Here is a 60,948-nt window from a genome sequence, read left to right on the forward strand (position 1 = left end):
AGGCAAATTATCCAATACCACCAAATCCAAATTCTCTTGATGAATACCATTAATAGTGAGGGGAAACTCACAGACCTTGTGAGTAACACTCTTCAAGGGAGAGCCATCAACAAAAACCACAGCAATAGGGGATGACAAAGTTTTAGGTTCTAATCTAAGTTTTTCCAAGAATCCCCCATCAATCACATTCAGAGTAGAACCACAATCCACAAATACCCGAAATTCAATTAATTCATCCTGAGCAGCAGTAGTGGCAGATAGGAATACTCCCTTAGAATTTAAACAGGCAATACGAGCATGACTGACCATTTTTTTTTCTTTCTTCTTACGAAGCACACAGCTCTTAATAAAATGACCAGAATTTCCGCAATAGAAGCACAAGCCTTCAGAAAGCCTGCGGTCTTTTTCCTGAGAGCGGTGTGCCATCGCCCCAATTTCCATCGGCTCACCATTGTCAGCACTGAACCTCTCAGGACTCGAAGCTGACATAGCAGAGGATTTGCTCTCATTAACCCTTGCACGCAGTCTCCTGTCCACCCGTATAGCTAATTGCATTGCCTCCTGCAAGTTTCCAGGTGTGGGATAAGCAATCAGTAAATCCTTTACCCTTTCACATAGCCCTGCAAGAAACAAGCTTTTCAAAGCTGAATCGTTCCACCCCACCTGGGCAGACCACCGACGGAAGTGAGAACAATATTTTTCCACATTACCTGATCCCTGCCTCAAACGTCTCAATTCAGACTCAGCAGATGAGACACGATCAGGATCATCGTACAACAAACCCAAAGCAGAAAAAAAACTATCCACTGATCTAAAGCATGGATCACTAGGTTGGAGAGAGAAGGCCCATCCCTGAGGATCTTTGCGCAAAAGTGACATTATGATCCCTATGCGCTGTGATTCATCACCAGAGGATCCGGGTCTCAAACGAAAATATAATAGACAAGCATTTTTAAAAGAAAAAAAATCTTGTTGTTCACCAAAAAATAGATCAGGCAGACGTACCTTAGGTTCCACAAAATGCGCTCCAGAACAGCTACTCACGTGTTGTTGGAGCTTGGCCACCTCCAGAGAGAGTCCCTGCAAGCGTTGAGCCAAATCTTGCACCGAGACCATGATGGAAAACTGGAGGTCTTTCCTTAGAGAAATTTTTTATTTTTTATTTTTTTTATGGCTGGACTTACTGTTATGATCTGCTACAGGGACTAAGGAAAGACAGGAGATCTGTCCCTACAATAGAACTAAACTAGATCCCTACAATGTAACGGGGAACCTGATCCTGCGATCAGACCCGCTAAAGTCCTCGGCTAGTCTGAACGCAGACCTATAGATGTGAGGGAGGGATCCCTACAAGAACTAGGGACTGGGAAAAGTTGGACACCTCCTAGCAGAAATAGCAGCAGTCAAAGACAAACACACAACAAAAAGGCATAGGGGTCAGAAGACCTAGCAAAACTAACAGAGAACGGCAACAGAGCAACAAGCTAGCTCAACAGTAGTAAATACAAATGAAGTCCAGCAAAGCCAGGAGGGCGGAGCCGGATTAAATAGGCAAAATGATCATGTGACCAGCAAACTAAAAAAAAACTAACAGGAGAGTTGTAACAATAATAGTGTCCTCCCCTGTATATAAAAATAGTGCTCTCCCATGTATATAATAATAGTGTCCTCCCTGTATATAATAATAATGTCCTCCCCTGTGTATAATAATAGTGTCTTCCCCTGTGTATAATAATAGTGTCCTCCACTGTATATAATAATAATGTCCTCCCCTGTATATAATAATAGTGTCCTCCCCTGTGTATAATAATAGTGTCCTCCCCAGTGTATAATAAGTGTCCTCCCCTGTATATAATAACAGTGCCCTCCCCTGTGTATAATAATAGTGTCCTCCCCTGTGTATAATAATAGTGTCCTCCCCTGTGTATAATAATAGTGTCCTCCCCTGTATATAATAATAGTGTCATCCCCTGTATATAATAATAGTGTCCTCCCCTGTGTATAATATTAGTGTCCTCCCCTGTGTATAATATTAGTGTCCTCCCCTGTGTATAATAATAGTGTCCTCCCCTGTGTATAATAATAGTGTCCTCCACTGTATATAATAATAGTGTCCTCCCCTGTATATAATAATAGTGTCCTCCCCTGTGTATAATAATAGTGTCCTCACCTGTGTATAATAAAAGTGTCCACCCCTCTGTATAATAATAGTATCCTCCCCTGTGTATAATAATACTGTCCTCCCCTGTATATAATAATAGTGTCCTCCCCTGTATGTAATAATAGTGTCCTCCCCTGTGTATAATAATAGTGTCCTCCCCTGTATATAATAATAGTGTCCTCCCTGTATATAATAATAATGCCCTCCCCTGTGTATAATAATAGTGTCTTCCCCTGTATATAATAATAGTGTCCTCACCTGTATATAATAATAGTGTACTCCCCTGTGTATAATAATACTGTCCTCCCCTGTATATAATAATAATGTCCTCCCCTGTGTATAATAATAGTGTCTTCCCCTGTATATAATGTAACATACCTGGCGGCGTCCTTGCATAGTGGTCCATCTTCCACTGTGCAAGAGCGCGCACTTGATCTCCAGTCCAGGGTGTCTCTCTGGCTTCCCTCCATGCTGTCTGTTTGTCTCTGTGTCTGCGGCTTAAGGGTGGCGCCCGATCACTTCCTGCTTTTTGTACCTGCTGCAGGCACACCCCTTGTGCGTCCTCAGCCTATTGCCTCTCTGGGGGCCGTATTCCCAGACCCGCTCCTGTATCCCGCTGTAGTGTCGGTCTCCTCCGTACACTCAGTTCCAGTCTGAACTCTCTCCTATCTTTTACCTGTTTTTTCTCTATGTCCGTTCCTTTCCTTTTTCTGCAGAGTCTGTACTCGTACCTAACTCCTGCTCGTTGTCACTGTACTTCCGTTTGTGAGTTTGTGGTCCACTCGCTACTTCTCTGCAAGTACCCTGTGGGTATCTGGTTCTGCCTTTCCCCTCTAGTCTGTTCTGTGTGAACAAAGCCTTGTCCACCGCGTCTGCGGTTTTCGCTTTGCTCAGCTCTGTCCACCGCGTCTGCGGTTTTCGCTTTGCTCAGCTCTGTCCACCGCGTCTGCGGTTTTCGCTTTGCTCAGCTCTGTCCGCCGCGTCTGCGGTTTTCGCTTTGCTCAGCTCTGTCCGCCGCGTCTGCGGTTTTCGCTTTGCTCAGCTCTGTCCGCCGCGTCTGCGGTTTTCGCTTTGCTCAGCTCTGTCCGCCGCGTCTGCGGTTTTCGCTTTGCTCAGCTCTGTCCGCCGCATCTGCGGTTTTCGCTTTGCTCAGCTCTGTCCGCCGCGTCTGCGGTTTTCGCTTTGCTCAGCTCTGTCCGCCGCGTCTGCGGTTTTCGCTTTGCTCAGCTCTGTCCACCGCGTCTGCGGTTTTCGCTTTGCTCAGCTGTGTCCACCGCGTCTGCGGTTTTCGCTTTGCTCAGCTCTGTCCGCCGAGTCTGCGGTTTTCGCTTTGCTCAACTCTGTCCACCGCGTCTGCGGTTTTCGCTTTTGTCTCCCAGTCTGTACTGGACCGTACCCAGCCTGTGCTCTAGTCTGCCTGTTCCTGTATTCCCCGGTGTGGGTCAACAGCCGTGTCCGGAGTCTGACCTGGAGTAGACCCTGGTTCCTCTGCTCGGTTCCTCCCTGGTGCACTGGCGTCGTATGCCGTCGTGCGACCTTGGTCGGATCGGGCAGATACTTAGTTACGCCCCTTCAGGCACTCTCCGGTTCATGGCACAGTGGAATCACTACATAAACACGCACAGGCCAGTCAGTCCGGGCGTGTGCATTACATATAATAATAGTGTCCTCCCTGTATATAATAATAGTTTCCTCCCCTGTATATAATAATAGTTTCCTCCCCTGTGTATAATAATAGTGTCCTCCCCTGTATGTAATAATAGAGTCCTCCCTGTGTATAATAATAGTGTCATCCCCAGTGTATAATAAGTGTCCTCCCCTGTGTATAATAATAGTGCCCTCCCCTGTGTATAATTATAGTGTCCTCCCCTGTATATAATTATAGTGTCCTCCCCTGTGTATAATAATAGTGTCCTCCCCTGTGTATAATAATAGTGTCCTCCCCTGTGTATAATAATAGTGTCCTCCTCTGTGTATAATAATAGTGTCCTCCCCTGTGTATAATAAGTGTCCTCCCCTGTGTATAATAAGTGTCCTTCCCTGTTTATAATAATAGCGTCCTCCCCTGTGTATAATAATGTCCTCCCATATATATAATAGTGTCCTCCCCTGTGTATAATAATAGTGTCCTCCTCTGTGTATAATAATAGTGTCCTCCCCTGTGTATAATAAGTGTCCTCCCCTGTGTATAATAAGTGTCCTCCCCTGTGTATAATAAGTGTCCTTCCCTGTTTATAATAAGTGTCCTCCCCTGTGTATAATAATAGTGTCCTCCCCTGTGTATAATAATAGTGTCTTCCCCTGTATATAATGTAACATACCTGGCGGCGTCCTTGCATAGTGGTCCATCTCCCACTGTGCAAGAGCGCGCACTTGATCTCCAGTCTAGGGTGTCTCTCTGGCTTCCCTCCATGCTGTCTGTTTGTCTCTGTGTCTGCGGCTTAAGGGTGGCGCCCGATCACTTCCTGCTTTTTGTACCTGCTGCAGGCACACCCCTTGTGCGTCCTCAGCCTATTGCTGTCTATCACCTGGTTTTTAAACCAGCTGCCCCAATTAACTGATGCCTGAGCATTTTGCCCTGTCAGTTGGCTTTTGTCTCTGACATGCCAGGTCCTGTCTATGTTACCTGTCTTGCAGTATCTGTTTCCATGTCTGTACTGTGTCCTATCTGTGTACCTTAACCTGCAGTCTGTACTCGTTCCTTGCCTGTTCGTTCCGCCTTCCTGGAGGCTGTATTTCCAGGCCAGTCTGAACACGCTCCTTGCCTGTTCGTCCTGCCTCTCTGGGGGCCGTATTCCCAGACCCGCTCCTGTATCCCGCTGTAGTGTCGGTCTCCTCCGTACACTCAGTTCCAGTCTGAACTCTCTCCTATCTTTTACCTGTTTTTTCTCTATGTCCGTTCCTTTCCTTTTTCTGCAGAGTCTGTACTCGTACCTAACTCCTGCTCGTTGTCACTGTACTTCCGTTTGTGAGTTTGTGGTCCACTCGCTACTTCTCTGCAAGTACCCTGTGGGTATCTGGTTCTGCCTTTCCCCTCTAGTCTGTTCTGTGTGAACAAAGCCTTGTCCACCGCGTTGGCGGTTTTCGCTTTGCTCAGCTCTGTCCACCGCGTTTGCGGATTTCGCTTTGCTCAGCTCTGTCCACCGCGTTTGCGGTTTTCGCTTTGCTCAGCTCTGTCCACCGCGTCTGCGGTTTTCGCTTTGCTCAGCTCTGTCCACCGCGTCTGCGGTTTTCGCTTTGCTCAGCTCTGTCCACCGCGTCTGCGGTTTTCGCTTTGCTCAGCTCTGTCCACCGCGTCTGCGGTTTTCGCTTTGCTCAGCTCTGTCCACCGCGTCTGCGGTTTTCGCTTTGCTCAGCTCTGTCCACCGCGTCTGCGGTTTTCGCTTTGCTCAGCTCTGTCCACCGCGTCTGCGGTTTTCGCTTTGCTCAGCTCTGTCCACCGCGTCTGCGGTTTTCGCTTTGCTCAGCTCTGTCCACCGCGTCTGCGGTTTTCGCTTTTGTCTCCCAGTCTGTACTGGACCGTACCCAGCCTGTGCTCTAGTCTGCCTGTTCCTGTATTCCCCGGTGTGGGTCAACAGCCGTGTCCGGAGTCTGACCTGGAGTAGACCCTGGTTCCTCTGCTCGGTTCCTCCCTGGTGCACTGGCGTCGTATGACGTCGTGCGACCTTGGTCGGATCGGGCAGATACTTAGTTACGCCCCTTCAGGCACTCTCCGGTTCATGGCACAGTGGAATAACTACATAAACACGCACAAGCCAGTCAGTCCGGGCGTGTGCATTACATATAATAATAGTGTCCTCCCTGTATATAATAATAGTTTCCTCCCCTGTGTATAATAATAGTGTCCTCCCCTGTATGTAATAATAGAGTCCTCCCTGTGTATAATAATAGTGTCATCCCCAGTGTATAATAATAGTGTCATCCCCAGTGTATAATAATAGTGTCCTCCCCTGTGTATAATAATAGTGTCCTCCCCTGTGTATAATAATAGTGTCCTCCCCTGTGTGTAATAATAGTGTCATCCCCAGTGTATAATAAGTGTCCTCCCCTGTGTATAATAATAGTGTCCTCCCCTGCTGTGTATAATAGTGTCCTCCCCTGTGTATAATAATAGTGTCCTCCACTGTATATAATAATAGTGTCCTCCCCTGTATGTAATAATAGAGTCCTCCCTGTGTATAATAATAGTGTCATCCCCAGTGTATAATAATAGTGCCCTCCCCTGTGTATAATTATAGTGTCCTCCCCTGTGTATAATAATAGTGTCCTCCCCTGTGTATAATAATAGTGTCCTCCCCTGTGTATAATAATAGTGTCCTCCACTGTATATAATAATAGTGTCCTCCCCTGTATGTAATAATGGAGTCCTCCCTGTGTATAATAATAGTGTCATCCCCAGTGTATAATAATAGTGCCCTCCCCTGTGTATAATTATAGTGTCCTCCCCTGTGTATAATAATAGTGTCCTCCCCTGTGTATAATAATAGTGTCCTCCCCTGTGTATAATAATAGTGTCCTCCCCTGTGTATAATAAGTGTCCTTCCCTGTTTATAATAATAGCGTCCTCCCCTGTGTATAATAATGTCCTCCCCTGTGTATAAAAATAGTGTCCTCCCCTGTGTATATTAGTGTCCTCCCCTGTGTATATTAGTGTCCTCCCCTGTGTATATTAGTGTCCTCCCCTGTGTATAATATTAGTGTCCTCCCCTGTGTATAATAATAGTGTCCTCCTCTGTGTATAATAAGTGTCCTCCTCTGTGTATAATAATAGTGTCCTCCCCTGTGTTTAATAATAGTGTCCTCCCCTGTGTATAATAATAGTGTCTTCCCCTGTATATAATAATAGTGTCCTCCCTGTATATAATAATAGTGTCCTCCCCTGTGTATAATAATAGTGTCCTCCCATGTATACAATAATAGTGTCCTCCCATGTATATAATAATAGTGTCCTCCCCTGTGTATAATAATAGTGTCCTCCCCTGTGTATAATAATAGTGTCCTCCCCTGTGTATAATAATAGTGTCCTCCCGTGTATATAATAATAGTGTGCTCCCCTGTTTATAATAACAGTGTCCTCCCTGTGTATAATAAGTGTCCTCCCCTGTGTATAATTATAGCGTCCTCCCCTGTGTATAATAATAGCGTCCTCCCCTGTGTATAATAATAGCGTCCTCCCCTGTATATAATTATAGCGTCCTTCCCTGTATATAATAATAGTATCCTCCCCTGTGTATAATAATAGTGTCCTCCCCTGTGTATAATAATAGTTTCCTCCCCTGTGCATAATAGTGTCCTCCCATGTACATAATAATAGTGTCCTCCCCTGTATATAATAATAGTGTCCTCCCACGTATATAATAATAGTGTCCCCCTCTGTATATAATAGTGTCCCCCTCTGTATATAATAGTGTCCTCCCCTGTATATAATAAGTCCTCCCCTGTATAAAATAAGTGTCCTCCCATGTATATAATAATAGTGTTCTCCCCCGTATATAATAATAGTCTCCCCCTCTGTATATAATAATAGTGTCCTCCCCTGTGTATAATAATAGTGTCCTCCCCTGTACATAATAATAGCGTTCTCCCCTGTGTATAATAATAGCGTCCTCCCCTGTATATAATAATAGTGTCCTCCCCTGTATATAATAATAGTATCCTCCCCTGTATATAATAATAGTGTTCTCCCCCGTATATAATAATAGTGTCCACCCTGTATATAATAATAGTGTCCTCCCCCGTATATAATAATAGTGTCCCCCTCTGTATATAATAATAGTGTCCTCCCCTGTGTATAATAATAGTGTCCTCCCCTGTACATAATAATAGTGTTCTCCCCTGTGTATAATAATAGTATCCTCCCCTGTATATAATAATAGTGTCCTCCCCTGTATATAAAAATAGTTTTCTCCCCTGTATATAATAATAGTGTCCTCCCCTGTATAAAATAGTAGTGTTCTCCCCTGTATATAATAATAGTGTCCTCCCCGTATAATAAGTGTCCTCCCCTGTATATAATAATAGTATCCTCCCCTGTGTAGAATAATAGTGTCCTCCCTTGTGTAGAATAATACTGTCCTCCCATGTGTATAATAATAGTGTCCTCCCCTGTATATAATAATAGTGTTCTCCCCGTATATAAAAATAGTGTCCCCCTCTGTATATAATAATAGTGTCCTCCCCTGTGTATAATAATAGTGTCCTCCCCTGTGTATAATAATAGTGTCCTCCCCTGTATATAATAATAGTGTCCTCCCCTGTATATAATAATAGTATCCTCCCCTGTATATAATAATAGTGTTCTCCCCTGTATATAATAATAGTGTCCACCCTGTATATAATAATAGTGTCCTCCCCTGTATATAATAAGTGTCTTCCCCTGTATATAATAATAGTGTCCTCCCTTGTATATAAAAATAATGTTCTCCCCCGTATATAATAAGTGTCCCCCTCTGTATATAATAATAGTGTCCTCCCCTGTGTATAATAATAGTGTCCTCCCCTGTACATAATAATAGTGTTCTCCCCTGTGTATAATAATAGTATCCTCCCCTGTATATAATAATAGTGTCCTCCCCTGTATATAAAAATAGTGTCCTCCCATGTATAAAATAGTAGTGTTCTCCCCTGTATATAATAATAGTGTCCTCCCCGTATAATAATAGTGTCCTCCCCTGTATATAATAATAGTATCCTCCCCTGTGTATAATAAGTGTCCTCCCCTGTATAATAGCGTCCTCCCCTGTGTATAATAATAGCGTCCTCCCCTGTGTATAATAATAGCGTCCTCCCCTGTATATAATTATAGCGTCCTTCCCTGTATATAATAATAGTATCCTCCCCTGTGTATAATAATAGTGTCCTCCCCTGTGTATAATAAGTGTCCTCCCCTGTGTATAATAATAGTGTCCTCCCATGTACCTAATAATAGTGTCCTCCCCTGTATATAATAATAGTGTCCTCCCACGTATATAATAATAGTGTCCCCCTCTGTATATAATAGTGTCCTCCCCTGTATATAAGTCCTCCCCTGTATAAAATAATAGTGTCCTCCCCTGTGTATAATAATAGTGTCCTCAACTGTATATAATAATAGTATCCTCCCCTGTATATAATAATAGTGTTCTCCCCCGTATATAATAATAGTGTCCACCCTGTATATAATAATAGTGTCCTCCCCTGTATATAATAAGTGTCCTCCCCTGTATATAATAAGTGTCCTCCCCCGTATATAATAATAGTGTCCCCCTCTGTATATAATAATAGTGTCCTCCCCTGTGTATAATAATAGTGTCCTCCCCTGTGCATAATAATAGTGTTCTCCCCTGTGTATAATAATAGTATCCTCCCCTGTGTATAATAATAGTATCCTCCCCTGTATATAATAATAGTGTCCTCCCCTGTATATAATAATAGTGTCCTCCCCTGTATAAAATAGTAGTGTTCTCCCCTGTATATAATAATAGTGTCCTCCCCGTATAATAATAGTGTCCTCCCCTGTATATAATAATAGTATCCTCCCCTGTGTATAATAATAGTGTCCTCCCTTGTGTAGAATAATAGTGTCCTCCCATGTGTATAATAATAGTGTCCTCCCCTGTATATAATAATAGTGTTCTCCCCCGTATATAAAAATAGTGTCCCCCTCTGTATATAATAATAGTGTCCCCCTCTGTATATAATAATAGTGTCCTCCCCTGTGTATAATAATAGTGTCCTCCCCTGTGTATAATAATAGTGTTCTCCCCTGTGTATAATAATAGTGTCCTCCCCTGTATATAATAATAGTGTCCTCCCCTGTATATAATAATAGTATCCTCCCCTGTATATAATAGTGTTCTCCCCCGTATATAATAATAGTGTCCACCCTGTATATAATAATAGTGTCCTCCCCTGTATATAATAAGTGTCCTCCCCTGTCTATAAAAATAGTGTTCTCCCCCGTATATAATAATAGTGTCCCCCTCTGTATATAATAATAGTGTCCTCCCCTGTACATAATAATAGTGTTCTCCCCTGTGTATAATAATAGTGTCCTCCCCTGTATATAAAAATAGTGTCCTCCTCTGTATAAAATAGTAGTGTTCTCCCCTGTATATAATAAGTGTCCTCCCCGTATAATAATAGTGTCCTCCCTGTATAATAATAGTGTCCTCCCCTGTATATAATAATAGTGTCCTCCCCTGTGTATAATAATAGTGTCCTCCCCTGTACATAATAATAGTGTTCTCCCCTGTGTATAATAATAGTGTCCTCCCATGTACATAATAATAGTGTCCTCCCCTGTATATAATAATAGTGTCCTCCCCTGTATATAATAATAGTGTTCTCCCCGTATATAAAAATAGTGTCCCCCTCTGTATATAATAATAGTGTCCTCCCCGGTGTATAATAATAGTGTCCTCCCCTGTGTATAATAATAGTGTTCTCCCCTGTGTATAATAATAGTGTCCTCCCCTGTATATAATAATAGTGTCCTCCCCTGTATATAATAATAGTATCCTCCCCTGTATATAATAGTGTTCTCCCCCGTATATAATAATAGTGTCCACCCTGTATATAATAATAGTGTCCTCCCCTGTATATAATAAGTGTCCTCCCCTGTCTATAAAAATAGTGTTCTCCCCCGTATATAATAATAGTGTCCCCCTCTGTATATAATAATAGTGTCCTCCCCTGTACATAATAATAGTGTTCTCCCCTGTGTATAATAATAGTGTCCTCCCCTGTATATAAAAATAGTGTCCTCCTCTGTATAAAATAGTAGTGTTCTCCCCTGTTTATAATAAGTGTCCTCCCCGTATAATAATAGTGTCCTCCCTGTATAATAATAGTGTCCTCCCCTGTATATAATAATAGTGTCCTCCCCTGTGTATAATAATAGTGTCCTCCCCTGTACATAATAATAGTGTTCTCCCCTGTGTATAATAATAGTGTCCTCCCATGTACATAATAATAGTGTCTTCCCCTGTATATAATAATAGTGTCCTCCCACGTATATAATAATAGTGTTGACCTCTGTATACAATAGTGTCCTCCCCTGTATATAAGTCCTCCCCTGTATAAAATAATAGTGTCCTCCCATGTATATAATAATAGTGTCCTCCCCTGTATATAATAATAGTATCCTCCCCTGTATATAATAATAGTGTTCTCCCCCGTATATAATAATAGTGTCCCCCTCTGTATATAATAATAGTCTCCTCCCCTGTGTATAATAATAGTCTCCTCCCCTGTGTATAATAATAGTGTCCTCTCCTGTACATAATAATAGTGTTCTCCCCTGTGTATAATAATAGCGTCCTCCCCTGTATATAATAATAGTGTCCTCCCCTGTATATAATAATAGTATCCTCCCCTGTATATAATAATAGTGTTCTCCCCCGTATATAATAATAGTGTCCACCCTGTATATAATAAGTGTCCTCCCCCGTATATAATAATAGTGTCCCCCTCTGTGTATAATAATAGTGTCCTCCCCTGTGTATAATAATAGTGTCCTCCCCTGTACATAATAATAGTGTTCTCCCCTGTGTATAATAATAGTATCCTCCCCTGTATATAATAATAGTGTCTTCCCCTGTATATAAAAATAGTTTTCTCCCCTGTATATAATAATAGTGTCCTCCCCTGTGTATAATAATAGTGTCCTCCCCTGTGTATAATAATAGTATCCTCCCTTGTGTAGAATAATAGTGTCCTCCCCTGTATATAATAATAGTGTTCTCCCTTGTGTAGAATAGTGTCTTCCCCTGTATATAAAAATAGTTTTCTCCCCTGTATAAAATAGTAGTGTTCTCCCCTGTATATAATAATAGTGTCCTCCCCGTATAATAATAGTGTCCTCCCCCGTATATAATAATAGTGTCCCCCTCTGTGTATAATAATAGTGTCCTCCCCTGTGTATAATAATAGTGTCCTCCCCTGTACATAATAATAGTGTTCTCCCCTGTGTATAATAATAGTATCCTCCCCTGTATATAATAATAGTGTCTTCCCCTGTATATAAAAATAGTTTTCTCCCCTGTATATAATAATAGTGTCCTCCCCTGTGTATAATAATAGTGTCCTCCCCTGTGTATAATAATAGTATCCTCCCTTGTGTAGAATAATAGTGTCCTCCCCTGTATATAATAATAGTGTTCTCCCTTGTGTAGAATAGTGTCTTCCCCTGTATATAAAAATAGTTTTCTCCCCTGTATAAAATAGTAGTGTTCTCCCCTGTATATAATAATAGTGTCCTCCCCGTATAATAATAGTGTCCTCCCCTGTATATAATAATAGTATCCTCCCCCGTATATAAAAATAGTGTCCCCCTCTGTATATAATAATATTGTCCTCCCCTGTACATAATAATAGTGTTCTCCCCTGTGTATAATAATAGTGTCCTCCCCTGTATATAATAATAGTGTCCTCCCCTGTATATAATAATAGTATCCTCCCCTGTATATAATAGTGTTTTCCCCCGTATATAATAATAGTGTCCACCCTGTATATAATAATAGTGTTCTCCCCTGTATATAATAAGTGTCCTCCCCTGTGTATAATAGTATCCTCCCCTGTATATAATAATAGTGTCCTCCCCTGTATATAAAAATAGTGTCCTCCCCTGTATAAAATAGTAGTGTACTCCCCTGTATATAATAATAGTGTCCTCCCCGTATAATAATAGTGTCCTCCCCTGTATATAATAATAGTGTCCTCCCCTGTGTATAATAATAGTGTCCTACCCTATATATAATAATAGTGTCCTCCCCTGTATATAATAATAGTGTCCTCCCCTGTGTATGATAATAGTGTCCTCCCCTATATATAATAATAGTGTCCTCCCCTGTATATAATAATAGTGTCCTCCCCTGTATATAATAATAGTGTCCTCCCCTGTTTAATAATAGTGTCCTGCGCTGTATATAATAATAGTGTCCTCCCCTGTGTAGAATAATAGTGTCCTCCCCTGTATAGAATAATAGTGTCCTCCCCTGTGTAGAATAATAGTGTCCTCCCCTGTATATAATAATAGTGTCCTCCCCTGTATATAATAATAGTGTCCTCCCCTGTGTATAATAATAGTGTCCTCCCCTGTATATAATAATAGTGTCCTCCCCTGTATATAAAAATAACGTCCTCCCTATATATAATAATAGTGTCCTCCCCTGTGTATAATAATAGTGTCCTCCCCTGTATAATAAGTGTCCTTTCCTGTATATAATAGCATCCTGCCCTGTATATAATAATAGTGTCCTCCCCTGTATATAAAAATAACGTCCTCCCCTGTATATAATAATAGTGTCCTCCCTGTATATAATAATAGTTTCATCCTTTGTGTAGAATAATAGTGTCCTCCCCTGTACATAAAAATAACGTCTTACCCTGCATATAATAATAATGTCCTCGCTGTGTATAATAATAGTGTCCTCCCCTGTATATAAAAATAACGTCCTACCCTGCATATAATAATAGTGTCCTCCCTGTATATAATAATATTGTCCTCCCCTGTATATCATAATAGTGTCCTCCCCTGTATATCATAATAGTGTCCTCCCCTGTATATAATAATAGTGTCCTCCCCTGTATAATAATAGTGTCCTCCCTTTATATAATAATAGTGTCCTCCCCTGTATATAATAATAGTGTCCTCCCCTGTGTATAATAATAGTGTCCAACCCTATGTATAATAATAGTGTCCACCCCAGTATATAATAATAGTGTCCTCCCTGTATATAATAATACTGTCCTCCCCTGTATATAATAATAGTGTCCTGCCCTGTATATAATAATAGTGTCCAACCCTGTGTATAATAATAGTGTCCTGCTCTGTATATTATAATAGTGTCCCTCCCTGTATATAATAATAGTGTCCTCCCCTGTATATAATAATAGTGTCCTGCCCTGTATATAATAATAGTGTCCTCCCTTGTATATAATAATAGTGTCCTCCCCGTATATAAGTGTCCTCCCCTGTATATAGTAATATTGTCTTCCCCTGTATAATAAGTGTCCTCCCCTGTATTTAATAGTGTCCTCCCTTGTATATAATAATTGTGTCCTCCCATGTATAATAAGTGTCCTCCCCTGCATATAATAATACTGTCCTCCCCCTGTATATAATAATAGTGTCCTCCCAATATATAATAATAGCATCCTCCCCCATGTATAAAATATTGTCCCCCCGTGTATAATAGTGTCCTCCCCTGTGTATAATAATAGCTTCCCTTATATAATAATAAAGTCATCCCTCATGTATAATAATAGTGTCCTCCACTGTATAATAATAATGTCCCCCTCTGTATATAATAATAGTGTCCTCCCCTGTATATAAAAATAACGTCCTCCCCGTGTATAATAATAGTGTCCTCCCCTATATGTAATAATAGTATCCTCCCCTGTGTATAATAATAGTGTCCTCCCCTGTATATAAAAATAACGTCCTCCCCTGTATATAATAATAGTGTCCTCCCCTGTATATAATAATAGTGTCCTCCCCTGTATACAAAAATAGTGTCCTCCCCTGTATATCATAATAGTGTCCTCCCCTGTGTATAATAATAGTGTCCTCCCTGTATATAATAGTATCCTGCCCTGTATATAATAATAGTGTCCTACCCTGTGTAGAATAGTGTCCTCCCCTGTATATAATAATAGTGTTCTCCCCTGTATATAGTAAGTGTTCTCCCCTGTATATAATAATAGTGTCCTCCCTGTATATAATAATAGTTTTCTCCTTTGTGTACAATAATAGTGTCCTCCCCTGTATATAAAAATAACGTCCTACCCTGTATATAAAAATAACGTCCTACCCTGCATATAATAATAGTGTCCTCCCTGTATATAATAATAGTGTCCTCCCCTGTGTATAATAGTGTCCTCCCCTTTATATAATAGTGTCCTCCCCTGTATATCATAATAGTGTCCTCCCCGTATATACTAATAGTGTCCTCCCCTGTGTATAATAATAGTGTCCTCCCCTGTGTATAATAATAGTGTCCTCCCCTGTATAATAATAGTGTCCTGCCCTGTATATAATAGTGTCCTGCCCTGTATATAATAATAGTGTCCTCCCCTGTATAATAATAGTGTCCAACCCTGTGTATAATAATAGTGTCCTCCCCTGTATATTATAATAGTGTCCCTCCCCGTATATAATAGTGTCCTCCCCTGTATATAATAATAGTGTCCTCCCTTGTATATAATAATAGTATCCTCCCCCGTATATAAGTGTCCTCCCCTGTATAATAATAGTGTCCTCTCCATGTATAATAATAGTGTCCTCCCCTGTATATAGTAATATTGTCTTCCCCTGTATAATAATAGTGTCCTCCCCCGTATTTAATATTGTCCTCCCTTGTATATAATAGTGTCCTCCCCTGTATATAATAATTGTGTCCTCCCATGTATAATAATAGTGTCCTCCCCTGCATATAATAATACTGTCCTCCCCCTGTGTATAATAATAGTATCCTCCCCATATATAATAATAGCGTCCTCCCCCATGTATAATAATATTGTCCCCCCCGTGTATAATAATAATGTCTTCCCCTGTGTATAATAATAGCTTCCTCCCCTTATATAATAATAGTGTCATCCCTCGTGTATAATAATAGTGTCCTCCATTGTATAATAATAATGTCCCCCTCTGTATATAATAATAGTGTCCTCCCCTGTATATAAAAATAACATCTTCCTCGTGTATAATAATAGTGTCCTCCCCTGTATGTAATAATAGTATCCTCCCCTGTGTATAATAATAGTGTCCTCCCCTGTATATAAAAATAACATCCTCCCCATGTATAATAATAGTGTCCTCCCCTGTATATAATAATAGTGTCCTCCCCTGTATATAATAATAGTGTCCTCTCCTGTATATAATAGTGACCTCCCCTGTATATAATAATAGTGTCCTCCCTGTATATAATAATAGTGTCCTCCCCTGTATATAATAATAGTGTCCTCACTGTATATAACAATAGTGACCTCCCCTGTATATAATAATAGTGACCTCCCCTGTATATAATAATAGTGTCCTCCCCTGTATATAATAATAGTGTCCTCCACTGTATATAATAATAGTGTCCTCCCCTGTATATAATAATAGTGTCCTCCCCTGTATATAATAATAGTGTCCTCCCCGTATATAATAATAGTGTCCTCCCCTGTGTATAATAATAGTGTCCTCCCCTGAATATAATAGTAGTGTCCTCCACTGTATATAATAATAGTGTCCTCCACTGTATATAATAATAGTGTCCTCCCCTGTATATAATAATAGTGTCCTCCCCTGTATATAATAATAGTGTCCTCCCTGTATATAATAATAGTGTCCTCCTGTCACGCCAGATGTGAGTGCAACACAAAGGGTAAAGGGAAAGGGAGCCCAGACACTAGGGAAAGGAGGAAGAGGTGACCTCCTAATCTGGACTAGCGTCACCCTGTCTCCCCCTAACGTCCCTATGCAGCCTCTGTAGCTGTCGCCGATCACGTGCCTCGCCCTACTATCCCTGGCGTAAGGCTAAAGCTGGGGTTGGAAGGAGATGAGCACTAGTCAACCTCCACTAGCACTCTAAAGACAAAAGGGGAAGACAACACAGGGGATCAACAACTCAGCTTTAGAAGAACTCCAACAGGGCGCACGGCCTCAAGACTGCAGAGAGGACGTGATGCTGCTGCAGCCACGTTCCAAGTAGAAATGAGTATAACCGGCGACGCCCACCTAGACAAACCAGGTATACAGTACAGACCAAAAGTTTGGACACACCTTCTCATTTAAAGATTTTTCTGTATTTTCTTGACTATGAAAATTGTACATTCACACTGAAGGCATCAAAACTATGAATTTTATTCTAGGTTCTTCAAAGTAGCCCCCTTTTGCTTTGATGACTATTTTGCACACTCTCGGCATTCTCTTGATGAGCTTCAAGAGGTAGTCACCGGAAATGGTCTTCCAACAATCTTGAAGGAGTTCCCAGAGATGCTTAGCTCTTGTTGGCCCTTTTGCCTTCACTCTGTGGTCCAGCTCACCCCAAACCATCTCGATTGGGTTCAGGTCTGGTGACTGTGGAGGCCAGGTCATCTGTCGTAGCCCCCCATCACTCTCCTTCTTGGTCAAATAGCCCTTACACAGCCTGGAGGTGTGTTTGGGGTTATTGTCCTGTTGAAAAATAAATGATGGTCCAACTAAACGCAAACCGGATGGAATAGCATGCCGCTGCAAGATGCTGTGGTAGCCATGCTGGTTCAATATGCCTTCAATTTTGAATAAATCCCCAACAGTGTCACCAGCAAAGCCCGCCACACCATCACATCTCCTCCTCCATGCTTCACGGTGGGAACCAGGCATGTAGAGTCCATCCGTTCACCTTTTCTGCGTCGCACAAAGACACGGTGGTTGGGACCAAAGATCTCAAATTTGGACTCATCAGATCAAAGCACAGATTTCCACTGGTCTAATGTCCATTCCTTGTGTTCTTTAGCCCAAACAAGTCTCTTCTGCTTGTTGCCTGTCCTTAGCAGTGGTTTCCTAGCAGCTATTTTACCATGAAGGCCTGCTGCACAAAGTCTCCTCTTAACAGTTGTTGAAGAGATGTGTCTGCTGCCAGAACTCTGTGTGGCATTGACCTGGTCTCTAGTCTGAGCTGCTGGTAACCTGCGATTTCTGAGGCTGGTGACTCAGATAAACTTATCCTCAGAAGCAGGGGTGACTCTTGGTCTTCCTTTTCTGGGACGGTCCTCATGTGAGCCAGTTTCTTTGTAGCGCTTGATGTTTTTTGCAACTGCACTTGGGGACACTTTCAAAATTTTCCCAATTTTTCGGACTGACTGACCTTCATTTCTTAAAGTAATAATGGCCACTCGTTTTTCTTTACTTAGCTGCTTTTTTTCTTGCCATAATACAAATTCTAACAGTCTATTCAGTAGGACTATCAGCTGTGTATCCACCTGACTTCTGCACAACACAACTGATGGTCCCAACCCCATTTATAAGGCAAGAAATCCCACTTTTTAACCTTCGTCCGGCTGAGTAGGTACAATTGTAACTATTCCGTTTTAAAATTGCAATAACTTTTTTTCGAAAAGCCGTAGAGGGCTAAAATTTCGTGACATCTCTGCAGTTTTGGTCCAGAATATATTGGCCAAATTTCAATAAAATATCTCCACCCCCTTCCGAGATAAGGGGTCGAGATATTTTTGAATCCATAACAAGCTGCATAGGTACAAATGTACCCTCATATATTTTGAATGAAGATAATGCAAGGAAAAAAGAATCATATTTTTTTAATGATAATGCTATTTTATTATTATAAACAAGTATAAAAAACCTGTTCATTTACATTATAAAAGAAAATGTAAGAAACTTTTTTTATTGATTTTCTTCGCAAGTAATGCATGTTGTCTTTGCTACCGAGTGTTCATCGCTAATGGGTTTCGCACAAACCACACAAGACTTTCTAGTCTTACGTTGTTTTCGCCTCAGGTCTCGGCAGACATAGCAACTTCCTCACGACTACCATGAGGTTTTTGAGGGCCAGCTGCTGCTTGCGATGCTACCAGAATGCATCGTCCAAGCACCATTTCTACTGCACCTCGAAGAAAATGGTTTCTCATCATCATTCGGTTTGTACTACGATCTTCAAATGCAGGCATACACAGCTGATTTGCGAGATCTTTCAGGAACTTTCTTCGTTGATCCTTTGTCCTGAAGCTTGGATTGTGTTCTCTGTAGATGATGTAGGATGCTAACCCAGGCAGTGACGTCAATCATATTGTAGAAAAATGCCAGAGGCCAACGTAATGTTCGTCGTTTCACAGTGTACTCTCCCAACATTTTATCCATAACATCAACTCCGCCTTTTGTTTTGTTGTAGTATTTTATTATCTCGGGCTTGGTTGCTAGTGTCTCTTCAACTTCTCCCGTCATGTGCATAGATGATAGAAGCACGACTGATTTGTTCTTCTTTGGTACATATGAACAGACTGTTGCATCATGATTGTAGGCAAAATTTGTCGAGTTTACAGGCCTTTCTTTGGCAGGCTGCATGTTGCTAGGTAGGAACCTTTTGTTTTTTCTCACTGTACCAACTAGTGTCATGTTCCAGGAGTTCAATACCTTAGCTAGTTCCATGGTTGTAAAGAAGTTATCAGTGGTGATATTTCTTCCAGAGCCTTTATACGAGCTCACTAGGTCCAATACTGTTCGTTCACCAATGTTTACGTGTCGAGGACCATCAGTTGGTTTCCCAGTGTAGAGCTGACCTTGTAATGGGTAGGCGTTTGACGAGTCACAAGCCCAGAAAATCTTTATGCCATATTTAGCTGGTTTTGAAGGTATATACTGGGTAAATTTAGTATGGCCTCTAAATGGAAATAATTGCTCGTCGACGGTGATCCAATTATATGGCTTGTAGGCTTTCTCCAGATTTCTGTTCAGCATTGTCCTGATGTCCCTTATTGGTGCAGCTTTATCTGTTTGCACACGTTCTGCACGTGTATTTTCGTTGTCAAATCAGATAAATCTCAGTATCATCTTGAAGCGGTCAAGAGATATGGCTGCACGTATAAGAGGCAGAGCAGCAACATTCCACATTTCCTCCAGATTCTCTTTGTTGTCTCTGTGCACACCAGCAGCAATCAGTATGCCCAAAAATGCATGGAGTTCAGTTTCAGTAAATTGCTTGAATGTTTTTTTGTGGTGGCCGTTCAGAAGAATCAGGAAAACGTTGTACCAGTTCGTTGTTGTAAGCATCACAAACTCTCTAGGCCTTTCGATTCGTTTCTCGTAATATGATGTCACACATCTCGGGAGTCATGATCGACTTGAATAGCTCTTTTGCTGTATACAGGTTGCTGATTGCTGCAGGGCCACCTCTTTGTCGTAGGACATTACGAGATTTTGTTTGTGCATTTGGCAGTGGATCAATACACCATTGAGTTTTATCCTTAGCAGTCCAAATGTCGCCTGCACTTTGAGGCACAGACTCATCCTCAACACTTTCGTCTGAGTCGTATTCTTTATCCTGCTCTATGACCATTTCTTGTTCAATGTCTGAATCTTCTTCAGTAACATCCACTTGTGGTACATAGTTTTCATCATCAGATGCAACATATGGTTCTTCCTCATGCTCAGAATCAGATTCTTCTAGCATTCGTATTATTTCGTCAGACGTAAATCTGTAAATATGAAAAATTGAAAAATAAATAATTTTCCGAAATACTACACAATACTACATTATTGGCTTTTCATAAAATGATACTAACCTGCGAACACGTTTTCTTGGATTATGGCGGAAACTAGATCCAGCATCACTATCACTCATGATGACTTGGTAGATGAATTTTGGCTTCGTAATTTAGATCAGTAACACGTGGCAAGTAGAATGAAACTCTATTCTAAAGTGCAGATAAAAAAGTAAATTATTTCTAGTGATAATTATTTATAAATGTCATTTATATATTATGTAAACCGTATACGGTTTCAGAATTTTCATTCCATCTTCGACTGTTTTTTCGACCAATAGGAAAATTGTAACAGAGCCACCATCTTTATTTTGTGCTGAATATAAGTAAAACATCGTAAAACAATATGTAGATACTAATTATTATCCATTTTTCGTATAAAAATCATATCTATAGTGATAAGTTTCATACAAAATATATGTAAGCCAAGTCCAGGCTCAAAGACAATTTCTGACTGTTCTGTCCCCACATAAGGCGAATGAAGGTATAACTGGCTGTTAGATGCTGTGAGACTTTCCTACCTTCGTATTCAAGAAATTGAAGACTTCAGAAGCCTAGAACTGTGTGTGCTCACAGCAATGAGATGAACAGCAAAATGGCTACTGAGAGGAGGGAGGCAGGAAGAGAAGTAGAAGCCACTCCCAGTTTGAATCAACTTAATTAACAGCAACATAAGTGAGCAGTAACAACACTGGCCAATAGATATCAGCAGAACATTTGTAGCTGAATGAACTTTAGTTTCTGAAACCAAGTAAAGGAGAAAGTCTTCCCACAGTGGAGGTATATATGAAGGTACAATTGTACCTCTGCAGCCTGTTAACGTTGTAAAATTATGCAGCCTGTCGAAGGTTAAACTTGACAGGGCACACCTGTGAAGTGAAAACCATTTCCGGTGACTACCTCTTGAAGCTCAACAAGAGAATGCCAAGAGTGTGCAAAGCAGTCATCAAAGCAAAAGGTGGCTACTGTGAAGAACCTAGAATATAAGACATATTTTCAGTTGTTTCACACTTTTTTGTTAAGTATATAATTCCACATGTGGTAATTCATAGTTTTGATGCCTTCAGTGTGAATGTACAATTTTCATAGTCATGAAAATACAGAAAAATCTTTAAATGAGAAGGTGTGTCCAAACGTTTGGTCTGTACTGTATATACACCCAGACTAAAAGTAGGTAGCCGCTGGGTCCTAAACACAGCCTCCTATCTTGTCAGCTGTCTGCATTGCCAAACGTGGAGATCTCCTGCAAACCGCTGCAGGGTGAAGGTCTGTCACCTCTGACACACCCGTGACAGTACCCCCCCTTTATGAGTGGCCTCCGGACACTCAGGACCGGGTTTCTCAGGAAAAGAGGTGTGAAAAGAGCGAATCAATCTGGGAGCGTTCACCTCTGTTGCTGAAACCCACGTCCTCTCCTCCAGACTGTAGCCTTTCCAGTGCACCAAGTATTGCAGAGACCAACGTTGGAGACGAGAATCTACTATCCTCGAAATTCTATTTCAAACTCGGCCGGTGGTGGCAGCGAATATTAATAATTGAGCTATCGTGAAGCTGACAGTGACCGTATGGAGGGCGTTAAACATGCATTCCAGGCTTTAGAACCCAGGGGTGTTACGCCATACGCTCACTGGTCACTTGCCGATATCCACGTAGCGAGTAGTCTGGATCGTGTGCTTGCGACTCTGGACGAAATATGGACAGCTTGACGGCACGGTGAGATATTGCGTTATCTCCTCGGTGTCATCTTGCCTGTGTGTTGGAATTCCTGACAAATTGGTGGCAAGTAGTGGGATATTACAGAACATCAGTGGCTGGATTGAGCAATTATTCCTGTCACTGAAAACTTGCACGGTTCTTGCGAGAATTCTGTGCAGAGTTTTAAGAAATCTGACTCAATGTTTTAATATTTTTATATCTGGGACATTACTATACGTGAAGCAGTTGCATCCCCCCTTCTCTTGTTTTTCTGTCCTATCTTTTATTTGGCAATAATGGCTACGCGTGGCGAGCCCTGGTATCACCAGCAGGCAAAGTCCACTCTCACTGCCCTCTGTGAGCTGAGACAGATTGACCCCATGGGCGAAACCAAGGCCCAAATGATTGCTGAACTGTTGCAAGGTTCCACAGAGCCAGTCCTATAGCAGAGCCCTGATGATGGGGCGGCCAGCCAAGGCCCGGATGGCGCTGCTGCAGGGGTCCCACCTGTGATTGCCAGCCAGACCCGCAGCCAGGGTAGTGTGAACCCCCACCTGCAGATGGCCTTGGAGCAGCTCGCCGGAGACAACAGTGACGGGCGACTGCAGCTGATCCTGAAGTTCCAGGAGCGAGCAGAGCAACAGGCCAAAGCTGACCAAGAGAAGTGCAAGGCACAAGCTGACTGAGAGGCTGCTGAGCGCCAGGCCCGAGTTGACCGGGAGGAGCGCAAGGCACAAGCTGACCGACAACACCAGCTGGAGCTAGCCCGGATTCAGAAGGGTCACCCTCCACGCAGACCAGTGAGTCCAACAGTGCCAACTGCTTTAAACCCCGTCCTGAGTATTTTTCTGTCGTGGACGGGGACTTGGACACATTTCTGCAAGGCTTTGAAAAGGCCTGGAGGTGTTTGCTTCTCTCCCTCTGGAACAAGATGGAGTCTATGAGGCCGTCAAGCAGGCCCTGATAAAGTACCAGCTGACTCCGGAGGTTTACCGGAAAAAGTTCAGAGCCCTCCAACATGGACCACATGACACCTACAGTGACGTGGTAGACGGGCTCAGAACCAACTTTGAGCAGTGGATCCGAGGACTGTCAGTCACCACCTTCGAGGACCTGAAGGATCTGATGGTGAAGGACCAGTTTCTTCATATTTGTCCAGTGGAAGTGAGACAGTTTGTGCTTGACCGGGAGCCGAAGGAAGCCGCCAAAGCAGCCCAGATCGTGGATACCTATGAGGCCAACCGCACACCAGATGTGGGGAAGTCAGCCGCCGCCAGCTGGAAAGGGGGTAAGCCGACGATCACCCCCAGTGTTCCAGCCAGCCAGCCCTCAGCGGGTCCTGCCCCATCTTTCAGCACCCGGCCCGCATCTGACTCCCATAAGTGCTATACTTCTGACAAAACTGGTCACATCAGCCTTGTCTGCCCGGAGAGGCAGAAGATGGACCCCACGCCTAAGGCCCAGGGGTCTGCTGCAGCAGTTCTTTTTGTGGGTGGGGTGGTTGGGGGGGGGGGGGTCTGTGACAATTTGCAATCAGTCACTGTGGGTGATAAAGTCACTATGGGGCTCAAGGATACCGGAGTCGAACGGACCCTTATCCGCCCTGAGTTGGTGTCCCCTGAAGATCTTATCCCAGGGAAAACCCTGACTGTAACCGGGATTGGGGGTGTTCACCGCCCTTTGCCCATGGCCCGGGTTTTCCTAGACTGGGGTGCGTGGAGGGGGTTGCGGGAAGTGGGGGTGTCAGAGAACCTCCCGACCAATGTTTTATTGGGGACTGATCTGGGACGGTTGATTGCCCAATATGTTCCTGACAACCCTCCCAGATCTGATATGTCATATAATGCCTGTGATACGTCTGTAATGATAATGCCAGTGATATGAACGCTAATATGATGTATAATGATGATAGGTATTGTGGTAACGGAGTGCTCAGCCACATCGCCCGACAAGGTGATGTTGCTGAGGCCCCCAAGATGGAGCCAGCATGAGTGCTGAGGGCGATGGGCGCAGGGCCGGGAACCTTGAAGCCAGTGGTCCCGTGCCGCCGACCAGTGTCACGACGGATTGTGACTTGACCGGTAGCAACTGCCCCATGACTGGCGCGGCTCCTGAGGTATTGGGGGATAGTGGGGAGGTGACGCCTCCAGCCTGTCAGGCTGATGGTAAGGGGTTGTTGTCCTCCGGGAAGACGGCCTACATAGCCGCTGTCACCCGGAGTATGAGTACTGTAAGGCAGCGCTAGTCATCATCCTGGCGGATACTCGCTGCGCCGGGTCAATTAACGCACACCAGCCATATTTTCCGGTATTTCACCAACCAGCAGTTTATTAATCTTCATAAACTGCTGATCCCACAGTCCATCTTAGTGGCCCACCGGCATATTACACATATAATATCCAGGAGCCCTGCAACTAGCAGACAGGCCCTCTTGGCTTCAGCTACATCCCTCAACAAAGTCACTTATATCAATGTCCACATCAATGTCCATATCAAGCAGTGTTTTACCTTTGGCGGGGTTGTAGCTGCTTCAGTCCGCTTTGTTCCACCACCACTGTGGCTATAGGGCTTACCACACGTGGTCTCCAGCCCTTATCCCGTCCAAGGCCACTGGCATCTCTCAAACGCACAGATCCAGGCTCTGCCTTCCAGGACGCTTATTTTAGTAAGCCTCTGGCCCTCCAAGGCTTGTTGGCATCGCTTCCATACAAGGATCCAGGCTTCACCCTCCAGGAGTCCACCAGGCTTCTCACTCACACACGGTGTCTGCACGGGAACAGGCCTCATGCCTTTCATGCCGGAGCAGACCTCATGCCTTACACAACACACCACACCTGTCTCAAATCACCCAGGGTTTATATATCCTGTAGCACACACACACACAGACAGGACCTTGCTGATGTCACAGTCATGTGACCAGTCACCTGAGGGAAAGGTACATGTTCAGCCAAAATACACACTGGATCATTACAATAATGCCGCTGCATTACAGTACCCAGAACGCACGCGATGCACTGCCTTCTGGGCACTCATCCTTGGTGGGACAACAGAACTGGCTGTGGACCCAGAGCCGGTCCAGGACAGTTCCAGCGAGGTGGGGGCCCTAACGTCGCTTCTGGCTACGCCCAGCCAGGAGTTCCAGGCGGCTCTGCGCACAGGTGTCAGCCTAGAGTCCGGGGACCCCTTCGTCTGGTAAGAGAATCCTGGGAAGGGGAACTGAACTCACCTGAAGTGTCCGTCATAGAGTATGTCATGCGGCTCCGTGACAATACGCAGGCAAGGACACAGCTGGTGCATGAGAATATGGTGCAGGCCCAGACCAGCCAGAAGCTGTGGTACGACCGGAACGCCCGGGAGCGGGTATACGAAGTGGGTCAGAAGGTGTAGGTCTTAGTCCCCATGACCCAGAACAAGCTTCAGGAGGCCTGGGAAGGCCCATACCCCATATGCCAACACCTCAATGATGTGAACTATGTGGTCACCATTGACCATGCCTGGAAGATGCAGAAGGTCTTTCATGTCAACATGATGAAAGCTCATCATGACCGGAAGGCCTGTGCCCTTCCTGTATGTAGCGTCCCCGAAGAAGGCGAGACAGAAGTCCTGGTGGACTTACTCGCCACCGCTGCCCGGGACAGAGGGTCTATTGAGGATGCGGAATTCAACCCGCAGCTATCCACGGACCAGAAGTCCCAGCTGCGAGAGGTGTTCCGGCCTTACTTGACCCTCTTCACAGGTGTCCCCGGGAGGACGCAGCTAGCTATCCACCAGGTGGACACAGGGAGTCACCCCCCAGTTCGTCAATCTGCTTACCGTGTCTCTCTAGAAGTGCAGAAAGACATGAAGGCGGAGATAGATGAGATGTTGGACCTAGGGGTGATCCAACGGTCAAAAAGTGCGTGGGCCTCACCTGTAGTCCTGGTCCCGAAAAAGGACCGGACCACCCGGTTCTGCGTGGACTACAGGAGGCTAAATGCCATCACAGCTCCTGCTGCGCACCCGATGCCACGCATCAATGAGCTGCTGGATCGCTTAGCCGGGGCCCGGTACTTGACAATCATGCACCGGAGTCGAGGATACTGGCAGATTCCTCTGTCTCAGGACTCCCAGGAGAGGTCTGCCTTCATTACACTGTTCGGGCTGTATGAATCCCTTCGGCATGAGGAATGCACCTGCCACTTTCCAGCGATTAGTCAACCAGCTGCTCGAGGGACTGGAGTGGTTCGCGGTTGCGTTTCTGGATGACATTGCTGTCTTCAGTCCCACCTGGGAGGAACACCTGGTGCACCTGGAGCAGGTGCTCAGGCAGGTCTAGGACGCTAAGTTGACTATCAAGCCTGCAAAGTGTCAGGTAGGCATGACGGAGATGCAGTACTTCGGACACCGAGTGGGTGGCGGAACTCTGAAGCCCGAGCCCGGGAAGGTTGATGCCATCACCTCTTGGCCCTCCCCCAAAACCAAGAAGCAGGTGATGTCCTTCTTGGGTACGGCAGGGTACTATAGGAAGTTTGTTCCCAACTATAGTGCCCTTGCTAAGCCTCTGAAGGACCTCACGAAAAAGAAGCGACTGGACAGCTGACTGAGTGGTCCTTCACACGGCGCCGAAAGCTGCCCTGGCCAGTTCCCCAGTTCTGCAGGCCCCGGACTTCACCCGGCAGTTTGTAGTTCAAACGGACGCCAGTGCGTTTGGCCTGGGTGCTGTGCTCAGCCAGGTAAACAGGCAGGGGGAAGGGGATCCGGTGATGTTCCTCAGCCGCAAGCTCTTACCACGGGAAGTGTCATACGCTACTGTGGAGAAGGAGTGCCTCGCTATAGTGTCGGCCCTGCGGAAGCTGCAGCCCTATCTATAGGGGCGCAACTTCACCATAGTGACTGACTACAACCCCCTCAGCTGGCTGCACCGGGTGTCCGGTGACAATGGTATATTACTGCGGTGGAGCCTGGCTCTACAGCAGTACGATTTTACCATTCAGCACAAGAAGGCAAATGAACATGGCAATGCAGACGGGCTGTCCCGTCAAGGAGATACTGAGGAGGTGGGCTTAAGGAGCGATCTGTAAATCACCCCTTACGCCACCTCATGTATTTTAATGTCTCCTTTGTAACATCCTTGTATATATTTTTCCTAGACACTGTCTCCCTTTTGGATTAAATATAAAGTTTAATAGTTCTGTTTCTTTTGTTCTGTAATCGTTCCCTTCCCTGAAGCCATAGGCGTCCGGCCAGGCCTGTATTATATTTCAAACTCGGCCGGTGGTGGCATAGAATAATAATAATTGGGCTATCGTGAAGCTGACAGTGACCGTACGGAGGGCGTACCTTTGGAATCCCCGAGGTGTAACGCCATACGCTCACTGGTCGCTTGCCGATATCCACGTAGCGAGTAGTCTGGATTGCGTGCTCGTGACTACAGACGAAATACTGACAGCGTGACGGCAACGGCGAGATATTGCGTGATCTCCCCGGTGTCGTCTCGCCTGTGTGTTTGAATTCTTGACACCAAGCTTCAAAAAGAAATCTATAGACATTCCAACACCGATATGGAATATGGAATATTGTAAGTTCCATAACTCCGATAATAACGGGACCTATATTTTTACTGGCAGGGTCAGCCAAGGAGCAATATGCATATCTCCCTGTCACTGAAAAACCCTCCATGGAGCTGTAGGGCCAAAACACCATAATAGAAGACTGCAACTAAGTGATGTGACGTCGCCACATAATGTGAGACATTGAGACGTTGTGCTCCAAATTAAATTGTAAATTCAAATACGTGCACGGAAGAACTACGACTGATACATTTGAGCATCAGTCTAGATCTATGTTTATTACATCATTGGTCAAGGTTTATATAGGTTATTAGTATTCATACTTTAAAACAATATAATTGGCTCAGCTTATCTCTAAATATGTGCTAGCATCAGCATACATACTTCTCATTGGCTAAAGGTAACACTACTGACACCCATCTTTCTGACTTTCGTTTCTATGTTTTCTCTTAGTCTTTAGACAAAGACATTGCAAAAGAATCCTTATCTCACACACATACCAGCTCAAACTCCATCCTGGTAAGCAGAAGATGCACGTACAAAAATCAAAATGGAGTTAGGATAGATAAAGTATAACTCCTGCTCTCACAGATGTGTGGTCTCTATTTGAAGGTAAAGTCATAATAGAAATTATGGTACCACTTTTGGGCTTCTGGGATCAACGCGCGATAAGTTACATAGTAACATAGTCTTCCTTCAACCTTAAAAACTAAGTCCATCTAGTTCACCCCATAGCCTAACATGGTGATCCAGAGGAAGGGAAAAAAAAAACATGTGGCAAACACTAAGCTCCACATTGGGGAAAAAATTCCTTCCTGACTCCACATACGGCAATCAGACTAGTTCCCTGGATCAACGCCCTATCTAGGAATCTAGTATATATAACCTGTAATATTATACTTTTCAGGAAAGGCGTCCAGGCCCTTCTTAAATGTTAGTAGTGAATCCCTCATTACACATCATGCGGCAGAGAGCTCCATAGTCTCACTGCTCTTACAGTAAAGAATCCGCGTCTGTGATTATGATTAAACCTTCTTTCCTCCAGACGTAGAAGATGCCCCCTTGTCCCCGTCTCAGGCCTCAGAGTAAAAAGATCAGTAGAAAGGTCTTTTGTACTGTCCCCTCATATACTTGTACATAGTAATAAGATCACCCCTAAACTAAATAACCCCAAGTGTAATAACCTGTCTTGGTATTGCAGACCCCCCAGTCCTCTAATAACCTGTCTTGGTATTGCAGACCCCCCAGTCCTCTAATAACCTGTCTTGGTATTGCAGACCCCCCAGTCCACTAATAACCTGTCTTGGTATTGCAGACCCCCCAGTCCTCTAATAACCTGTCTTGGTATTGCAGACCCCCCAGTCCTCTAATAACCTGTCTTGGTATTGCAGACCCCCCAGTCCTCTAATAACCTGTCTTGGTATTGCAGACCCCCCAGTCCTCTAATAACCTGTCTTGGTATTGCGGACCCCCCAGTCCTCTAATAACCTGTCTTGGTATTGCGGACCCCCCAGTCCTCTAATAACCTGTCTTGGTATTGCAGACCCCCCAGTCCTCTAATAACCTGTCTTGGTATTGCAGACCCCCCAGTCCTCTAATAACCTGTCTTGGCATTGCAGACCCCCCAGTCCTCTAATAACCTGTCTTGGTATTGCAGACCCCCCAGTCCTCTAATAACCTGTCTTGGTATTGCAGACCCCCCAGTCCTCTAATAACCTGTCTTGGTATTGCGGACCCCCCAGTCCTCTAATAACCTGTCTTGGTATTGCAGACCCCCCAGTCCTCTAATAACCTGTCTTGGTATTGCAGACCCCCCAGTCCTCTAATAACCTGTCTTGGTATTGCAGACCCCCCAGTCCTCTAATAACCTGTCTTGGCATTGCAGACCCCCCAGTCCTCTAATAACCTGTCTTGGTATTGCAGACCCCCCAGTCCTCTAATAACCTGTCTTGGTATTGCGGACCCCTCAGTCCTCTAATAACCTGTCTTGGTATTGCAGACCCCCCAGTCCTCTAATAACCTGTCTTGGTATTGCAGACCCCCCAGTCCTCTAATAACCTTGGTCGTTCTTCTCTGCACCCGCTCTAGTTCAGCTATGTCTTTCTTATACACCGGAGACCAGAACTGTACACAGTATCCTAAGTGTGGTCGCATTAGTGACTTGTATAGAGGTAAATTATCTTCTCCTGATGAGCATCTATGCCTCTTTTAATGCATCCCATTATTTTATTTGCCTTTGCAGCAGCTGCCTGACACTGGCCACTAAACGTGAGCTTGTCGTCCACCAATACACCCAGGTCTTTTTCAGTGACAGTTTTGCCCAGTGTTTTACAATTAAGCATATAATTATACATTTTATTTCCTCTGCCCAAGTGCATTACCTTACATTTATCCCCATTAAAGCTCATTTGCCATTTATCAGCCCAAGCTTCTAGTTTACATAGATCCTCCTGTAATATAAAATTGTCCTCCTCTGTATTGATTACCCTGCAGAGTTTAGTGTCATCTGCAAATATTGAAATATTACTCTGTATGCCCCCTACAAGGTCATTAATAAATATGTTAAAAAGAAGTGGGCCCAATACTGACCCCTGTGGTACCCCACTGTTAACGGAGACCCAGTCTGATTGTTTTCCATTAATAACCACCCTTTGTTTCCTATCACTGAGCCAGTTCTTAACCCACATACATATATTTTCCCCTATCCCCATTGTTCTCATTTTATGTATCAACCTTTTGTGTGGAACCGTATCAAAAGCTTTTGAAAAGTCCATATACACAACATCCACTGCATTTCCTTGGTCCAGTCCGGAACTTGCCTCCTCATAAAAACTAATCAGATTAGTTTGACAGGAACGGTCCCTCGTAAACCCATGTTGATATTGGGTCATGAGGTTATTCTTCTTCAGATACTCTAGTATAGCATCTCTTAGGAAACCCTCCAGGATTTTACCCACAGTAGAGGTTACGCTTACTGGCCTATAATTTCCAAGTTCAGTTTTTGTCCCCTTTTTGAATATTGGCACCACATTTGCTATACGCCAGTCCTGTGGTACAGACCCTGTTGTTATGGAATCTTTAAAGATTAAAAACAATGGTCTATCTATGACGTTACTTAATTCCTGCAGTACTCGTGGGTGTATCCCATCCGGGCCCGGGGATTTGTCACCTTTAGTGATTTTTAGACGCCGCCGTACTTCCTGCTGGGTGAAGCAAGTGACATTTAATGGAGAATTTTTGTTATCACTAATCATGTTTTCTGTCATGCGATTTTCTTGTGTAAATACGGTTGAAAAAAAATCGTTTAGCATATTGGCTTTTTCCTCATCCACCATTTCACCCAGACTATTCTTAAGGGGGCCAACACTATCATTTTTTAGTTTTTTACTATTTATGTAGTTAAAGAATATTTTGGGGTTATTTTTACTTTCTCTGGCAATGATTCTCTCTGCCTCAATCTTTGCTGCCTTGATTTGTTTTTTACATAATTTATTTAATTTTCTATATTTATTTAATGCCTCATCACTACCTACTTGCTTTAGTTCTCTAAATGCTTTCTTTTTGTCACTTATTGCGCCCCTTACAGCTCTATTTAGCCATAGTGGTTTCCTCCTATTTCTAGCATGTTTATTCCCATAGGGTATATATTGTGCACAACTCCTATTCAGGATGTTAATAAATGTCTCCCATTTGCTTTGTGTAGCTTTATGTCTCAGGATATCGTCCCAGTTTATTGCACTAAGATCATCTCTTAACCGTTGGAAATTTGCCTTCCTGAAGTTTAGTGTCCTTGTAACCCCTCTACTACACATCTTATTAAAGGATACATGAAAACTTATTATTTTGTGATCACTATTACCCAAGTGACCCCCAACTCGTATATTTGATAAGCGGTCTGGCCTATTGGTTAATATTAGGTCTAGCAGTGCCCCCCTTCTTGTTGGGTCCTGAACCAGTTGTGAAAGGTAATTGTCTCTCATAGTTGTCAAAAACCTATTACCTTTGCTTGAACTTCAGGTTTCTGTCCCCCAGTGTATTTCAGGGTAGTTGAAGTCCCCCATAATAATGACTTCTCCTTGAGTCGCTGCTTCATCTATTTGCTTTACGAGGATATTCTCCGCTGCTTCCATTATTTTTGGTGACTTATAACAAACCCCTATCAGTAATTTATTATTTTTTCCCCCTCCCCTTATCTCCACCCACAGGGACTCTACATTTTCATTAGATTCACATATATTCTCCTGCAAGACAGGTTTTAAGGATGATTTTACATATAAACACACACACACACACCCCTCGCTTGTTTGTACGGTCATTTCTGAACAGACTATAGTCCTGTAAATTAACTGCCCGGTCATGGCTCTCGTCCAGCCACGTCTCACATATCCCTACCATGTCAGAATTATTTTCCAACAAAATTAATTCTAATTCCTCCATTTTGTTGGTGAGGCTTCTGGCATTAGTGTCCATACATTTTATGTATCTCTCTGTACCTCTATTCCTTCTTACTATATTAACTGTTCTAACCCCACCCCCAATTTCTTTATTTGTGCCCAGGTCACTATCTGCACTATCTTCCCCACCTAGAAAATGAATACCCTCCCCCCAATCCCTAGTTTAAACACTCCTGCAACCTTCTAGCCATTTTCTCCCCCAGCACAGCTGCACCCTCCCCATTGAGGTGCAGCCCGTCCCTAGCGTAGAACCTGTAGCCAACTGAGAAGTCGGCCCAGTTCTCTAGGAACCCAAACCCCTCCTTCCTACACCAATTTCTGAGCAACTTATGTATCTCCCTAATCTCCCATTGCCTCTCTGTCGTGGCACAGGCAGTATTTCAGAGAATACCACCTTGGAGGTCCTTGCTTTAAGCTTGCAGCCTAATTCCCTGAAGTCATCTTTAAGGACTTTCCACCTACCTCTAACTTTATAATTTGTGCCAATGTGCACCATGACCGCTGGGTCCTCACCAGCCCCTCCCAGTAATCTGTCAACCCGATCAGCGATGTGCCAGACTCAAGCGCCAGGTAGGCAGCACACTGTTCGACGATCCCTGTCTTTGTGACAGATTGCCCTATCTGTTCCCCTAATAATTGAGTCCTCCACTACCAGCACCTGCCTAGCCTGCCCTGCTCTCCTATTTCCCTCCTTACTGGAGCGGACACTCCTCCGGCTTTCAAAGAACATGCCTTGCTGCAGCAGTGCTACCCCTGTACTGACACCTCCCTCATCTGCAAACTTATTGGGGTGTGCCAGCTCAGGACTAGCCTCCCTGGCACTCTTCCCTCTACCCCCCCTTCTGACACCCAGCTAGCGGCCTCACTGTCCTGCAGCTCCCTACTACCACCCTCCCCTACATCTACCCCAGTGAACAGCTGCTCAGTGAGCAGCAGACTCCTTTCTATATTGTCAATGGATCTCAGTGTTGCCAGCTGCTCATTTAGATCCAGTACCTGGGCTTCCAAACGCACAACGTGCACACATCTCGCACAGCAGTATGCACCCCCGACCGGCTGTTCAAGGATTGCATACATGTGGCAAGATAAACACTGGAAAGCCTTGCCAATAATGGAGCTCATTTCCTAATGGGGACTGCACTAGCCAGAAATGTTAGGTAAAAAGAAATGTAAAGAATTAATAAAATTCAGTCCAAATTCCTCCCTTCCAAACTCCTTGAATCCAAGTCACTGAATCACAAGTCACTCACTTCCGTTCGCACTTACGCTCCGGTCACACTCAATAAGGAAGAAGATAAAGAGGTTTTTTTTTTCCCCTTTAGCAGCAATCCAACCTACAGCTCAATGCACTTCCAAAGGCTAGGCTGTCTTCTTATGTTATTGAACTTACAAAATGCTTGTCTAACATACATTCTCGAGTTTTCTAGATCCAGATTCTGTGGAAGAAAGCCACCCCCTGCAGCTCCAAGACTGGGTGGTAGGCAAAAGACACGTCAGGAGAGCCCTTAAGCCTCAATTTGATGAACCCTTCCAAGTCCTGATGACAACTGAGACGACTGTAAAGCTTGAGAGAAAGCCCAACTGGATCCACGTCTTACACTGCAGGAGGACAGCTGAGCCCAAGAAAGCCACCGAGTGATGTGGACATACACTCTGTGTCTTATCCTCGATTAATGGGGGCTCATCGAGGACTATGTCCCAAGAGAGAGAATGGGGAGCTAGTTACCACTTTCTGACTTGATACCTCAGACCCTGTAGTCCATTATAAATTTGACTTGTGAAACATGGTCTCCTGCCTTAGGGAGGAGTGGCAGCGTGGGCACACCTATAGACTCACCCAAAAGTATGTATGTGTCACCACCGCCAATACTGGCTATGGGTCTGATTGTAAGTCCTGGAGTATGGTGGGGTGGAACACTGAGGAAGACTGGGCCTACAACCATTCCGTAGCCTGAGAAAAGACGGACAACACGGGTAGAAGCCTCCGTACTAGAATGACTCTGCTACAACCAGAATACGTGTCCAAATGTGGTACAGTAGGGTCTTGTCTTACTTAGATGTCTGACAACTGTCTTCCCCTATACTTGACGATAGAGAACCCCTCTGTTACGAACGCAGGATTATATATGTGATGGGCATAAATATCCTGGGGAGGGAGGGCACTGACTGATTAGGACACTTTTACCTTAAAGATATCAGGGACCGACCTATTCTAAATAAGACTGAAACTCTGCAACTTAAGACTTCCAAGGACTTTTCCCTGGTGCCCTTCCCTATAAGCGACTAGACAAACCTCATTTTCTTCTTCCTAATTCAGCTATTTTCTACTACAGAAGGAGAAAATACTTCAGCGCATAATCTGCTCCAGCAGTTGTACCTAGTGATGAGCGAGCACTAAAATACTCGGGTGCTCGATGCTCGGGTCGAGCACATTGGAATACTCGGGTGCTCGACCCGAGCAACGAGCCCAATGTAAGTCTATGGGAAACTCCAGCATTTTTCAGGCAGCTCCCCCCGGCAGTCTGCAGAGGGCCTAAAAATTGCCAAAATCGATGGGAACAGTGCTCAAATGACATGGGAACAGCATGGGGAAGACCCCTGGAAACATCTCTGACCCCCAGGTCACTGCTGTCAACAACGTGGTCAGAGTATTATGCCACTTTTACTGACTCACAATAAAACATACAAAAACGAATCCAAAATGGATTTTCCTGGGAAATATGTTAAGGAACATCCTTTCCAGGGTAATGACTTGTGTATAAGGTAAAATAAATAACCAAAAACAAAAATACTCCTCCACACCTTGGGCTATGTTCACATGTAGCGTTTTTGATGCATTTTTGCACTTTTGCATTGCTTTCAACCAAGACAAATGCATTCACCGGGAAATGTAATTTTAACATTTTACAACCTTATCTGGCCATGTGGTGTGTGACACATCATCAGACACATGCAAACAGTTCTCAAAAGACATGGGAACAGCATGGGGAAGACCCCTGGAAGCATCTCTGACTCCCAGGTCACTGCCTAAAAGTGTGCCCATCATAAGTGATCCTTGGCGCATGCGTAGATGCCTCCCGCCAGGCACCTGTCATTGCAGAATTGCAACAATCACCGTCCACGTCCTTGTCCCAGTGCAGCGTTCAGTTGTCCCTACCCCATTCCTTGGAATGCAAGCGCAAGTATGCAGCCAGCCACCCACCCACCCACAGTCTGCAATACTATACTGCCAAATTTTTGACAGCTGCTTGCACTTGAAATGTGGCCTTTTAGGCTCGTGGAGGCGGAAGCTTTTCATAACCTCATGCCGGCGGCGGCCGGGTGTCTATACTCGGTCCCCTGCCGCCACTATATTTCCCGGTATCGCCTCCGCCTTCCACAATCACCAGTCCCACAACATTGCCCGTGCCCTCCCCAGTGCACTTACTGGGAAGGACCGCCTAACCACAAACACGTGGACAGGTGAATGTGGCCAGGGACGGTACGGAGCCAGTCCACAACTTTTTTTGCTGACAGTTGTATTTAGCTCGGTGAAAGGACTGGCATAGAGGGAAATCGTATCTACCCTGCGTGTCATTTCTCCCAGGAAGTCATCTAATGCAGCTTGTTGCAGAAGCAATGGCAGCCCGTCCAACATCAACTCGCACTTGTCGGTGGTGCTTTGACACACAAACATCTTTCTTTGCGCATTTAATTTCTTGAATACAGTGATGGACAATGGCCTGATCTGTAATGCGGTTTTAGAAATAACATGCATAAGCATGTCCGATCCACATTAAAAAAGCAGCTATAGAGTGTTCGGGAACCTTCCCCCACACTTTTTTTAGCCAGGGCTGCTTCTCGGCAGGGTTGGACGGGCCCACCAGAGAACCGGAGACTCCTCCGGCGGGCCCTGGCTTCTCCTTAAGGAGAGTTCATAGTGCCGAGGTGAGGCCATAATGATGATAGAGGCCACCATCTGCTTAGTTTTCTGTTACTTGGAATGCAAGTGCAAGTATGCAGCCAGCCACCGACCCACCCACAGGCCGCAACACTAAACTGCCAGATTTCTGGGCAGCTGCTTGCACTTGAAATATGGCCTTTTAAGCTCGTGGAGGCGGAAGCTTTTCACCTCATGCCGACGGCAGCTGGGTGTCCATACTCGGTCCCCAGCCACCACTATATTTCCCGGTATCGCCTCCGCCTTCCACAAGCACGGGTCCCACAACATTACCCGTGCCCTCCCCAGTGCACTTACTGGGAAGGACCGCCTAGCCACAAACACGTGGACAGGTGAATGTGGCCCGGGACAGTGCGGAGCCAGTCCACAACTTTTTTGCTGACAGTTGTACTTAGCTCGGTGAAAGGACTGGCATAGAGGGAAACCCTATCTACCCTGCATGTCATTTCTCGCAGGAAGTCCTGTAAAGCTGCTTGCACTTGAAATGTGGCCTTTTACGCTCGTGGAGGCGGAAGCTTTTCACAACCACATGCTTCATGTCCATACTCGGTCCCCAGCCGTCACTATTTCTCCCGGTGTTGTCTCCTCTTCTACAAGCGCGGGTCCCTGAACATTACTGCTGGTACTTTTCTGTGGGAATCTGCTTGCCTCCTACCAGCCTGGAATATTTCCAGCAAACTATGGTACGACACCATGGGATTAGCACTGCCCCCAGTACCAGTAGTGAAGCCATCCCCAATTTCCTTCTCAGGAATTTTATTTGGTAGACTGAGAGGCTGCCCAAATACATTAGTTTCTCACAAAGGAGCTGAAGATAGAGTGGCAGTAGGTGCAAGTTTCTCCAGCCTGTTAGATATTAGAGGGTGAACGGCAGCACATTGGATCAGTGGTTAGCACTGAAGACCTGCAGCGCTGGGATCCTGGGTTCAAATCCCAGCAAGGACAACAACTGCAAGGACTTTGTAGGTTCTCCCCGTGTTTGCGTGGGTTTCCTCCTCAGTAAAAAAGCAGCCATAGAGTGTCCGGGAACCTTCCCACACACTTTTCTTAGCCAGGACTGCTTCTCGGCAGGGTTGGACGATCCCATCAGAGAATCCTCTGGTGTGCCTTGGCTTCTACCTCAGGAGAGTTCATGATAGCGCTAAATTCGCAGCTGCTATGGGGCTCTTGAGCGGGTGAGAAAGGTTAGCCCTCAGAATCAAATCCTCTGGTGGGCACAATGTTTTTCAATCTGAAACAGCTTCTCAGTGGGAGTTGTATTTCACCACAGCCATATTCTTTAGCTCGGTGAAAGGACTGGCATAGAGGGAAACCGTATCTACCCCGGCTGTCAATTCTCCATCACCAGGTTCCGCCCATTGTCACACACGGCCATGCCTGACTGTATGCTCAGCGGTGAGAGCCACAGATCAGGCTGCTGTGTTACAGCCTTCAACAACTCTGCAGCGCTGGGCAGTTTGTCAATTAAGCATGTTGTCTTCAGCACAGCCTCTTGCCGCTTGGCCAAGGCAGTGCTGCAGTGCTGTTAGCTTGTGACTGATGTGGTCATTTTGGAGATGGAGGAGGAGGTGCAGGAGCTGAACAATATGATTACATTGTTGTTAAATTGGTGACGCTATTTTTTATACTAAAGAAAGATCCTATTGTTTTGTTTTTTTTACGTTTTTTTTTAAGGCAAATGCATTCACCGGGAAATGTCATTTTAACATTTTACAACCTTATCTGGCAATGTGGTGTGTGACACATCATCAGACACATCCTGTTTTATTTATGATGGAGGGACTCTGAAAGTCATAAAGCCTATTTTTATAGGGACATCAGACGGCCTTACTATTCTTAAAAGGCCAGCAGTCGGCCCTCGCTATTGTTAGAGAGCCATCAGCCAGCTATGCTTTGTTGTTCCTATTATTAACCAGTGGGTCTCCTATACTGTTATTGCATATCCAGTGACTGCAAGGGCTGCCAAAAATTTGGAAGCAACCCAATACCCCTTTGAAGAGACAGAGGAGGGTCTCAGTAAAAAAAAATGTTCCCATTATAAAGGAGCGGGTGTCCTATAGTGGTAATGCCCATGCTGTGACTGCAAGGGCTGCCAAAATTTGGGAAAAGCCCCATTAAGAATTTAAAGACACATAGAGCAGGGCCACAGTAACAAGGTACGACATGTTCCCATTAGAAAGGAGAGGGTCTGCTATACAGTTATAGGGTATGCAGTGAGTCCAACGGCTGACCAATTTTAGTAAAAACACCACGAAGAATTTAAAGACACATGGATCAGGGCCACAGTAACGACAAATTCCCATTAGAAAGGAGAGGGTCTGCTATACAGTTATAGGGCATGCAATGAGTCCAACGGCTGACCAATTTTAGGAAAAACCCCACTAAGAATTTAAAGACACATGGAGCCACAGTAACAAGTACGACATGTTCCCATTAGAAAGGAGAGAGTCTCCTATAGTGTTGGCCTATGCAGTGAATGCAAGGGCTGCCAAAACTTTGGAGGCACTTCAATGCCCCTTGGAAGAGACGTGGAGGAGGGCCTCATAAAAAAATGTTCCCATTAGAAAGGAGCGGGACTCCTATACTTGTAATACCCATGCACTAAGTGTATGGGCTGACAAACATTTACCCCTGGGGGGTATACATGAACATACTGTATACATTTTTTTTTTTTACGGGCATCATAAACACCCTTTAAAAAAATGGTGTTGAGAAGTCTGGCCCAATCCAGCCCTTGTTCATTTTTATAAGAGTCAGCCTGTCAGCATTTTCAGTTGACAGGCGGATGCGCTTATCAGTTATAATTCCACCAGCGGCACTAAAAACCCGCTCTGATAAAACGCTGTCGGCAGGGCAGACCAGGACCTCCAAGGCATAGAGAGCCAGTTCAGTCCATGTATCCAGCTTGGATAACCAATAATTATAAGGCACAGAGGAATCACGGGGGACGTTGGTACGGTCGGCAAGGTACTCCCTCAGCATCTTCCCAAACTTTGCACTCCTTGTGAGAGTACCCTGCACCTCAGGGCCTGTGCGATGGGAGGGTCTGGGAAAACTCTCCCAGAACTTTGACAGTGTTCCCCTGCCTCTGCTGGATTGCATTTGTGTCTCTCTCACCTGTACTCCTTGGTTGTCCAAAGAAGTGTGCCCTCTGCCGCCAGCGTTTTCAGATGGGAATTTTTTTTAATAGTTCCGCAACAAGGGCCTTCTGGTACAGCCCCATTTTTGTAGACCTGTCCGCCTCAGGAATAAGATATAAAGTTCTCCTTGTAGCGTGGGTCTAGAAGTGTCACCAACCAGTAATGACTGTCACCCAAAATTTTGAGAACGCGAGGGTCACACACAGGAAAGGCAGCGTAACATAAACTCAGCCATGCGTGCCAGACTACTAACAGGCAAGACTTCCGTGTCCTCATCAAGAGGACGACTGAACATGCTCTCCTCCTCCTCTCTGTCTATCCACACTGAACAGACGGTATGACAGCTGTGCAGGTAGTACCATCTATAGTGCATGAAACTAGCTCCTGTCCTTCCTCCTCCTCTTCCTCATTGTCACCCAATCCACGTTGTGATGAGATGAGGGTGGGCTGTGTGTAATCATGCTGTATAGTTTCTTGCTCCATCTCATCGTGTTCTGCCTGCAATGCATCCTCTTTGATTGTGAGCAGAGAGCGTTTCAGAAGACAGAGAAGCGGGATGGTGATGCTAATTATGGCGTCATCGCCGCTCACCATCTTGGTGGAGTCCGCAAAGTTTTGGAGGACGGTACATATGTACATCCATGTCCACTCCTTAGGTCTTATGTGTGGAGTCTGAACTGAATACCGACGGCCTTGTTGATGCTGGTACTCAACAACTGCCCTCTTCTGCTCACAAATCCTTCCCAACATCTGCAGTGTAGAGGTCCAACGCGTGGGGACATCACACACCAGTCTGTGAGCAGGAAGCTGCAAACGCTGCTGAAACACGGCAAGGGAGGCAGAAGCTGTAGCTGACTTTCTAAAATGGGCACACAGGCGGCGTACTTTAACAAGCTGATCCGGCAGCTCCGGGTAGGATTTGAGAAACCGCTGAACCACGAGGTTAAGCACATGGGCCAGGCATGGTACGTGTGTGAGCTCACCTTGCCTCAGAACCGCCACCAGGTTCCGGCCATTGTCACACACGACCATGCCTGGCTGTAGGTTCAGCGGTGTCAGCCACAGATCTGCCTGCTCTTTCAGAGCTGTCCACAACTCTTCAGCATTGTGCGGTTTTTCAACTTTTTCAGCGAGATGTACCGTCCCAGCCCACAAGCAATTGTCCACGTGTCCGTGGTTAGGTGGACTTTCCCGGTAACTGCGTTGTTGAGGGCAAGGCTAATGTTTTGGGACATGTGCTTGTGTAATGCGGGGATGGCACACCGCGGCGTGTGTGAGGTGAGAATGCAATGCGCTGCGTGTGTGAGGTGAGAAGACGCCGTGTGTGTGTGCGCGTGAGGCGAGAAGACGCGGCGCGCGTGAGGCGAGAAGACGCGGCGCGCGTGAGGCGAGAAGACGTGGCGCGCGTGAGGCGAGAAGACGCGGCGCGCGTGAGGCGAGAAGACGCGGCGCGCGTGAGGCGAGAAGACGCGGCCCGCGTGAGGCGAGAAGACGTGGCGCGCGTGTGGCGAGAAGACGCGGCGCGCGTGTGGCGAGAAGACGCGGCGCGCGTGTGCGTGAGGCGAGAAGACGCCGCGTGCGTGAGGAGAGAAGACGCCGCGCGCGTGTGCGTGAGGCGAGAAGACGCGGCGCGCGTTTGCGTGAGGCGAGAAGACGCCGGGCGCGTGAGGCGAGAAGACTCTTCTCGCCTCATACACACACGGCCTCTTCTCACCTCACACACACACGGCCATGTGTGTGTGTGTGTGTGTGTGAGGTGAGAAGAGGCCATGTGTGTGTGTGAGGCGAGAAGAGGCCATGTGTGTGTGTGAGGCGAGAAGAGGCCGTGTGTGTGTGTGAGGCGAGAAGAGGCCGTGTGTGTGTGTGTGTGAGGCGAGAAGAGGCCGCGTGTGTGTGTGAGGCGAGAAGACGCCGCGTGTGTGTGTGAGGCGAGAAGACGCCGCGTGTGTGTGTGTGAGGCGAGAAGACGCCGTGTGTGAGGCGAGAAGACGCCGCGTGTGTGAGGCGAAAAGACGCCGCGTGTGTGTATGAGGCGAGAAGACGCCGCGTGTGTGTGTGTGAGGCGAAAAGACGCCGCGTGTGTGTATGAGGCGAGAAGACGCCGCGTGTGTGAGGCGAAAAGACGCCGCGTGTGTGAGGCGAAAAGACGCCGCGTGTGTGTGTGAGGCGAAAAGACGCCGCGTGTGTGAGGCGAAAAGACGCCGCGTGTGTGAGGCGAAAAGACGCCGTGTGTGTGAGGCGAAAAGACGCCGCGTGTGTGAGGCGAAAAGAGGACATGTGTGTGGTGAGAAGACTCCGTGAGTGTGTGTGTGTGTGTGTGGCGAGAAGACGCCGTGTGTGTGTGTGGCGAGAAGACGCCGTGAGTGTGTGTGTGTGTGGCGAGAAGACGCCGTGTGTGTGTGTGGCGAGAAGACGCCGTGTGTGTGTGTGGCGAGAAGACGCCGTGTGTGTGTGTGGCGAGAAGACGCCGTGTGTGTGTGTGGCGAGAAGACGCCGTGTGTGTGTGTGTGGCGAGAAGACGCCGTGTGTGTGTGTGTGTGGCGAGAAGACGCCGTGTGTGTGTGTGTGTGTGGCGAGAAGACGCCGTGTGTGTGTGTGTGTGGCGAGAAGACGCCGTGTGTGTGTGTGTGTGTGTGGCGAGAAGACGCCGTGTGTGTGTGTGTGTGTGTGTGGCGAGAAGACGCCGTGTGTGTGGCGAGAAGACGCCGTGTGTGTGTGTGTGTGTGTGTGTGTGGCGAGAAGACGCCGTGTGTGTGGCGAGAAGACGCCGTGTGTGAGGTGAGAAGACGCCGTGTATGTGTGGCGACATGGCACCGTGTATGTGTGTGTGAGGTGAGAAGAGGCCGTGTGTGTGTGAGTTGAGAAGAGGCGGTGTATGTGTTGAGCTGCGGGGGGCGCGCACCGCGGGAGGTGAGCTGCGGGGGCGCGCACCGCGGGAGGTGAGCTGCGGGGGCGCGCACCGCGGGAGGTGAGCTGCGGGGGCGCGCACCGCGGGAGGTGAGCTGCGGGGGCGCGCACCGTGGGAGGTGAGCTGCGGGGGGCGCGCACCGTGTGAGGTGAGCTGCGGGGGCGCGCACCGTGTGAGGTGAGCTGCGGGGGGCGCGCACCGTGTGAGGTGAGCTGCGGGGGCGCGCACCGTGTGAGGTGAGCTGCGGGGGGCGCGCACCGTGTGAGGTGAGCTGCGGGGGGCGCGCACCGTGTGAGGTGAGCTGCGGGGGGCGCGCACCGTGTGAGGTGAGCTGCGGGGGGCGCGCACCGTGTGAGGTGAGCTGCGGGGGCGCGCACCGTGTGAGGTGAGCTGCGGGGGCGCGCACCGTGTGAGGTGAGCTGCGGGGGCGCGCACCGTGTGAGGTGAGCTGCGGGGGCGCGCACCGCGGGAGGTGAGCTGCGGGGGCGCGCACCGCGGGAGGTGAGCTGCGGGGCCGCGCACCGCGGGAGGTGAGCTGCGGGGGGCGCGCACCGCGGGAGGTGAGCTGCCGGGGGCGCGCACCGCGGGAGGTGAGCTGCCGGGGGCGCGCCCTGTTCCCGGAGTGCCGGTGACGCTGTGAGCGGGGAGGTGACTGTTTGGCGCCCCCTCTCCCGTAGTATTCTTACAGTGTATGACGTCTAGCTCCTCCCATGTGGGCGTGTCCGCAGAGTTCCCGCCCGCGGCGCGGTGCACTGTGGGAGAGGGGGCAGTGTGTAACGTCCGGCGCCATCTTGTCTGAGCTTTGTGCTGCTCCTCTCGTCACCTCCGCGCTCTCCGGTGCTTTCCCGGTCCTTTCTTTCCTCGGTTGCCTCGATAGTCGGGATGGGACGGAAGAAGAAGAAGCAGCTGAAGCCCTGGTGCTGGTATCCTTCATCACTGCTGCGCTCGGCCGCCGCCTGTGTCCCGCCATCTCAGGCCGCGGACCTCCTCCTCACGGCCCCTCTGCCCTCTCCATTACCCCTCCCCTTCCGAGCCCCCTCTTCTCTCACCCCACCTATCCAGCTTTCCCTCACCCCCACTTCTCACCCACCTTTACATCTCGATGCCCCCCCCCTCTTACCTGTGTTGGCGGCCGCCCTGTCCTGATGCCCCCCTCTCGCCTGTGATGGGGGGCCACCCCGTCCTGATGCCCCCCCCCTCTTACCTGTGTTGGCGACCGCCCTGTCCGGATGCCCCCCCCCCTCTTACCTGTGATTGAGGTCACCCTGTGCTGATGCCCCCCTCTCGCCTGTGATGGGGGGCCACCCCTTCCTGATGCCCCCCTCTTGCCTGTGATCAGGGTTCCTTGTCCTGATGGGCCCCCCCCCCTTTACCTGTGATTGAGGTCACCCTGTCCTGATGCCCCCCTCTTGCCTGTGATGGGGGGGCCACCCTGTCCTGATGCCCCCCCTCTTGCCTGTGATGGGGGGGCCACCCCGTCCTGATGCCCCCCCTCTTGCCTGTGATGGGGGGGCCACCCCTTCCTGATGCCCCCCTCTTGCCTGTGATCAGGGTTCCTTGTCCTGATGGGCCCCCCCCCTTTACCTGTGATTTGAGGTCACCCTGTCCTGATGCCCCCCTCTCACCTGTGATGGGGGGCCACCCTGTCCTGATGCCCCCCTCTCACCTGTGATGGGGGGCCACCCCGTCCTGATGCCCCCCCCATCTTACCTGTGTTGGCGGCCGCCCTGTCCTGATGCCCCCCTCTCGCCTGTGATGGGGGGGCCACCCCGTCCTGATGCCCCCCCCTTGCCTGTGAGCAGTGTTCCTTGTCCTGATGCCCCCCCCCTTTACCTGTGATTGAGGTCACCCTGTCCTGATGCCCCCCTCTCGCCTGTGATGGGGGGGCCACCCCGTCCTGATGCCCCCCCCCCCCTCTTACCTGTGTTGGCGACCGCCCTGTCCGGATGCCCCCCCCCCTCTTACCTGTGATTGAGGTCACCCTGTCCTGATGCCCCCCTCTTGCCTGTGATGGGGGGCCACCCCTTCCTGATGCCCCCCTCTTGCCTGTGATCAGGGTTCCTTGTCCTGATGGCCCCCCCCCTTTACCTGTTATTGAGGTCTCCCTGTCCTGATGCCCCCCTCTCGCCTGTGATGGGGGGGCCACCCCGTCCTGATGCCCCCCCTCTTGCCTGTGAGCAGGGTTCCTTGTCCTGATGGCCCCCCTTCCACCTCACATCAGGGCTGTGGAGCCGGAGCCCATTTTGGTGGAGTCGGTATAAAATGGACCAGCTCCAACTCCTAAAATATATAATATATTGGGTGCAGTCATTCAATGCAGTTTGTGGGAAAGTTCTGAAATGTCCTATAAATGTCTGTCCTATTCCTGATCTCAGGGTCTGGACTTTTATCTGAGATGAATCTGTGCTACAGTAAATTCATCACTTACACATGAGCCGTGTATGAGGGAGTCGGAGGTTTGGCTTACCAAGTCCACAGCCCTGCCTCTCATACCTGTGATGGGGGTGCCCTGTCCCGATGCCCCATCTCTTACCTGTGACGGGGGAGGGCCCTGTCCCGACGCCCCATCTCTTACCTGTGACGGGGGAGGGCCCTGTCCCGACGCCCCACCTCTTACCTGTGACGGGGGAGGGCCCTGTCCCGACGCCCCACCTCTTACCTGTGACGGGGGAGGGCCCTGTCCCGACGCCCCACCTCTTACCTGTGACGGGGGAGGGCCCTGTCCCGACGCCCCATCTCTTACCTGTGACGGGGGAGGGCCCTGTCCCGACGCCCCACCTCTTACCTGTGACGGGGGAGGGCCCTGTCCCGACGCCCCACCTCTTACCTGTGACGGGGGAGGGCCCTGTCCCGACGCCCCACCTCTTACCTGTGACGGGGGAGGGCCCTGTCCCGACGCCCCACCTCTTACCTGTGACGGGGGAGGGCCCTGTCCCGACGCCCCACCTCTTACCTGTGACGGGGGAGGGCCCTGTCCCGACGCCCCACCTCTTACCTGTGACGGGGGAGGGCCCCGTCCCGACGCCCCACCTCTTACCTGTGACGGGGGAGGGCCCCGTCCCGACGCCCCCTCCCCCACTTACCTGTGACGGGGGAGGGCCCCGTCCCGACGCCCCCTCCCCCACTTACCTGTGACGGGGGAGGGCCCCGTCCCGACGCCCCCTCCCCCACTTACCTGTGACGGGGGAGGGCCCCGTCCGGAAGCCCCTTGCTGTGGTGGGAGCTTCCTCGTCCAGATGCCCCCTCATACCTGTGATGGGGGCTGCTTTGTTGCGATGCCCCCGTCCTCCTGGTGGGGCTGCCTTGTCCAGTGTCCCCTCTTATCCACTTCCATGCAGATTGTGATTAGGTCAGTAATCTAGGGTCAGATGATGACTCTACCGCTGACCCCTGCAGTGGAGTTGCAGGACTTCGTGGAGCCGTTGTTAGGTTTGTGGCTGTGTACTCTTTTGGTATTATGCTGTATTCTGGGATGAGAGAGTTAAAGGAGTTGTCCACTTTCACATTGATGCCCAATCGGTAGTATAAGGCATCAATGTATGATCAGCCGGGGTCCCACACCCGGCACCCCCGCTGATCAGCTGTTATCAGTGGCCGCTGTCGGCCGGAAGTCCTTACCTGCGGTGCTTGGCCGTCTATCTGTAGTGGCTGTAGTGGGGTGCTGCACATCCGCCTCCCATTCAATTGAATAGGAGGCGGATGTGCAGTAACAAGCGCCGGCCACTACAACTTGACGGGCAAGCACTGCAGGTAAGGGCTTCCAGCCGGTGGCCGGCATCAATAACAGCTGATCAGCGGGGGTGCCGCATGCGGGAACCCGACTGATCATACATTGATGCCCTATTCTACGGATAAGGGATCAGTGTGAAAGTAGTGGACGACTCCTTTAATCTGCACACGTATATTGGTGGATATATTGTATTTCCTGGCGCAGCGTACCCGTGATCTCCCATAGATAATACAGACTTGTTTGTTGTGAAGAGTCCTTGACTGCCTGCAGGTACTGCAACCGAGACTTCGATGATGAGAAGATCCTCATCCAGCACCAGAAGGCCAAACACTTCAAATGCCACATCTGTCACAAGAAGCTGTACACCGGGCCGGGCCTGGCCATTCACTGTATGCAGGTGAGCAGTGCCCCCCGGCAGCACTATGTGCCTGATATGGCAGCACACGGTCACCATGTGTGTGACGTGGGAGCTACAGAGGAGCCATACTCCTCTGTGGCCTGTATCCAGCCGTGTGTGGACGCTGATGTCTCTCTTTGTAGGTTCATAAGGAAACCATTGATGCTGTACCCAATGCGATCCCTGGCAGGACGGACATTGAACTGGAAATTTATGGCATGGAAGGAATCCCTGAAAAAGATATGGAGGAGAGGAGGAGAATGCTGGAGCAGAAAACACAGGGTATGTCTGGTCCGGCAGGACCGGCGGCTCTGGCCTCTTGTCTGCTCCTTCTCATCTCTTGTGCTCTGCTCTTCCAGCCGATGGACAGAAGAAGAAACAGGATGACTCTGATTACGATGATGACGATGAGTCTGGCCCCTCCAGTGCGTTCCCAACACAGATGCACCCCCACCAGGGGTATCTTCCGGGCCTACATGGATTGGCAGGTGCTCCGGGCATGCCTCCAGGTGAGCGCCTCTGTAGATGTGACCCATACCTCTCTGGTGCTGGTTTATTTCGTAGTCTCTGGACAAATGATTGCCCCTTTATCTCTGATGAGCATGCCCATCATTATGATGTTACCCGTGTATCTGTGGTGTATGATGCTCCATACGGACTTGCATCGGCTGTACTTGGCTCCAGATGTGTCCACCGTTATTTCAGGGGTGTAGCGTCTTTTTCTGATGAATATCCCCTGTTTCTTTCAGGAATCCCTCCTCTAATGCCCACTGTGCCGCCCCTGATGCCCGGGATCCCCCCGATTATGCCTGGAATGCCCCATGGGTTTGTATCTGAGGCGTTTTACTTTCGGAGCCGTTCTCTAGGTTTTGAAGCTTCTCACATTTTACTTTCTCATTAGGATGTTACCAATGGGTGGCATGATGCACCCCCATGCTCCTGGCATTCCCCACATGCTGGCTGGACTGCCTCCAGGTATGTTGTCTGACTGGTGCGAGCTGCTATTGATTCATGACTGTATCATCCCCGCTATAATATTTTTTTTCTACCTTTTTAAGGTGTGCCACCTCCAGTCGGCCCTCGTCCAGGTATCCCAGCTGTTACTCAGGCTCAGCCCATCTCCGCTCCCGGTGTTAGCAGACTTCCAGCTCCCAGCACGTCTGCCCCAGCCGTGCCCTCGGTGCCCAAGCCACTATTCCCCAGTGCTGGGCAGGTGAGGATCACTGATCAGCTGAGACCCTTTGCGTGTTGATAAAAACCTAGTTCTTGACCCAAACGCCCAGCCTTGTATTGAGGGGGTCATTGGTTGGGAGTCATTGTCCTTTATGCATTATATTCCTAGTGATGGATAAACGGCCGGAGCTATTATGCATGTAAAACTCCTGGTCGTCCTGTGACTGCTGTGGCACAGCTTTGTAAGCTCAATGCGGTCAGTGAAATGTGGCCTCTAGTGCAGCCGGCAGTGAGTGTAGTGGTTGTAATGAGGGGAATGATTACCTGTGTATGTGCAGAGACAGCAGGGCCTCTGTCCAATCTAAAATAATGGAGGGTTCAGTTTCATGTGGATAATGGGGATTGGCCACCTCTTGGCTGTGTCAGGTGGGAGAAGATCTGCCGCTACCTTTGGGCTGTACATTTTAGAGGGAGGGGCTCGGCCTCCTCTGGGCTGTTTGGTAGGTGGGGGGAGATCTGCCTCTTGGCTGTGCATTTTGGGGGGGGGGGGGCTCAGCCCACCTCTGGGCTGTGTATTGGTCGTGATGGGGAGCTCGGACACCTTGGCTGTGTATTGGTCATGACTAGTGTTGAGCGAATTTGTTTGGCATTTCAAGTTCGTGTACGGGGTTCCAGCTTGTTCGCACCAAAAAAATCGGCTCCGTCTGCAAATGTCCCTGATTTGCCACGTTATCTGCGTGGCAAATCAGTAGTGTTCGTGGGCAGAGACGATTTTTTGGCACGAACAAGCCGGTACCCCAAATACGAAATTGAAATAAAGAACAAATTCGCTCAACACTAGTCATGATGTGGAGCTCGGACACTTCTAAAGTGTGTAGGGGGGGGGGACTCTGCCACTTCTGGGCTGTGTATTGGTGGGGGGGGAGGGACTTTGCCACTTCTGGGCTGTGTATTGGTGGGGGGGGAGGGACTTTGCCACTTCTGGGCTGTGTATTGGGGGGGGGGGGGGGACTTTGCCACTTCTGGGCTGTGTATTGGTGGGGGGGGACTTTGCCACTTCTGGGCTGTGTATTGTGGTGGGGGGAGCTCGGACACTTCTGGGCTGTGTATTGGGGGGGGGACGGGGGGACTCGGCCACTTCTGGGCTGTGTATTGGTTGGGGGGGGGCTTTGCCACTTCTGGGCTGTGTATTGGTTGGGGGGGGGCTTTGCCACTTCTGGGCTGTGTATTGGTGGGGGGGGACTTTGCCACTTCTGGGCTGTGTATTGTGGTGGGGGGAGCTCGGACACTTCTGGGCTGTGTATTGGTGGGGGGGGGACTCGGCCACTTCTGGGCTGTGTATTGGTGGGGGGGGGACTCGGCCACTTCTGGGCTGTGTATTGGTGGGGGGGGGACTCGGCCACTTCTGGGCTGTGTATTGGTTGGGGGGGGCTCGGCCACTTCTGGGCTGTGTATTGGTGGGGGGGGGGGCTCGGCCACTTCTGGGCTGTGTATTGGTGGGGGGGGGGGGCTCGGCCACTTCTGGGCTGTGTATTGGTGGGGGGGGGGGCTCGGCCACTTCTGGGCTGTGTATTGGTGGGGGGGGAGGCTCGGCCACTTCTGGGCTGTGTATTGGTGGGGGGGGGGCTCGGCCACTTCTGGGCTGTGTATTGGTGGGGGGGGGCTCGGCCACTTCTGGGCTGTGTATTGGTGGGGGGGGGGACTCGGCCACTTCTGGGCTGTGTATTGGTGGGGGGACTCGGCCACTTCTGGGCTGTGTATTGGTGGGGGGACTCGGCCACTTCTGGGCTGTGTATTGGTGGGGGGACTCGGCCACTTCTGGGCTGTGTATTGGGGGGGGGACTCGGCCACTTCTGGGCTGTGTATTGGTGGGGGGACTCGGCCACTTCTGGGCTGTGTATTGGGGGGGGGACTCGGCCACTTCTGGGCTGTGTATTGGTGGTGGGGGGAGCTGGGACTCTTCTGGGCTGTGTATTGGTGGTGGGGGGAGCTCGGACACTTCTGGGCTGTGTATTGGTGGTGGGGGGAGCTCGGACACTTCTGGGCTGTGTATTGGTGGTGGGGGGAGCTCGGACACTTCTGGGCTGTGTATTGGTGGTGGGGGGAGCTCGGACACTTCTGGGCTGTGTATTGGTGGTGGGGGGAGCTCGGACACTTCTGGGCTGTGTATTGGTGGTGGGGGGAGCTGGGACTCTTCTGGGCTGTGTAGTGGTGGGGGGGAGCTCGGACACTTCTGGGTTGTGTGTGGATGTTGGGATAATGGGGCTGTGACGTCTGAACTTTTTATTGGAGGCTCTGTCACCTCTGGGCTGTATGTTGGGACAGTGGGGGGTGGTCACTTGTCTGTGTATTGGGGGCTCGCTCACCTCTGGGCTGTATGTTGGGACAGTGGGGGGTGGTCACTTGTCTGTGTATTGGGGGCTCGCTCACCTCTGGGCTGTATGTTGGGACAGTGGCGGGTGATCACTTGTCTGTGTATTGGGGGCTCGCTCACCTCTGGGCTGTATGTTGGGACAGTGGGGGGTGGTCACTTGTCTGTGTATTGGGGGCTCGCTCACCTCTGGGCTGTATGTTGGGACAGTGGGGGGTGGTCACTTGTCTGTGTATTGGGGGCTCGCTCACCTCTGGGCTGTATGTTGGGACAGTGGGGGGTGGTCACTTGTCTGTGTATTGGGGGCTCGCTCACCTCTGGGCTGTATGTTGGGACAGTGGGGGGTGGTCACTTGTCTGTGTATTGGGGGCTCGTTCACCTCTGGGCTGTATGTTGGGACAGTGGGGGGTGGTCACTTGTCTGTGTATTGGGGGCTCGCTCACCTCTGGGCTGTATGTTGGGACAGTGGGGGGTGGTCACTTGTCTGTGTATTGGGGGCTCGCTCACCTCTGGGCTGTATGTTGGGACAGTGGGGGGTGGTCACTTGTCTGTGTATTGGGGGCTCGCTCACCTCTGGGCTGTATGTTGGGACAGTGGGGGGTGGTCACTTGTCTGTGTATTGGGGGCTCGCTCACCTCTGGGCTGTATGTTGGGACAGTGGGGGGTGGTCACTTGTCTGTGTATTGGGGGCTCGCTCACCTCTGGGCTGTATGTTGGGACAGTGGGGGGTGGTCACTTGTCTGTGTATTGGGGGCTCGCTCACCTCTGGGCTGTATGTTGGGACAGTGGGGGGTGGTCACTTGTCTGTGTATTGGGGGCTCGCTCACCTCTGGGCTGTATGTTGGGACAGTGGGGGGTGGTCACTTGTCTGTGTATTGGGGGCTCGCTCACCTCTGGGCTGTATGTTGGGACAGTGGGGGGTGGTCACTTGTCTGTGTATTGGGGGCTCGCTCACCTCTGGGCTGTATGTTGGGACAGTGGGGGGTGGTCACTTGTCTGTGTATTGGGGGCTCGCTCACCTCTGGGCTGTATGTTGGGACAGTGGGGGGTGGTCACTTGTCTGTGTATTGGGGGCTCACTCACCCCATGGTCTCAATGCTTCCTCTCTTTGTGCCGCAGATGGGATCACCCGTCACCAGTGCAGCTCCGTCGTCCTCCAGTTCAGACAGCCTTTCTGCACCTGCTAAAGTTCTGTTTCCTAGTGCTGCACAAGTATGCAGGATATTGCAGTGTTTGGTAGTTTTTGCTTCACATATTAACCCTTTGGACTTCTGTCCGTTTTTTACATTAATCAGAACAAGGACAAATACTCAATAAAATAACTTGAATTTCTTACACTGGTCTAAAGGGTTAATGCATGCATTGCATTACTGGGCTTTGTTGGCTTAGTGCATGAATGTGTGCCTCTTAACCCGTGCATCACCAGCATACAAGCGTATGTATTACCCACAGGCCCTGTACTGGAGCAGACCCTGTGCTGCGGTGTGATGCTGTATCCGAGGGTCCTCCATATAATCGTTAGGGGAAGAGGTCTGGTGTTTCCTCTGGGAGTCCTTTGCATGTGTAATGTCTGAGTAGTGGTCCTCGGTGGATTGGGGATGATTAGACTGTTGTATGTATGTGGCCGCAGCCAGGTCGCTGGCGCGGTGGCCCAGCCATACTGGTAACGGCCGTCTTTACTCCATCTCCTCCCCCATCTTATAGCTTACCCTCTTGCTGATGTGAGTGATGCGACTTTGCTCTGACCTTCGCGCTTTGTAGCACGGCCTTAGCGTTGATTGAATTGATGGCATATAATTTTCTCCTTCCAGGCGGCAGCGACGGTGGCCGGACCGGTGGGCACAGACTTTAAGCCTCTGAACAGTGCAACCATTACAACGTCTGAGCCTCCTAAACCAACGTTTCCCGCTTACACCCAATCAACCATGTCTACCACTAGCACCACAAATAGCACCGCTGCTAAACCGGCTGCTTCCATAACAAGTAAGCCCGCTACCCTGAGTACTACTAGTGCGACTAGTAAGTTGATCCATCCAGATGAGGATATATCACTGGTAAGTGGCCGACTCGCCCGCACATTTCTAGGAGACGCCATGTCACCTGTTACACGCAGCTCATGTCCTTGGCTTGTAAGGCCTTTACCTTACTCTAATGCAGCCCTGTATGTGGTTTTTTGCCTTTTTCTAGGAAGAGAAGCGTGCCCAGCTTCCGAAATACCAGCGTAATCTGCCTCGGCCAGGGCAGGCCCCCATGGGAAGCCTTGGCAATCCTCTTGGAGCTATGATGGCCCCTCAGCCTGGCATCCCACCACAGCAGCCTGGCATGCGGCACCCAATGCCCCCTCATGGTGAGTTTGCTGTATTTTTCTTGGTGCTCCGTCAGTAGGATTCGTGATGGGAAGGTGTCTTGTGATAATTATCTACGTGACCCCTGTAGCCAGTCTCCTCTATGGGGTGGGGGTGTAGATTCCCATCAGTGACACCTTTCTTCTCTCCGCAGGTCAGTATGGCAGCCCGCACCAGGGCATGCCTGGATTTCACCCTGGTGCAATGCCTCCATTTGGACAAGTGCCACCTATGGTCCCACCATACCAAGGTGGACCCCCTCGACCACTGATGGGCATGCGACCTCCTGTCATGTCTCCAGGCGGCCGCTACTGACCGTACTGCACTCTAAATAGGTTTGGAGATTAACCCTTTCTCACCTTGTGCTGTGTAAATAGCCACGCTCCATCTCTCCCCTGATACCAGGAACTGTCGGACATTTTACACTGGGGAGGGTGTTATTTTTTATTTCCGGGGGGAGTTCAGGGACATGAGTGGACCCTTTCCTGATGTTACAATTTATACTGTATGGCTTCTTTCCCATCCAGGTTTTTAGAAGTGGCGTATAGTAAATTTGGTTCTTCGTTTAATTGTGAAGGCGCCAAATACCTCCACAAGGCAAGTCCTGTCATTACTTTGCTGTATGTAAGGTGACGCCTTCACAGCTCCCCGGGGCTGTTGGACTCTTGGTCCCCAACTGTGGTTGGTGAGGGCAGTAACGTCATTGTATCTCTATTGTCCTCTGTATTGTTCACTTGCGTATTATGTAATAAAACCAGAGAAAATCTTCCGACTTCTTATTAATTGCCAGCTGCAGAGCCCTCCAAGGTTTGTACTGATGCATGTGTTACGAGACGCCCCCTCCTCTGGCCGGGGTCCTCCCCGCAGATGCTGCTCCTCTTCTAGCAAGTGATGGGTTATTGCATGTGTCTCCGGTGTTGCTGACCTGTACTCGCTGGCGTCCAGAGGAGCGGCCTTCGCCTCCCGTGTCAGATCCAGGCCGCTGGCAGCCATCAGTACAGGTCCAGCTAGCACACAGGAGCCGAGTAGATGGCAATGTGTGCTCAGGACCCCGGTGCTTGGGTCCATAGTGATGGTGTAGATCTGCGGATCTGTTCAATGATGCATGTGTTTCGCTGCAGTTACTGAATCCTGTTCTAAAACAAGCCTTTCTCTTCTCCCCATAGCACTGCCCTAGCACAGGCCGAGTCTCAGTGTTGCCCTATTCAATCTGAGGCAAGTGGCATTTATTTTCTTCAGGGGCCCTCACAGCCTTAGCTGTTGGATATATATGTCCCCAAACTTGCAGCAAGTTTGGTGAAGGCCCCTGCCGTTTTCTGTAATGTAGGGATTCTTGCTGGTTCATTGCTGTGTAACAAAGCGTGCTGCATTAAACCCTGTACACCGCCACGGGGGGGGCCTCTGTCAGACTCCGTAGCGCATACACTACTCAACGTAGGGATATTTGGCTTTCAGGTGAAAGTAAAATGCGCCAGTGATATTTTCTCGTGACTGTCGGACATTACGTAGAAGCAGCAATGGTGATTTCCTCATCTCAAACAATTAATTGAAACCAAAGCCAACACCAGTGGTGGGTATACTCCCCACCCAAAAAAATGTCAAAGCCAACAGTGGTGGGTATACCCCGCCCCCACCCAAAAAAATGTCAAAGCCAACAGTGGTGGGTATACCCCGCCCCCACCCAAAAAAATGTCAAAGCCAACAGTGGTGGGTATACCCTGCCCCCACCCAAAAAAATGTCAAAGCCAACAACAGTGGTGGGTATACCCTCCCACCCAAAAAAATGTCAAAGCCAACAACAGTGGTGGGTATACTCCCCACCCAAAAAAATGTCAAAGCCAACAACAGTGGTGGGTATACTCCCCACCCCCACAAATGTCAATGTCTTAACTTGTCCTGTGGCCTTGAGCATCAATTACAGCCGACAATGACGTCTCCTGCTGCTCACAAGTGGAGTTCTTGTCGCTGAGGCATGGTAATCCACCCTCAGGTCATTGAGGTACAGAGTTACGAGCTTCTAAATGGTGACTCAGCTGATACCATAGGTTTTCTATGGGATTTGGGTCTGGAGAAAGAGCAGGCCGCTGAATTTGAGGTCCCCCAGTCTTTAGCAGCCGTTCCCCAATGATATGATCTCGATGAGCTGGAGTATTGTCATCCATGAAGATGAGATTAGACCTGTGTTGTTGGTGCAGAGGCACAATGACTGGATTAATGATGTTGTTCAGTAGTAGGGGGCTTGTCACAAAGTGTAGGGCACTTCTGTATTGTCTATACACACCTGCCCACACTAACGCCACCATTCATGACAACAGTGACTGATGAAAGTCCTGAAATGTTGGACGTGCACATTCAAAAGTTTAGAGACCGTCACATGCAGTTCACCTGAAAAGGTCAGAGGGCATTGTAGGGTCATCCTGAAATTTCACCCGAAAGCCAAATATCCCAAACTTTTTGTGAGTAGTGAAGGTTCCTGACCTGTGACGCTGACCTGCTCTCCTCTGCATAGAGTAGTACACTCCGGGCTCCACATTACTGTATATGAGCACGTTGTATGAATCCTCCGTAATTCAGCAGTCACAAGGACCGTCCGCAGTCTGCCTGCAGTGATGGACAGATGACACTCTCTGAAATCGTGGCTCGCATTGTCACGCGCTCTAGACAGTAATGTCTCCTGTAACCTGGGGCTTCTCATTCACCTTTCAGTGTCATCTTTCAAAAGCCGTGTGATGAAGCTGCTATGTCATGCATGTGGTCAATGTTTGCTGCTTAATAAAGTTATCTGTGTGACCAGGTTCGATTTCTCCTTTATTAGTGAGACTACCACACCCAGCATCCTCATTACGCTGCCCTTGACTCTGGGGGCCGGCCTGTAGTTAATACTGTCATTTTCTTTACTGCATATAAACTTATCACAACATTTGGCTATGGTGATGCTGTTCTTCTGTTACCCCCTCGTTTCAGTGCACCACCGAGTACTTGTAGTGAACCTCAGTAGGGTCCCCCCCCAGTAATGGATTAAGACCTTAATCTCAGTGAAACCCCGCCAGTCTCCATAATGGACCTCGGGGCACTCCCCCAGTCTCTATTATGGAACCCAGTGCACCCCTGGTCTCCATAATGGACCTCGGTGCACATTCCCCACCTGGTCTCCATAATGGACCTCGGTGCACATTCCCCACCTGGTCTCCATAATGGACCTCGGTGCACATTCCCCACCTGGCCTCCATAATGGACCTCGGTGCACATTCCCCACCTGGCCTCCATAATGGACCTCGGTGCACATTCCCCACCTGGCCTCCATAATGGACCTCGGTGCACATTCCCCACCTGGCCTCCATAATGGACCTCGGTGCACATTCCCCACCTGGCCTCCATAATGGACCTCGGTGCACATTCCCCACCTGGCCTCCATAATGGACCTCGGTGCACATTCCCCACCTGGCCTCCATAATGGACCTCGGTGCACATTCCCCACCTGGCCTCCCCACCTAGTCCCCATAATGGACCTCAGTTCAAAGCTCAGTCCTTGTAATGAACTTCAGTGTACAACCTCCCCGTCCCCCAAAGTCCTCGTAATAGACCTGAATGGTCGGGGCATCCCCCCCAGTCACTGTAATGCTCATCTCAGCTGTAGATGTGCAGTTGAATCATTGCAGAGTAATGTAGTCCCTTCACCAGCCTGAATTGTTCAGTTATAGATACGAAGTACACACAGACACTACAGCACCCATCATTGTCACATGCGGCCTTTCACAATAAATTACATGTAGTGTGGCGATGAATGTGTTGAGTAGGAGCCCGATAACTGCATTGTTCTGCCCCATCCAGGCTGCCATGTCCTGCGCCTTCCCTATAATGGTGGATTTACTAATGTTACATTACTGAGCAGAAGTCTTGGGCAGGTGTGGAACAAATGCTGCAGAGTAAGAAGCCTCACACACACAAAGTTTATTAATAAAATGTAAAGTGAATGAAGAAACGTGAAAAGTAAATTGTGTATCTGGTGACCGCCCGTCGCCTCTGTCATCGGTATCTGGTGACCGCCCGTCGCCTCCATCACTTCTCGTCACTTGTACACAGGTTATGGAGGATCTCAGCAGCAGGTTGTGCCAAACATCTTGGAGACCTGACCCCAGATCTTCTGTGCTTGAGGCTTGTTCGGATCCTTCTGTCTCTTCATGTGATCCCAAACAGACGGGGTGATGTTAGAGCAGGGCTCGGGGGCCATATAATATGAATTTTTAATTTTATAGCACCGACCTTTTCTGCAGCACATTGTAATGTCTGATTATCGTCCCATTTGAAATGCAGAGTAATTACCCAGATGAATGCGGGTCCTGCTCGGGGCTTAAAGGATTTGTCTATTACAAGGATAACTCCTTCTTGAACTAAATACTCGGCCCGATAAAATAAAAAAAGCTATACTCTCCTCCCGTGCCGGCTCTGTTCCAGTGGTGTCGGCCCTCGAGGTCCCGGTGCTGTGATGCGGTGGAATGACACATGATGCCCGGAGCCCAATCACCGCTGGCGTCTCTGTCCCCGCCATCGTACGAACTGAGCATGAAGAGGAAGTCCAGGATCCACTGCAGCCCTGGCTTCTTCTTCATGTTCAGTTTGTACGATGGCGGGAACCGTGACGTCAGTGATGATCGGAGGGATAGATTCTGAGGATCAGTTAGGAAGGGAGAACAGGGAAGAGTTATACTAGTGAGGTGATAGTTTCACTATGGATACTCGGATCTTACCGGATTGTGTGGGTAGTGCATTCCAGAGAACTGGAACAGCGCATTAGAGGTCCTGGAGGTGGGAGGTTCAGATTATAGTGGATTTTAGTCATAGGTTATTAGCAGAACAGAGAGGACAGGTAGGGTGGTAAATAGATGAGGAAGAGATGTAGGGGTGTGGATGGAGATGTAGGGCCCTGCAGCACTGGAGAGGATGGGTAGGGTGGTAGAGATGAGATGGAGGGCAGTGCAGTACTGTGGAGAGGACGGGTAGGCGGTAGACAGATGAGATGTAGGACGGTGCAGCACTGTGGAGAGGACAGGTAGGCGGTAGACAGATGAGGAGGAGATGTAGGGGGGTGCAGAACTGTGGAGAGGACGGGTAGGCGGTAAACAGATGAGGAGAAGATGTAGGACGGTGCAGAACTGTGGAGAGGACGGGTAGGTGATGGAGATGTAGGATGGTGCAGCACTGTGGAGAGGACGGGTAGGCGGTAGACAGATGAGGAGGAGATGTAGGACGGTGCAGCACTGTGGAGAGGACGGGTAGGCGGTAGACACATGAGGAGATGTAGGACGGTACAGCACTGGAGAGGACGGGTAGGCAGTAGACAGATGAGGAGGAGATGTAGGACGGTGCAGCACTGGAGAGGACTGGTAGGCAGTAGACAGATGAGGAGGAGATGTAGGACGGTGCAGCACTGTGGAGAGGACGGGTAAGCGGTAGACAGATGAGGAGATGTAGGATGGTACCGCACTGTGGAGAGGATGGGTAGGCAGGAGACAGATGAGGAGGAGATGTAGGACGGTGCAGCACTGGAGAGGACTGGTAGGCAGTAGACAGATGAGGAGGAGATGTAGGACGGTGCAGCACTGGAGAGGACTGTTAGGCAGTTGACAGATGAGGAGGAGATGTAGGACGGTGCAGCACTGGAGAGGACGGGTAGGCAGTAGACAGATGAGGAGATGTAGGACAGTGCGGCACTGTGGAGTAAACAGTTATAGTGATAGAAAGAAATGAGATGTAAGGTGGTGGAGCATTGTGGAGAGGATGAGTAGGCTGGTAGATATAATATTTATATAGTACTACTTTACAATGTGGAAGTTCATATACTACAGTCATAAGTAACAGTTAAATATAATACAATAATTAAAGCAAAAATAATGACCATCCTGCTCGTAAGGGCTTACAATCTACAATGAGGTGGGGGTGACACAATGTTCCCGTTCTCTACCCACACAATCCGGTAAAATCAGTTTCACTATGAATACTCTATCACCTCACTAGTATAACTCTTCCCTGTTCTCCCTTCCTAACTGATCCTTGGAATTTATCCCTCCTATCTTCTGTGATTTATATTTTAAAGGGGTTGTTCACTACTAAGACAACCCTTCTTAAACCAAATGTGAGGAAATGTAGGACAGTGCAGCACTGTAGATTATGATTAGGTGGTAAACTGCACTGTGGAGAGGTCAGGTAGTAAACGGAAGAGGAGATGTTACGGCGGTGCAACACTGGAGAGGATGGGTTGGGTGGTAGACGGATGAGGAGGAGATGTAGGGCGGTGCAACACTGTGGAGAGGACAGGTAGGTAGTAGACAGAGATGACATGTAGGACTGCAGCACTGGGGAGAGGTTGGGTAGGGTGGTATACAGATGAGGGGATGTAGGGTAGTGCAGAACTGGAGAGGACAGGTAGGGTGGTAGAAGGAGGAGATGTAGGGCAGTCCAGCACTGTGGAGAGGACAGATAGGTTGATAGACAGAGATGAGGAAATAAAGGGTGGTGCGGCACTGTGGAGAGGTCCGATAGTAGACGGATGAGGAGATGTAGGGCGGTGCAGCACTATGGAGAGGACGTGTAGGGTGGTAGACACATGAGAAGATGTAGGACGGTGCGGCACAGGAGAGGAGGGTTAGGTGGTAGACAGATGAGATGTAAAGTCGTGCAGCATTGTGGAGAGGACACGTAGGGTTGTAGAAGGAGGGGAGATGTAGGGCAGTCCAGCACTGGAGAGGATGGATAGGTTGATAGACAGAGATGAGGAGACATAGGGTGGTACGGCACCGTGGAGAGGTCCGATAGTAGAAGGAGGAGGAGATGTAGGGCGGTGCAGCACTATGGAGAGGACGGTTAGGGTGGTAGACACATGAGGAGGAGATTTAGGACGGTGCGGCACTTGAGAGGAGGGTTAGGTGGTAGACAGATGAAATGTAAAGTCGTGCAGCACTGTGGAGAGGACTGGTAGGTGGTAGACAGGAGGAAACGTAGGATGGTGTGGTACTGTGGAGAGGACTGGTAGGGTGGTAGACAGGAGGAAACGTAGGATGGTGTGGTACTGTGGAGAGGACTGGTAGGGTGGTAGACAGGAGGAAATGTAGGATGGTGTGGCACTGTGGAGAGGATGGTTAGGGGGTAGACATGATGTAGGGTGGTGCAGCATTGTGGAGAGGACGGGCAGGTGGTAGACAGACGAGGAGGAGATGTAGGGTGATGCAGCACTGTGGAGAGGACTGGTAGGGTGGTAGACAGGAGGAAATGTAGGATGGTGTGGCACTGTGGAGAGGATGGTTAGGTGGTAGACAGATGAGGAGATGTAGGGTGGTGCAGCACTGTGGAGAGGCTGAATAGGTTGGTAGGCAGAGATGAGGAGATACAGGGCGGTGTAGAACTGTGGAGAGCTTTGTGGGTGGGTGGTCATATCACCTCCAGGACTACTTATGCTTGGTGACACTGGCTGGATGTTGGGGTTGCCCTGCCGCAGAATTAAAATTGAAGCCAATCGAGAGCCTCCTGATGGTATTATATGGATTTCTCGGTATTGACACCATTACCCCTGACTAAATCCACAACTCCACTGCTGAAATGCAGCCATAAACCTACTGGAACCTTCACTATGCGTCCCTGCTCCTGCAGACTGTCATTATGGTGCTGCCTCCATTCCTGCGGGCCAGTCTGCCTTTTCAGGGAAATATTTTACTCCTCAGTCCAGAGCACCTGCTCCCATTAGTCTGTACCCCAGTTCCTATGTTTTCATGTATAGTGTAATCGCTTGATCTTTCCATATGGAAGGTTTGGTTTTTGGCTCCAATTCTTCCATGTAGATAAAGTTGGGAAGTTTGGCCAGACGTTAACAGGTGTGCCTGGATCCCACTGATCTCTGCCATTTCTCAGCTGATGGCAATGCTGGACATCTTTATAAATCTCACATCTGCTGCTCTAAGTTTCCTTCGCTAACCGCTGCCTCTCCGATCTGCAGTGTTGCCCATTTCATGGTGCTTCTTTTTGAGCAGTACCTCCTGAATCCCTGGTCTGCTGTGAAACCTTTCCTGGGAGAGTCCTTGCTGATGCAGTATAACTACCTGGTGTCTTCCACACCTTTCCTGGGAGAGTCCTTGCTGATGCAGTATAACTACCTGGTGTCTTCCACACCTTCGCCTTTTTGTGATAGAGTTTGTCTGCTCCTCACCCAGTTTGAAGCTGTCTCTGTTAATGACTGATTTAATCTGCCATATGACAATGATGAGCCTTGTCCCGTTTGGTATAATTGGTTCCTCGTTAACTGGACTGTAGAAGTGTAACCTAGAACTGATGAAGGCAAAGCACACGCACACATTTTGATTTTCATTTCTCTTCACTTTCCTATTTTAATTGCTAAAATAAAACCATTAATACTTCTATTATAGAAAGCGTTGTAACGCTGCAGCATTTCCACACCCGCCTAATACTTCTGCACAGTACTGTATGGAGGGAGCAGACTGGACGACTCCCAGGGGAGAGCGCAGCGAGCGCACGTTGTATCCAGCACCAGCTGTTATGGAGCCATCCGGGCCGCTGTTTGTGGGTCCCTTATATCGGGTCTGGTACCATCTAGTAGTACATCAGGTTCCCATCCGCAGGCACCGCTTGCATCGTGTTCATCGCACCGTCCAGGGCTTCCGTCTCCAACGTAGTCTGAAGATGACATGTAAAGTAGGAAACTTTGGACACAGTTTGGCCGACTTTTTGTCAGACTCCCATCAAGTTGATATTTCGGGCTGGTTGCCTGCATGTCGGCACAGTTTTCAGCCACAACCAAGGTGCACCTCGAATGAAATGTGAACGAATTCACTCCATCCTAGTCCTGCTGCCC

General features: G+C 48.3%; 1 protein-coding gene across 2 annotated transcripts; it reads left to right on the forward strand.

Annotated features, from left to right (window-relative positions):
• The first annotated feature begins 42,795 nt into the window (after positions 1–42,795).
• On the forward strand, positions 42,796–52,857 carry ZNF207 (zinc finger protein 207). Of its 2 annotated transcripts, XM_073660338.1 has the most exons (11): positions 42,796–42,995; positions 46,073–46,199; positions 46,343–46,481; positions 46,559–46,708; positions 46,949–47,024; positions 47,101–47,174; positions 47,258–47,412; positions 50,863–50,955; positions 51,555–51,797; positions 51,931–52,090; positions 52,243–52,685. In XM_073660338.1, exons 1-11 carry the CDS (start codon positions 42,955–42,957, stop codon positions 52,401–52,403), a joined length of 1,419 nt encoding a protein of 472 aa, XP_073516439.1. In that variant the 5' UTR covers positions 42,796–42,954; the 3' UTR covers positions 52,404–52,685. The 2 variants fall into 2 exon arrangements, with proteins under 2 accessions (XP_073516439.1, XP_073516438.1); XM_073660337.1 differs by lacking the exon at positions 50,863–50,955 and having other exon boundaries at positions 42,800–42,995; positions 52,243–52,857.
• Positions 52,858–60,948: the final 8,091 nt, after the last annotated feature.

The sequence above is a fragment of the Phyllobates terribilis genome, unplaced genomic scaffold (assembly GCF_046119375.1).
Source record: "Phyllobates terribilis strain yellow unplaced genomic scaffold, ASM4611937v1 Scaffold_25__1_contigs__length_18738178, whole genome shotgun sequence".
Lineage (NCBI taxonomy): Eukaryota > Metazoa > Chordata > Amphibia > Anura > Dendrobatidae > Phyllobates > Phyllobates terribilis.

What these genes read in the sequence shown, in the direction of transcription:
- ZNF207 (XM_073660338.1), top strand. Translation starts at nt 42,955, where the DNA reads ATGGGACGGAAGAAGAAGAAGCAGCTGAAGCCCTGGTGCTG. An exon ending in GCTGGAGCAGAAAACACAGG is followed by an intron (nt 46,482 to 46,558) that starts GTATGTCTGGTC and finishes CTGCTCTTCCAG; the next exon opens with CCGATGGACAGAAGAAGAAA. An exon ending in ATGCCTGGAATGCCCCATGG is followed by an intron (nt 47,025 to 47,100) that starts GTTTGTATCTGA and finishes CTTTCTCATTAG; the next exon opens with GATGTTACCAATGGGTGGCA.